The following is a 71,819-nucleotide window of genomic DNA, read 5'->3' on the forward strand; positions in this document are numbered from 1 at the left end:
TGGAGACAAACTCCACACAGAGGACAACCCAGGACGACCCCCAAGGTTGGACTACCCCGGGGCTTGAACAAAAGAAAAAAAAAACTTTTACGGCAGAGTATCATACCAGTTGTTGACAGTGTTCCTTTTGTCCAGCCGCCTTCTTCCCTTTCACTACCGACTCACTCCGAGACAGTTGGCCTTCTGTGAGAAAAGCTGGATCATGTGTGATTTGTCAATCAGAGAAGAGTACTAGTGACCATTTATAACTTCTAGTTAGAGCTGATACAAGTCATGCTGTCAAAGCTGTCAGCTGTAGTGACAGAAAAGTGTCACTAGGCTGCAGTTCCCCTCAGCTCTGCTCACTTTTTACTTTTCTTGAAGGCAGCTTTTTTGTTACTGCGTCACTCTCAGCCAAAACGAGCTGCTGTTTTCAAAAGAAGAGCAGTAAAAACCCGCTGCGGACCACCTGTCTGCTGATCACCAACCTGCAGCCAGTCAGCAGGCCAGACTGTTACTGTAGGCAGCCAGTCAGCAGGCCAGACTGTTACTGTAGGCAGCCAGTCAGCAGGCCAGACTGTTACTGTAGGCAGCCAGTCAGCAGGCCAGACTGTTACTGTAGGCAGCCAGTCAGCAGGCCAGACTGTTACTGTTATTGTAGGCGGCAGGCCAGGTATTAGTACTGTTACTGTAGGCGGCAGGCCAGGTATTAGTTCTGTTAATGTAGGCGGCAGGCCAGGTATTAGTTCTGTTACTGTCACTGTTAGTTACTGTAGGCAGCTGAAGACTGTTACTATTGGCAGCAGGCCAGTTATTAGTACTGTTACTGTAGGCAGCTGAAGAGTGTTACTGTTACTGTTGGCAGCAGGCCAGGTATTAGTACTGTTACTGTCACTGTAGGCAGCTGAAGACTGTTACTGTTGGCAGCAGGCCAGGTATTCGTACTGTTACTGTTACTGTAGGCAGCTGAAGACTGTTACTGTTACTGTTGGCAGCAGGCCAGGTATTAGTACTGTTACTGTAGGCGGCAGGCCAGGTATTAGTACCGTTACTGTCACTGTTAGTTACTGTAGGCAGCTGAAGACTGTTACTGTTACTGTTGGCAGCAGGCCAGGTATTTGTACTGTTACTGTTGGCAGCAGGCCAGGTATTAGTACTGTTACTGTAGGCAGCTGAAGACTGTTACTGTTGGCAGCAGGCCAGGTATTTGTACTGTTACTGTTGGCAGCAGGCCAGGTATTAGTACTGTTACTGTAGGCAGCTGAAGAGTGTTACTGTTGGCAGCAGGCCAGGTATTAGTACTGTTACTGTCACTGTAGGCAGCTGAAGACTGTTACTGTTGGCAGCAGGCCAGGTATTAGTACTGTTACTGTTGGCAGCAGGCCAGGTATTCGTACTGTCACTGTTGGCAGCAGGCCAGGTATTAGTACTGTTACTGTTGGCAGCAGGCCAGGTATTAGTACTGTCACTGTAGGCAGCTGAAGAGCAAAGCAGAGCTAAAACCAGAAAGCTGCTAAAAAGACTTGCTTGAAAATGAATGTTTCTGCTACACACTGTAAAAAGCAGTTTTAATGGATATTGTAATTTATGATTTTCAGCTCATCATATTGATTTATAACCAGTGTATTTTGTTATGCTTACACAACACACATGGTGCCAGAATATAAAGTCCGCTGTGATGGTGAAGAGTCTTGGCTGGTTTCAGTGACCTCATTAACATGACAGTCTGGTGTGTACTGTACATGTTTGATAAGCATCATGTAACGGCTCTCCTGACAGAATATGGCCGCCGCCGCTCAGCGAGCAGCCATTACATGGTTTTAACGCTGGCCTCCCACATGTAATCTAACACATGAGCATCTCCTTCCAATCTTCGTCGTCCTCCATATGAACAGCATTCGCCGGTACTCGGGCACGCTCACGTGACAGCTGTGATGGCTGTAGTAATGTAGGTCCTGTCTCCTCCTGGATGTGGAGATACACAACCGACACTAAACAAACCCACTTGTTCATGGCCCTCCGCTGTAGTGACCAAGAACCGCTCAATACCAGATGAGCTTCCCAGTGAAGACACTACGTCAGATTGCTAAAAGAGACAGACAGCTGGATAGATAATGGGTCCGCTTGCAAAAGGAAGTTGCGCTGAGGATTAATTCAGTGAAGTTTGTGCTGGTTAAAGCTGGGTATGATCGCCTGAGCAGTGTTAGTGATGCTGCAGGTCAGAGGCAGCAGACGGGTCACCAGGCAGACCGCAGTGCTGCTGTGTGATGCTCGTGGTGTGTCCTGCTCATCTGCCAAAGGACAAGATACAGGAAGGTCTTAATTTAAATATCCAAGCAGCGGGGGTGTCCGGGTAGCGTGGCGGTCTATTCCGTTGCCTACCAACACGGGGATCGCCAGTTCGAATCCCCGTGTTACCTCCGGCTTGGTCAGCCATCCCTACAGACAATTGGCCGTGTCTGCGGGTGGGAAGCTGGATGTGGGTATGTGTCCTGGTCGCTGCATTAGCGCCTCCTCTGGTCAGTCGGGGCACCTGTTCAGGGGGGAGGGGGAACTGGGGGGAATAGCCTGATCTTCCCACATGCTACGTCCTCCTGGTGAAACTTCTCACTATCAGGTGAAAAGAAGTGGCTGGTGACTCCACATGTATTGGAGGAGGCATGTGGTAGTCTGCAGCCCTCCCCGGATCAGCAGAGGGGTGGAGCAGAGACCAGGACAGCTCAGAAGAGTGGGGTAATTGGCCAAGAACAATTGGGAAGAAAAGGGGGGGGGTATAAAATATACATATCCAAGCAGCGTGGGTCAGAGAGCACTGAGTAAACCCAGCACCGGTCTGAGCTGCAGACCGGCAGACAGAGCCTTCATGTTGGAATAACTCCACTTCAATAAGCACAAGTTCTGCAGATACAAAAGTGGATTTTATTTGTCACCAGACTTGCCCAACATGTTTAGACCAAGACTAGTGGTGTACACACTCGTGAGTTACATCACAGAACATGTGCCACATTAAATGAGGGTGTGGTTTAGGTTTACAAGAGCCATCTCTGATGAGGGCGCACACTGCACCCATTACATTAACCACTGGCATGCATACTAATAAGGCCTCAAGGTACAGTTTGTTTTTATGAAAAATAATCTGTTTCAAATGGACACTAGAATACTTCCCTGGAAAGACTGATTGAAAAGAGATCCCTGCGCTGTCATTTCTTCCCATCAGACTTTCCTCTGGGATGTGTGTTTCTGACGTATAAGTAACTCATGTAGTACTTTGCCCTTTTCACGACGGCACTTATTCCTGCCTGACTTGCTTTTCCTCTCCGTCAGCACAGGAAGCAGAATGTGCTCACTGGACCGTGGGGACTGCAGCTACTCAGGGAGGCCACGGACCAGGATGTTTAATGATTAAAACAAGAGATGTGCATAGTTTTACGGTTCACATAAACCAAGGGGAAGAAGTGCCTCCTCCACATTTACTCAGTCAGCCTGCAGCTGGATTCTCCACGTCAGGCCGTTAGCACACCCTGCTAACAAACTATCAAATGCACAGCTCTCTAAAGCTCGCTCTTTTAACAGGGCATCCATGTGCCCTTCAGTTGCTCCTAACAATGGTATGTACATAGCACTGACCACATCCCCTCATCAGGAGACATCTGACTTTATTTCCCTTTATCACTATATACTGTGGGGAAGACATGGGCCACTGTCCCCCCGATTGTCCCATGTGGACACCAAGTTAGAATGTCTCCCTCTAGTCTGCGTCTCTGAGTAAGGCGAGGTAGATGTCGGACTGCAGAAACCTGGGGTAACAGTCAGTGTCTAGCAGGGAGTAGATGCGTTTCTGTGCGTGGGACAGGGAGGCGTGCGATGGCGCCTGCAGCAGCTGTACAGTCAGCTGTCTGGTCTTGCTGTCCAGGTTCACCTGGAGAACGGCAAAAACAAATGTCAGAAAGAACCGACGGTGTTTCCAAACTCGTTGACGAGGAAGACAACAAGGTGACGACGGGGAGAGTCAGGAGAACAGGCCTGTACCTCTCGTGGGGCACCTTGCTGGATGTAGGTAGTGCAGATGTCCTTGGCCCTCCTCTGCAGGCTGAAGTTGTTGGACGAGTGTCTGTACTGTTCACAGGCCAGATAGAACTGCAGGTTTTCCTCACTAAACTCAGAGCGCAGGAATGCTCCAAACACTGACACACCCACTGCCGACAGGACAGGACAGGGTGGGTGGGGGCAGAGTGGAAGGACAAGTGTGGTGTGAACAACCTAAAATGTACAAACGTCATGCTGCAGGGGTGGGGTGGGGGTGGGGGTGGGGGGGAGGGCACGCAGATGGAACATTCACATAACAATCCCACAAGTACAGTAAATACAGGCAAACACAGATAAGGAATGCGTTTCCATGTTTGTCGCATTTTCCTCCCAGCTGCTGCACAGCTACTTTCCTGCAGAAGAGCTGTGACACGACTAGATGTTCTGTCTCTGCTGGGAAAGTTGTGACAGGTCATTGTGCAAAACACGGCCGGGGGAGGAGGAAGTCCATGGCCGCTGACACGCTTAATGGTTACAGCAATATAGTTCACACAAGATGGCTGGCCTGGACAGAACTCGACATCAGCACCGCGCTGCAACGGGGCCCCGAGTTTCACTCTGCAGGCAAATACTGCAGCATGCATTGAAATATAATCTGAAGATCATACTTCAATGCATGCCATTTCTTAAATTGTTATGTTTTTGTGCTACAAAAATAACAAACATTTAGTCATTATAACATACAAAATAACAGGTAAAAGACCTGAAAATGACCTAAACCTCAGGTAGTTGATGGGGTTAGTTCATGAGGAACAGGACTGTGTTGAGAAGGCTCAGCCACGTTCATGCTCACTCATATTGCATCTGTACAGTTGGCTCACTCAAACTGGGCTCTGATCAGCATTTGCTTAGGGGGCTTATTTATTTATTAAGCAGCCTTTACTTTTGAAGTCATTCAAGAACTGTTTCGCTTGCCGAGCATCAGTCTATAGAAAACTCAGGAAATGGTTCAAATCTAAGCAATAAATAATCCATCACTTGATCTATAAGAATTACTGTAAAAATAACACTGAGAATTTCAAAAACAAAACAATCAAAAAGACTTTAAATATGGTCTGTGTGACATTCGAGGATTGCTTTGAAATGGTTTAGATTTGTAGTGTGTCACTAGGTGTCTCTGGAACAACAGGAAACTGGTATGAGGAAACAGCAGAGTGATTGATGAAACCTTCTGCAGAGATGTGCTGATTTCTGTATCACGTGACCCTTTTTCCACAGCAACTTCTGTGACCTCTCAGACATCTCAGTGCACCATCTGGTTTGAGAGGCTGCTAAACAGGAATAACTCTGCACCATCCTGTGTGATAGTGGTGATTCTTAACGGTCTTGATGTTTGCTATCTGTTCTATTCATAGGAGCAAGCAGGGGTCAGGGAAACCACTGGCCTTTGGGATTTATTGCACAGCACACAGAAACCAGCCATGCCTGCAGAAACAGCTTACAACACTGACATCACAACGTAAATGTGAGTTGAGATAAAGAGGAGAAAACGTCAGTGGGCGCTCACTTCGACTTGCCAGGAGGCTGTCCAGCGACTCGGCCCATTTCCCCAGCTCTTCCTTGCTGAACTTTCCCTTGCTGTGGCCCACCTGACTCCACTGGCGCATAAATAGTAGACGAGACCTCCTCTCTTTAGCACTGTGGAGACAGACACAATAGAGGCTTTACAGCATGTAGTTATAATCACATCTGGTGTCAAAAGGCAGAACAGCTCATCAGTCCTAGTTGGGCCAGTTTTTTCAAGTCTTTTGGAAACAACCATCAGGACAAGTTTAACTTCATAGGTAAAGACACGTCACTTAGCATCAGGATACGTGATAGAAAGCAAAGCTATAATCACCTGTCTTTTTGTTCAGTGTTGAAGAGATTTGAGTGTGAGGAATGTGGACTCTGAAAAGAACAAAAGGAACACTTCACCATCCCTTCCCCTCACTTCCACTCCCCCCCGAACAGCAGACACGAAAATTCCTCTAAGACGTAGGTATAGCATTTGTGCAGAAAAGTGGAAAAATGATAACAGAGGTGGGACCAGGTCGTTGTTCTCCAGGTCAGAAGTCAGTCTCAAGTCTTGGCACTCAAGTCTCAAGTCAAAGAAGCATGCCCCAAGTCATTATGCGCTTCTCATAAAGTTTAACGCAATTTAAAAAATTTTAGCAACAAAATGTGTGCAAATCATGCATGCTTTTTCACATTTCTGCTTGTTACAGATTGACTCGAAGTGGATCTGTAACAGTGGAAATGAAGAGTTCGTTGGCCGCATACTTTTTAAAAGCATTCTATCTTGGGCTTAGAGAAGGTACCAAGTCTTTCAAGTCAAAGGACTTAAGTCCAAGTGAAGACATGAGTCACAGGTGTACAAGTCAAAGTCGAGTTGCAAGTCTTTTTCAGTTTTTTCAGGTCAAGTCTGAAGTCTTCAAATTTGCGACGAGTCTGACTCGGGTCCAAGTCATGTGATTTGAGCCCACACCTCTGCATGATAACCAGTTTTCACCTGTCCAAACAGATTCTTCAGATGTAGCTTGGCTGATGAGAGCTTGGCTCTAGCATGGTGCCGGGAGTGGGATGTAAAGCAAAAAGGATTGGAGGAGGACGAGGGAGAAGGAGGAGGCTGGTCATATCCTCCCATGCTCTCGGTGCTGCCCTGAGCCGCCGGGACCAGCTGGCTGTCGCTGTAGGCCCTGTACCCTTCTCCGATCACCCTCACCTCGAGGCAGTGCTTCTCTGGCAGGTTCTCCACGCTGACGCTGTGCTCCTTGGTCAGCTCCCCCTTCTCGGCTTTACTCACTCCTGTTTCCAGGATGGCGGGCGGGAGGGTGGCAGGCCTCCCGTCCGGTCCGTTTCCATCCTGGTGAGGGGTGTACGTACCGCTCGCCCTCTGGTTTTCGTAGCCTGGCTCTTTCAATTCCACCCTCCTCCATGGGAGAAAGTCCAAGTCCAGGAGGGACCCCTCCGAGCTGAACCTACGCATGGTGCCTCTGCAAAGGGGCGTCGATAAGGGGCAGAAGAGAAGGGAGGTAGAAAGAAAGAAGGAAAAGAAATGGAGAGAAATGGAGAGACAGGATAACAGAGAGGATGAAAGTGAACCGCTTCAGGAAAAAAACTAGTGAAGAACAACCTGTGAGAAAGACAAAAGGGGGGGGTGGTTAAACTGGGGATATAGTGGACTGCTACACATTACTATGCGGGTCTTCTGACTGAACGACAGAACTTCCAAACCACAACCCAAACCTGTTGTCAGCAGCAGCAGCAGCAGCACCATGCTCACCTTACCCAGGTTCAAAGTCATGTCACAACACGTGTCGCTCCTGTTCTGAGCTGGCGCGTTTCAGCATTGCGCTTTAACCTTTCTGAAACGACTCTGTTCGCATTGCTGTCCGCTCCCGGGTGTACCCCCCCTCCCCCTCCTCCCCCCCGCATAACGACGGTTCGGAGAGAAAACAGGCTGCACTACAAACCACAAACGTGTCCGCATGACCAACTTGCGTGCCGAGCAGGAGTTTGTCTTTACCTCCGCGTCCTGCTGTCTCTCGGCGGTCCCGCTCCGTCGGTCTGCGGGTCGGAATAGCAGGTCCATGAACGTGAGGCGTGGGTTCGAGCACCGTCAGCCTCACGCGTGTGAAACAAGCTGCGCCGCTGCCGTCCTCTCTCGTCCTTCTCTAGGTTCTCCTCTAGGTTCTCCTGAGGGTTCTCCCCTAGGTTCTCCTGAGGGTTCTCCCCTAGGTTCTCCTGAGGGTTCTCCTCTAGGTTCTCCCCGAGTGAGTGTCCGGATGCGTGTGCGGGACAGCGAGTCGCGCTGATCCCCTGGCTGCATGCGGTGATACGTCAGAGTTCGAGTGTGAACGCTCGGGTAAAGCAGCCCGGCGTCATGCCTCTCACCACACCCACAACCCGGTCTGGACTTGCCCGTCACCGCAGACCGGAGCGGAGCGGAGCGCTCGCGCTCTGCAGACGGCCCGGCATGCTCGGCTGCTGTCCGGGGTCCGCGTGCGCGCCCTGGAAAACTGGCACAAGCCGCCTGACAGCTCGACTGGAACGTTCGCCGCGAAACGAAAAGCAAATGATGTAACTCGCTTTGTTTTACAGGTGTGAAGCGACTTTGTAAAGAATAGAATTTTAATAACCACGCGTCATTTATTACACAAAAGAACAACTAAAATCTTTTATTTAATAATAACAACAATAATCATGATAATAATAGTAAAAACCTATTGGCGTACTTCTAACTGCAAAACGTGTCTGCAACAAGAACTGCACGTGTGTTAAAAAAAGCTTTGTAATTTTTATTATAATTTTTATTATAATTATGATATTTTATAATTGTTGGAGGAGGGATATTTTTAAAAGGATAACACTCAAATCCTTTGGAAGATAAAACCCCAATATTTGAAAAAATGTATTGCCAGTAGTAAACCCTGAGAGCCAGAGTGGACGCAAGCAGCTTTAAAGAAGGTCAGAACCAGAACCAGAATCACAATACTTTACTGTGAAGGGGTGACTGACAACCATGGAGCGACGAAGTAGTTAAAGAAAAGCACGAGACTAAATCTGTTATGAGCCACTTGCATTTAAAGTACTGATACTACAGTGCTCTTGGACCACGTGTCGTTACCAGACCTTTGCGGTATAAGAACGGCTGGAAACGTGGTCACAGCTGATTTGTATTTAGGCGTGATTTTACAACGTGTGGTGAATGTATGTGTGTGTGTGTGTGTGTGTGTGTGTGTGTGGGGGGGGGGGGGGCTGAGAAAAAGCTCCAGCGTCTTCTTTGCAAAGACACCAGTCGTGCCGCATGGGAGGCCAGACGTCCCCAGAGAGTGAGGCAGGCAGACGAGTCAGGGAGCCTGCTGAGTGCTGCCTCGGACAGACGGGATGAAGCGCTTGGCCTCTTTGGCAGCGGTAGTTAACCGCGCTGCTGGGGGGGAGAAGCGCCGAGAGACCTGACGTCATTGCTGACGCAGTCACGAGGTCTCTGGGTGTTGGAGTTTGTGTAGAACAGGGGTCCCCAATTACTTTTCATAGCGGGCCACTTTTAGGGCCACTTTTAAAACCACGGGCCACTCAACCTCCAGCAGCATGTTGTTCGTTAGTTTGTTTTGGTGTCGACACGTTGCAGGTATTATAATTTAAACAGAGATTTTTCATCTATTTTTCGATATATTACTAGTCTTACTTTTACTAAGAAAAAAAAATTTTTGGTAGGGAAATAAAAAAAATAATCTTCCTAATGGCATTTCTCCAAAAATTCTCGCGGACCATAAATCAACCTGTCACGGGCCGGACGTGGCCCGCGGGCCGCCTATTGGGGACCCCTGGTGTAGAAGCTGCGCAGCGGCAGCGGCTGAGAGGCTTTCAGAAAGCTGGGAAATAAAACAAGTTATAGCAGAGGGGCAAATGGAGGGAGGGGGGTTATTATTTTATTTTGTCAGGGGAAATTTGAGTTTAAATCAATAGATGGCGTTTACGCAACATTTTGGATGTAACAAGAAGAGCCCTGGGCGCGCTCAGGCATCTCGGTAGACACCCTTGCGGGTGCGTCATTGGGGCCTGACAGTTGTGCGCTGTCGCGCGATTGCAGGGGGAACCTCCCCCCCCCCGCTCTGCCGCTAGCTAGCCGAGAGATGAGTTAAAACGTCACCGCAGCAGGCGAACCGAGAATAAAACAAGTAAATACAATGCATATTGTTTGGTAGCTATTTAGTTGAGAGCGTATAAATCACATGTGAGCTTGGCTCCCGTAGTGGGCCGAGACATCCCCGCAGAGCGACCGGTAATCTCGTTAACTGTTCGTTAGCCTCTTGAGACTCGGGATTAGCTAACGTCGCCTGGCTACCAAGCTAACAGCAACAACAGCTGGCCGCCGGAGGAAAGCTGCTCCCACCACCACACACCACCACCACACACCACCAGCAGCAGCAGCAGCAGCAGCAGCCAGGTACTGCCGGCCCCTACTACGAGCTCATGTCATGGTTACTGTAGCTGCTATAGGTTACTCGCTTGATTTAGTCGGAAAATGTCCCTCCTCACGCCAAACGCGTACAATATCATGACTGAATCGAAGATATGGATTTAGTGTTGATAACGTAAAGTTGCTGGGTGACCATCTGAACCATTATTTCACATATTATTGCAGAAACATGGCCGAGTCAGACGCCTTGATTGAGGTCACAGTCAAGACTCTTGACTCCCAAAGCAGGAGCTACAAAGTCCGAGGCATGGTAACGTTTATCTCACTTCAACAGATGTTCTTATGTTTCTTTTTGTGCAACTCGTTATTTTGGCAGAAGCTCCATCATGTGTACATTGACGTGTTCGTTTCCTTTCAGTTGACTGTGAAAGAGTTCAAGGAACACATAGCCGCGTCTGTGGAGATTCCTGTAGATAAACAAAGGCTGATCTACCAGGGCAGAGTTCTGCAAGATGACAGGACATTGACTGAGTACAGTGAGTGAAACCATTCCACAACACAGAGGCAGGAACCAACGCAGCACATGGTGTATAAAGTCACGCTGTATCATGTATATGCTAGAGCTGGGCAGTCAATATTGTGGTATGAGACTAGATATTACCTGGGGTTTTGGTTATTGTATATTGTGATATAACTTGCATGTTTTCATTCCCTGGTCTTAAGGCTGCATTACAGTAGAGCAATACATTTTTCTGAATTAATTTATTAGACATTAAACGTTTCATTTCACTCAGACTAGTTGAGTGAAATGAACAGTGAATGCCTCTCTACCTGCTTGGTCATCATTTCCACATTACCAATCATCATTTCTCAAAATGATCTTGTCTGTAAATATTTTATGAAAGCACCAACAGTCATGCCCCAATTGTCACATTATCAGTACTGAACCATGAAGTCAAACATATTGTAACATTTGATTTTGTCAACATCGCCCAGCCCCAGTATATGGTTTATAACATATTTTACAGGGTTCACAAATGATTGCTTACTGAATAGAGCAGCTGTCTATACAATAATTAGCCCCTTATCAGACTCATTCTGTCTTTCCTTATGTCATTCTTAATTTTTCCTTCAGATGTTGATGGAAAGGTGATCCACCTGGTTGAGCGAGCTCCTCCCCAGGCCACAATGTCTAATTCTGGGGTTGGAGGAGTCTCATCAGGGGGCACAGATGGGGGACCCAGTACCAACCAACCCTCCACCTCTTCCCAGGGAATCCCACATGACCGCAATGGCAATAGTTATGTGATGCTGGGGACCTTCAACCTCCCTGTCAACATAATGGATCCTCAGCAAATACAGGTGTCATAATTGCAAACACAAATTTGATGTGATCTATCTATCTAGTATCTTATCTATCTGTCTATTTGTCTGTCTGTCTGTCTGTCGAAAGCATAACTGAGATCAAGGGGCTGCGTATTCCTTCCGCAGCATGCTCAAATAAGAGTGGTTTTGAAGAACTCAAACTCTCCTTAACCTGCTCTCTTTTTTATGTTACTCTGGCTCTGCATATGTTCAGGGCAATTTTTTAATCATGTAAAATAAGAAATAAAATCTCCTCTTTCTGTGTTTTAAACATTTTGAAAATCGGTTTTGTCACTCAAACTTATTCCTCAAGATCAAGGACCAAAACTGCAGAAATTCATGCCCAAGAGGTACTTAATGTGTTTCTAGTGAGCAAGTGTTGCCTTTTCAAGAGAACTAATTGCATTGGTCTCTATTTTTTGCACAGATGTCAGTTCAGCAGATGATGGCTGGAGTTGGAGAAGCAGGGAGGAATACCAGGGTCAGCACCAGTGCTGGGGTAATTGCTCATTGCCCTATCATGGTTATTTCTTTTGTTGTCATTCTCATTCAGCCTGTAAACCTTATCATATTTTTTTTCTGTTTACAGACCAATGGCTCTGTGGATGTGCATATCAACATGGATCAGTCACTTCAGAGTGAGCCTCGGATGAGGTTGCAGTTGGCTGAAAACTTACTTAGAGATATGCAATCTTTAATTCATAGGCTTGAGGTACAATTACTGTGTTGTAATGTTAAGCTAACATTTTACTCGTGCAACAGTACTGAATATTTGTGTCTTACTGTCAATAGATTAATACTTATTGTGTTTTAGGGTCAGTCCAGTGACAGTGTCTCCCAACCGGAGCCCGAGGCATCTCTTCCCTTCTCCTCCTCCTCCTCCTCCTCTCTGTCATTTTTGTCCTCCACTACAGAAGCTATACCTTCACAGGCCATGGACACCACCCCTGTAGCCCCACTACCTCCTGCTTCCTCATCCTCTACTTCCTCCACCCAAACTGAGGGACCACCCCAATCTGGACACAAGTAAGGGACATTGTAGAACCTTTCCATTTGGTTTCTTTTTTACATTTGGCTACTTTGCTTAGACAGCCTGAAGTCAAGTTCATCTGTGTTTTAAGTTCAGTCACTTTTTCTTTGTCCTCAGTCACTCAAGTCCCACCGAGTTTGCGGATGTTCTCTCTGAGGTGAGAAGGGTGGAGGAGAGATTGCGTCCTTTCATTGAGAGAACCCATTCAATCCTTGGTGCAGCCACCTCAGCAGACTACAACAACAATGTAAGGATGTTTTCAGGTGGAACATGCAGTCACAGAAATTTGGGTGCCATGGTGCTCAGGTGCCTTTTGAAAATCCATAGTCTCTTTATTTATTAACAGACTCAGGAAAGGGAGGAGGACCAGCGCATTCTCAACCTGGTCGGAGAGGCTCTCCGTCTCCTCGGCAACACTTTAGTTTCTCTCGGTGATCTGCGTTGTAACTTAGCCACGACTCCTCCCCGCCATCTCTCTGTGGTTCGACCACTGGCCCACTACACGTCCCCTGTACTTATGCAGACAGGCCTGCCGCACATGCCCATCCCAGTAGGTTTATACCATGGATGTTTTTTATGGTAATCTAGGTGGGGGTTTTTTGTTTGTTTGTCTTTTTTATTTTGTTTTTGTTTTTTGAGTAATTCATTTTCTTAGAAGCAAATGTAATTTTTTCTCCAGATCAATATAGGAACCACAGTGACCATGACATCTAATGGTAGAGCTGTAGCTGAGGCTCAATTCCAGCCTTCTCAAACCACTGGCCAGTCAGATCAACAGGGCCATGGCCAAGTTCCAGCTCCTCAGCCAAATGGAATTATTCAACAGTCAGGGCAAGCGCAGGGAGGTCCCCGAGTGATCAGAATCACTCACCAAACCATGGAACCTGTTGTCATGATGCAAATGAATATCGATGGTGGGTAGGAGCAGTCCTTTTTCAGAATCAGTACTTCATGAGGCTGACATCAAATTTTTTTGTGGCATGTGAATGTAGGTTTCTGATTTGTTCTGTTGTTTTCTACAGGGGAGTCAGCCAGTGGTCCTCAGATCCAAGGTCAGCCAAATGCTGCAGGTCCTGGAGAGCCTGGTGAGTGCTGCTCTCATTACCTTCTACCTGTGAAGTCATATGACTGTTACCCTCAGGAGACTCTGGACAGTTGATTTTACCACCTTTCAGGTTTGACAGTTACACCTACCCCAGCTGTGAGTTTTGTATCAATCAAACTGTTTGTTTTAAGCAATCTCTTTGTAAGAGTACATTTCTTCTACACATAGGGACGACACCCATTCACATCCCAGGGCTTCCTCCTGAGTTCATGCAGGCCATCGTCCACCAGATCTCCAATCAGGCTGCTGCCATGGCTGCTGCAGCCTCAGCTGGCCAAGTAGGCCAGATGCCATCCAGCTTTGGCTCAACTCCCAATGCTGAAGGGACTGCTCCTGCTCAACCCCCTCAGCCTGCGCAGGCCAGGGTTGTCATTACCCGACCTTCTTTCTCCCCTCATATCCCCCAGCCTGTTGGAACCAGGGGAACCACCATAAATCTTGGAGTAGCTGCACCCCCTACCGTAGGGCAGCAAACAGGACAGGTAAGACAGAGAAAGAGGGGAGGAACTCTTAGCTGAATAATGCTGCTGTACATATAACATCATGCTGAGGGCATAGGTCTGCTAGTTTCCTTCTGACTCCTTTGTATCACTTCAACAGAGTGTACCACTGACCGCCCCCCCGCTCACCCAGGTCATCAGTGGTCTAGTTGGACAGCTCCTGATGCCAGGGCAGTCAGGTGAGTGCTGTTGTCCCTTTATAAATAAGTACAGAACACAGGGTCTTACTTGAGGTTATGTATTGTATTAGTCACACTGTATTCGTTTTGGGTGTACATACTAACAAACAGCTGACTGTCAGTTTTGCCCCATTTCCATAGGTGATTCAGTTTCTACACCCTCTCCAGCCAGCTCCCATCCCCCCTCGACCTCCTCTTCTTCTGATTCCTCTGGTTCCACTCTCCCTTCTCACACTTCATCAGCCAACACTTCTGGACAGACATCAACTCCAGTGGGACAGCCACCAGAGGGAGATCCAGAAGGAAATTTGGCCCAATTTCTTAGCTCTCTGTTGGGAGGAGGGGCTGGGCCAGGTGGTCTTGGGTCTGGATCAGCACCCGCTATCACTGTGACAGTACCTGGGGTGCCTGGCTTCTTTCAGGGCATATCAGACTTCATACAGGTTAGTGTTTCCATTTGTCACCATGCATAGAACATAGTGGAATGGAAACTGTGTTTTTAATTTTTGCAGCTAAACCATTGAATGCTTTATGGAGATGCATTTATCAGAATATGGACCCCAGGGTGAGGCTTTCAAATCAGATTTTGGCTGCTGAACACTCACATACATATTGAATTTGCTGTTACTTATTCATAAAATATGTCTGTGTATTTGCAATCTTGACCAGCAACCTTCACCAGCCCCTGGTACCCCAAGTCCCCCCCTTCAATCCCGCGGCCCTCCCCCTCCTCAGGCTCCCAGTGGTGGTGGAGACACCCTGAGCCCAGAGCTGTTCACAGGCATTGTCCAGGGAGTACTTTCCACCATGATTGGCTCTCTGGGCCCACAGCAGGGGCACAGTGAGAGCATTGCCCAGTTCATTCAGAGGCTTTCCCAGACTAACAACTTGTTTACTCCAGGCACCGGGGATGCCGTGGGTGAGTAAATCTGTGCATTGCAATTTTGAAGGGGACACGGTCTTTGATTACAGTCAAGTTACTTTAAGTTTCATTCCATAAAAAAACACTAATGCAAAGCAGTACTCTTTGTAGTGTATGCACAGTCATGTCTATTTGCTCCCCTGCCAGGGTTTTTTGGGGACCTGCTGTCCCTGGTGTGTCAGAGTATTTCCATGGTAGACATGGTGCTGCTGCTGCATGGGAATGCCCAGCCACTGAGCCGCATCCAACCCCAGCTCAATGACTTCTTTATGGAGCATTACCTCCAAGGTCGAGAGCCCACTGATGCAAATATTTCTGTAAGCCACTTTGTTACTTCTGCCACCTGCTGGTGTCTCGAGTGATCAAAATGATCTTGTTCTATTTCGTGTCGGTCATGATTAAGATTTTTTTTCTCTTTGCAGACAGCAGCAGAGGACCTCATCAATGGTTTAGAGGAGTACATAGCCGAGAGCTTTGTAAGAGATACCCCATTTATACACAAAGAGACTCACCTAGACCACCACAAACCTGCATGTGTACGGTGTTAGCATGTCATCTGGATGGAATTGTGTGTCTTCTTTGTAGGCCACCGTCACAGTTCGAGAAGGAGTGGACATCACTCAGACCAACATGTCCTTCCTCAGACAGCAGTTCACACGAATAGCAGCACACATCCTGCGTTGCAGTGGTAGGGAACTCGCTTCACCTCTGCCTGAATCGCTCAAGCAGGCTAAGTTCCTCTGTGTTACTCCAGAGTTACCGTGCTTTTGCAGCTACAGCCCTGAAACTCTCAAGTAGTCCATCCCCCAGTAAAACCACCTCCACTCCTGAATAGCTTGTGTGCTCTAGCCTTTGAATCTTCATGGCCTACCTCTCAGTCGTGGACTTATTTTTATTTCAGTGTGTCTTGTTTTTAGTTGATTATTTTTAGTTATTTTGCAGCTCTTTAGTCGGTGTTGTTAGATGTGCTTGATAAATGAATTATAGCATAAAACAATGAAATTATAATAAATAGAAAAACTGATGACTTTATTGAGGACTGTGTCTGACTGTAGATAACAAAATGTCTGTTCTTGCTATAGATCAGACATTTGGTCCCCGTCTTCTGTTGCTGTGCACCCGGGGCCTATTTGAGTGTCTTGCTCTCAACCTGTACTGCCTCGGTGGGGAGCAGAGAGCGCTGACTGCAGTCATCAACCACCGCATCGTGAGTACACATAATTCATAACCACAAAAGCTGTGCTTGACTCTTTGGACACAAGTCAAGCTTGATATTGATTTGGTGTTTGAGTTAGAGCATCACAGACAAGGAAGAAGTAATGTACTGTCATTTAGGTACAGTGAATTACAGAAATACTTAGAAGTCAGTAGCTTTTTTTATGTTACAGATTCTGCACTTCTGTCAGTTTGAATATTAGATACAAGAAGGTTAGGTATATATTACTTGTTTAATAATTTGAAAAAAAAGAACCCTCAAGTACAATCATTATAGGAACAGCATATAATGTAAAACACAATGTAAAACCATTTTGGCAAGGACTTAAGTTTACATAGATAGTAAGATTCAGTGGGAGAGGGGAGTTTTTGAAATGCCCATTTTTGATGGCATATAACACCATCTATAAGTGTGTTAACATGTGTTTATCCTAAAATACTGTTAAAACCTTAAAAGGGAGGGACCATATACCTAAAATTCCTCCTGATGTGATGTACACACCCTTAAATTGAAAGTGTACATCATTATCACACTGGAATAGCTAATAATAATAGTAATACAATAAAAAATTGGCTTCTATGCATTGCCTTTGTGCACTGCCTGTTGACACCTATGTCCTATCGGACACTTGTGTTGTCGCCTCCTGGCTAGATCCTGGCTTGTGTTGTCTTAAGTCTCAGATGCACGTCACCTTGTATAAAAGCGTCTGCTAAATGAAGTTGTAAATTGAATAACAGCATCCACAGGGACAAATGCCATGGAGTCAAAACATCACAAAATATGATTTTGTTAGAGTAATTTTGGAGGGGCGTCCGGGTAGCGTGGCGATCTATTCCGTTGCCTACCAACATGGGGGTCGCTGGTTCAAATCTCCATGTTACCGCCAGCTTGGTCAGCCGTCCCTACAGACACAATTGGCCCTGTCTGCAGGTGGGAAGCCGGATGTGGGTATGTGTCCTGGTCGCTGCACCAGCGCCTCTGGTTAGTCAGGGCACCTATTCGTGGGGGGGGGAGGCCTGGGGGGAATAGCGTGATCCTCCCATGCACTACGTCCCCCTGGTGAAACTCCTCACTGTCAGGTGAAAAGAAGCGGCTGGCGACTCCACTTGTATCAGAGGAGACGTGGCAGTCTGCAGTGGGGGTCGACCGGTATGGGATTTTTCAGGGCCGATACCGATCTCAATTATCGGTAGGTTATGGCGGCCGATTACCGATATTTGGGGCTGATATTCAGTTGCAGTAGATGTAAAAAAAAATTGTGCCAAAATTTACAGCAACACAAACCCCAACACAAGGCTGCCTTTAAATGAACACGTTTGATTGAATTTTGTGTAAAACAGAAAATATTTGAAAAAATAAAGTGCATGATGTTCAAGACACTAGATAACAGTCTGAGTGGAATTCTTTTTTAATTAAAAATAAATAACTTCCTTAATTAAAAATAAATAACTTCATGAAAATGGAATGAATTAGACTGCATGGACAGCAGGAAGTAAACTTTGATCAAACTGAATAATTATAATGTTAAAATAACTCCACATAAAGTGGTTAAAGTGCTCCCAGCAGGCTTTGACTGAACTGAATGGAAAAATGTACATTAGTGTCATCATGTTCCCTTCTCTTATCTTTAAAGGGATAGTTCGGGTTTTTTGAAGTGGGGTTGCATGAGGTACTTATAGCTAGTCAGTGTAGTACCTGCAGTAGATGGGAGTCTGTTGTATGAGGTACTTATAGCTAGTCAGTGTAGTACCTGCAGTAGATGGGAGTCTGTTGTATGAGGTAATTATAGCTAGTCAGTGTAGTACCTGCAGTAGGTGGGAATCCGTTGCATGAGGTACATATCAGTAGTCAGTGTATTACCTGCAATAGATGGAGTCTGTTGTATGAGGTACTTATCAGTAGTCAGTGTATTACCTGCAGTAGATTGGAGTCTGTTGCATGAGGTACTTATCACTAGTCAGTGTATTACCTGCAGTAGATGGAGTCTGTTGCATGAGGTACTTATCACTAGTCAGTGTATTACCTGCAGTAGATGGAGTCTGTTGCATGAGGTAGTTATCAGTAGTCAGTGTATTACCTGCAGTAGATGGAGTCTGTTGCATGAGGTAGTTATCAGTAGTCAGTGTATTACCTGCAGTAGATGGAGTCTGTTGCATGAGGTACTTATCACTAGTCAGTGTATTACCTGCAGTAGATGGAGTCTGTTGCATGAGGTAGTTATCAGTAGTCAGTGTAATACCTGCAGTAGATGGAGTCTGTTGCATGAGGTACTTATCACTAGTCAGTGTATTACCTGCAGTAGATGGAGTCTGTTGCATGAGGTAGTTATCAGTAGTCAGTGTATTACCTGCAGTAGATGGAGTCTGTTGCATGAGGTACTTATCACTAGTCAGTGTATTACCTGCAGTAGATGGAGTCTGTTGCATGAGGTAGTTATCAGTAGTCAGTGTAGTACCTGCAGTAGATTGGCGTCTGTGCGCTCCCAGTTAGGAGATTCAGCAGGGTTGGCCTTCGCTCTCTCCCTTTATGAAATTCTGTGACAGTTTTTAAAAGCAACTGTCAATCATATATTTTGAAGGAATGATGTTGCCAATGCTGAGAAGGTTTAAAACACTTTTGCAAAATTTAGAAATACCTTGAAAAAATGGTCAGGTGAGTTGCAGCTACATAAAGGTTGTAGCTTCATTTTCATTTTGAAGTTTATTTTCATAACCTTGCTCCTGTGTAGCAAAATGTGATTGCTGCATTTATTGGAGTGTCTAATAGAGTTTACTCCTGATAATGCCGTAGTTACTATGCTTTTGAACACAGACCCTGACCATTCTGGCTTGCTGTTTTTCTACAAGTTTCCCCTTTCTCCTCTTTTCACATCTCTCCTCTTCATGTGATTGTTTCCAAACCTTTTTTTTTTTTCTGTATGTAAGGAAATAATAAACGTTTTCAATATGGGATTTTCTGTATGTAATAATAAACATTTTCAATATGGGATTTTCTGTATGTAATAATAAACATTTTCAATATGTGATTTTAAAAAAATATATCGGTTTGGCCGATAAAAATATGCCGATAACGATAATATGAAAAAATTACAACTATCTAAGCCAATAATCAGCCAGACCGATAATCGGTCAACCCCTAGTCTGCATCGCTCCCAGGATCAGCAGAGGGGGTGGAGCAGCGACCAGGATGACTCGGAAGAGTGGGGTGATTAGCCAAGTACAGTTGGGGAGAAAAGGGGGGAATCCAAAAAAAAGAGAAAAATAATAATTTGGAGCTCTTTGTATGTTCCTGTGTTGCATGTTGTGTGAGAGCTTCCTGTGTCTCTTCAGAGGAGGATGTCCGCTGAAGTCAACCCCAGCCTGGTCAACTGGCTGACCAGCATGATGTCCATGAGACTCCATGTCATCTTGGACCACAACCCTGTGACTGAGGACCACATTCAGCACTACGTCATTCATACACAGGTGATGAGCTGGAGTGGGAAACAAGGTGTCTGTGAGCACAGTGTTGGTTTTGAGAGAGGTGTTCATTCATACACAGGTGATGAGCTGGAGTGGGAAACAAGGTGTCTGTGAGCACAGTGTTGGTTTTGAGAGAGGTGTTCATTCATACACAGGTGATGTGCTGGAGTGGGAAACAAGGTGTCTGTGAGCACAGTGTTGGTTTTGAGAGAGGTGTTCATTCATACACAGGTGATGTGCTGGAGTGAGAGACATGGTGTCTGTGAGCACAGTGTTGGTTTTGAGAGAGGTGTTCATTCATACACAGGTGATGAGCTGGAGTGGGAAACATGGTGTCTGTGAGCACAGTGTTGGTTGTGACAGGGGTGTTCATTCATACACAGGTGATGTGCTGGAGTGAGAGACATGGTGTCTGTGAGCACAGTGTTGGTTTTGAGAGAGGTGTTCATTCATACACAGGTGATGTGCTGGAGTGAGAGACATGGTGTCTGTGAGCACAGTGTTGGTTTTGAGAGAGGTGTTCATTCATACACAGGTGATGTGCTGGAGTGAGAGACATGGTGTCTGTGAGCACAGTGTTGGTTGTGACAGGGGTGTTCATTCATACACAGGTGATGTGCTGGAGTGAGAGACATGGTGTCTGTGAGCACAGTGTTGGTTTTGAGAGAGGTGTTCATTCATACACAGGTGATGTGCTGGAGTGAGAGACATGGTGTCTGTGAGCACAGTGTTGGTTTTGAGAGAGGTGTTCATTCATACACAGGTGATGTGCTGGAGTGAGAGACATGGTGTCTGTGAGCACAGTGTTGGTTGTGACAGGGGTGTTCATTCATACACAGGTGATGTGCTGGAGTGAGAGACATGGTGTCTGTGAGCACAGTGTCAGTTGTGACAGGGGTGTTCGTTTAAGTGATGTGTTGAAACGTTGAGATGAGATGGTAAATCAACTACATGTCACAAAGAAAACTATGTGTTGCATAATGTGCTTTCATCCAGCAGGGGATGGTACTTAGCCGTTAAGAAAAGTGTTATGGGGCGTCTGGGTAGTGTAGCGGTCTATTCCGTTGCCTACCAACACGGGGATCGCCAGTTCGAATCACCGTGTTGCCTGCAGCTTGATCGGGCGTCCCTACAGACACCCATTATTTCTGTATTATTTCTTACTGTATTTCAGCTAAAGGTATGTTTTTTTTAATTCAATTTTAAATTTGTTTTGATGTGCTGCCCCAGACAGGGGCAGGAGAGGGGCTCAGCCACAGGCTGAGTCAGAATGTAGATATAAGTTGTCTTGATGCCTGCTCAGTAATCCAGCTGAGGAAACCACAGGAAGGTGAATCAGTTCTGCAGGTGTCCCCACCCTTATAAACAATACAGTGGCTGCAGGTGTCCCCACCCTTATAAACAATACAGTGGCTGCAGGTGTCCCCACCCTTATAAACAATACAGTGGCTGCAGGTGTCCCCACCCTTATAAACAATACAGTGGCTGCAGGTGTCCCCACCCTTATAAACAATACAGTGGCTGCAGGTGTCCCCACCCTTATAAACAATACAGTGGCTGCAGGTGTCCCCACCCTTATAAACAATACAGTGGCTGCAGGTGTCCCCACCCTTATAAACAATACAGTGACTGCAGGTGTCCCCACCCTTATAAACAATACAGTGGCTGCAGGTGTCCCCACCCTTATAAACAATACAGTGACTGCAGGTGTCCCCACCCTTATAAACAATACAGTGGCTGCAGGTGTCCCCACCCTTATAAACAATACAGTGACTGCAGGTGTCCCCACCCTTATAAACAATACAGTGACTGCAGGTGTCCCCACCCTTATAAACAATACAGTGGCTGCAGGTGTCCCCACCCTTATAAACAATACAGTGGCTGCAGGTGTCCCACCCTTATAAACAATACAGTGACTGCAGGTGTCCCCACCCTTATAAACAATACAGTGGCTGCAGGTACCCCCACCCTTACAAACAATACAATGACTGCAGGTGTCCGCACCCTTATAAACAATACAGTGACTGCAGGTGTCCCCACCCTTATAAACAATACAGTGGCTGCAGGTGTCCCCACCCTTATAAACAATACAGTGACTGCAGGTGTCCCCACCCTTGTAAACAATACAGTGACTGCAGGTGTCCCCACCCTTATAAACAATACAGTGGCTGCAGGTGTCCCACCCTTATAAACAATACAGTGACTGCAGGTGTCCCCACCCTTATAAACAATACAGTGACTGCAGGTGTCCCCACCCTTATAAACAATACAGTGGCTGCAGGTGTCCCCACCCTTATAAACAATACAGTGGCTGCAGGTACCCCCACCCTTACAAACAATACAATGACTGCAGGTGTCCCCACCCTTATAAACAATACAGTGACTGCAGGTGTCCCCACCCTTATAAACAATACAGTGACTGCAGGTGTCCCCACCCTTATAAACAATACAGTGATTGCAGGTGTCCCCACCCTTATAAACAATACAGTGGCTGCAGGTACCCCCACCCTTACAAACAATACAATGACTGCAGGTGTCCCCACCCTTATAAACAATACAGTGACTGCAGGTGTCCCCACCCTTATAAACAATACAGTGACTGCAGGTGTCCCCACCCTTATAAACAATACAGTGATTGCAGGTGTCCCCACCCTTATAAACAATACAGTGACTGCAGGTGTCCCCACCCTTATAAACAATACAGTGACTGCAGGTGTCCCCACCCTTATAAACAATACAGTGATTGCAGGTGTCCCCACCCTTATAAACAATACAGTGACTGCAGGTGTCCCCACCCTTATAAACAATACAGTGATTGCAGATGTCCCCACCCTCATAAACAATACAGTGGCATAACGACCCAAACCAACGACCAGTTTCATAGCCAGATTGCTGTGACCATTAACTAGAGTTTCATGGCCATTAGTTCAGATATGTGGAAGACACCTGGGTTAAAATTAAATCTAAGGGGTGCCCGGGTGGCATGGCAGTCTATTCCGTTGTCTACCAACACAGGGATCGCCGGTTCGAATCTCCATGTTACCTCCGGCTCGGTTGGGTTTCTCTACAGACACAATTGGCCGTGTCTGCGGGCGAGAAGCCAGATGTGGGTAGTATGTGTCCTGGTCGCTGCACTAGCGCCTCCTCTGGTCGGTCGGGGTGCCTTTTTGGGGGGGAGGGGGAACTGTGGGGAATCGCATGATTCTCCCCCTGGTGAAACTCCTCACTGTCAGGTGAAAAGAAGCAGCTGGCAACTCCACATGTATCGGAGGAGGCATGTGGTAGTCTGCAGCCCTTCCCAGATCAGCAGAGGGGGCGGAGCAGAGACCGGGACAGCTCGGAAAAGTTGGGTAGTTGGCCAAAGTACAATTGGGGAGAAAAATGGGGGGGGGGGGAATTAAATCTCAGGACATCCCACATTTCACTGACCATATTAACTCTGTGGACACCACATCAAGTTCACCAGGAGGATGTGAAACATGACAGGGTAGTCTTCTTACACTGTGAAATAACAGTTGGTGATGGGGGACATTTGATTGTTGATGTTTACCGTAAACACATAGTGTTCAGTACTTAAGGTTTGCCTCTCATCATCCACTGGAGCACAAACTAGGAGTCATCAGGGCACTGGCCCACCGAGCTGACAACGTCCCCCCCAACACAGCGGCCAGGGAAGGGGAGAAGTCCCACATTAAACAGGCCCTGGTTAAGTGTGGTTATCCTAACTGGGCGTTTGTCAAAGCCAGAAAAATGCCCAAATATGGACAGCATGGTGGCCCAGTGGTTAGCACTGTTACCTCACAGCAAGAACGTCCTGGATTCGAACCCCAGGTCATCACAGGTCTTTTTTTTTGTGTGTGGAGTTTGCATGTTCTCCCCGTGTCTGTGTGGGTTTCCTCCAGATGCTCTGGTTTCCCCCCACCATCAAAAAGACATGCATGTTAGGGTTAATATTCCTGCCTGTGTCCCTGAGCAAGCCAGTGGAAAGAAGAACTGGAGTTGGTCCCCGGGCGCTGCAGCTGCCCACTGCTTGTATACAATAGGATGGTTACATGCAGGAGACACATTCATTGTAAGAATACAATGACAAAATAAATTGGCTTTCTTTCAAACAGTGCACCAGCCAATCGAAGAGAGGAGAAGGACAACAGCTGTCTAAGCATAAACCGGTGGTGCCTCCGTATGTGGCAGGAGTGTCGGAACAGTCGAGACCCGTACTTTCCAAACACCGCATCTCGGTTGCTTTCATATCCCCAAAACACGCTGCACCAGAAGTTGGTCCACCCAAAGGATCGGGTCCCCCGGCACAAACAAAACAATATAGTGTAGCTGCTAAGTGCTGGGAGGATTGCCGTGACTTGTACATTGGGGAAACTAAACAGACAATGGCCAAGAGGATGACACAACACAGGAGAGCTAACACGTCAGACCAGGACCCCACAGTCTACACCAGTGGTTCTCAACCTTTTTGGGGTCCTGGACCCCCTGCGTATTTTTGATCTACCCTGAGGACCCCTCCACCTGATCTTGGGGGAGGGGGTTGCATGGTGATAGAAAGAGTAGAAACTGCATTTTAAATTGCATTATAGCATTTATTCACTCTTTGGGGCAAAAATAAGAGCTTTCAGTTGTAACTTAGATATAGTTAACAAAACAGAATTTTTATGCAGTAACTTTCAGATATATGTAACAAAACAGAATATGTATTCAGAAACTTTCAGATATATGTAACAAAACAGAATATGTATTCAGTAACTTTCAGATATATGTAACAAAACAGAATATGTATTCAGTAACTTTCAGATATATGTAACAAAACAGAATATGTATTCAGTAACTTTCAGATATATGTAACAACAGAATTTTTATGCAGTAACTTTTAACAGTGCAAACGGGAGCGAGATCTCTTATTAAAATACAATAAATTACACTTGTGAAACAGATGTAATTAGAGAAAAAAGTCCTGTTACCCTTTATAGTTTAGGTAGATAAAGGTCTCAGTCACATTTGAGTAAAATAATCCTATTTCTATAAATGTCATAGGATCTTTTTTTTAAAGATATTTTATTTTCACGGACCCCTTGCAATTACACCACGGACCACTAGGGGTCCGCGGACCCCCGGTTGAGAAACACTGGTCTACACCATCTACACAGTCTACACCATCTGCAGGCCAGTGGCCACTCTTTCAAGGATGAGGATGTGCACATTGATAGGGAGGAACACTGGTTTTAACAGGGAGTAAAAGAGGCCATCTATGTCAAGAGGGAACGACCATCCCTGACCTGGGGGGGTGGGGCTAAGAGTACATCTGTCACCATCTTACAATGCTGTGATTGTAACTATTCCCCAATCCTCTGTCCTAGTTAATGGTCACGCCCATATTTGCATATGAGACTGGTCGTTGTTTTGGGTCGTTATACCACTGTATTGTTTATAAGGGTGGGGACACCTGCCGACTGAAGAGGTGGGGTCCGCGGTGGTGTAGCGGTCTAAGCATCGGCTTTGTGTCGATGCAGTTGCCCACTGGGGACCGGGGTTCGCGCCCCGGTCTCATCAGATCCGACTATGGCCGGACTCGATGAAGCAGCAATAATTGGCAGCGCTGTCTTCGGGAGGGGGGCGGAGTCGGCTTGTGTTCGTCACATGAATGCGTCTCTGTGTGTGGGGGGGGGGAAAGCAGTGGTTCGGCCTGGATTCACCTTGTTACGGAAGTGGCGAGGCGTCTCCTTCGAGACTGCCTGGTCGGAGAGATGCAGTTGGCGAATGCATACAGTACGAGGGTGGGTGTTTGAACTAGAAGAGAGCGATTGGCCACTAAATTGGGAGAAAAAGGGAAAAATCAGAAATAAATAATAATAAAAAAAGAAACTGAAGAGATCACTTAGGGCCCTGACACACCAGGCCGTCGGTGAGCATCTGTGACCCTAGTTTTTGTGGTGTTTCCTGCACCATCAGCGCTAGTCGGACCCCTGTCGGCAGCTTTATGGATGATTCAGCATGTTGAATGGGCGGAGCCTGTCGGTGAGAGAGATCCCTCTGATTGGCTGTTCAGCTTAGCGAATCAGTGCAGAACGCACATGCTATTTTGCCTTCGTCTGTAGTATTTGCGGTGTGTTCAAGTGATATTTTTTGGCCCAGATGGCAGGCGACGTGAGGCGACCCAACAGTCAGGCTTTGCTGCTAGTCGGTTTGGTGTGTCTGGGTCCTTAGATGGAAATGTTTCTGTCTCAGAAGATGTGTCCAGATGAACTGGTGCACCTTTCTGTGGTTGATGTACATTTGGTCCCTTCTCCATATCTTCAAGTAGGGACTAAACCCTACCCCATTTTAGTGAGTTTGCTGAAGTCTACAGGTTAAAACTGTAGAGGTTAAAAACACGGCAGGTTGGTATGGAGATTGTGGTGTTAGTACAGCTGCAGCTAGTAACATTCATAATGGACTTGTTGGTTTAGGTGTACCAGCACACCTACCACCACTGACAGAGACAGCACAAACAGTTTTCAGTAGTCAGTGCTGATTCTTTGTTTCAGTAATTTGTGCTGATTTTAGTTACTTTTTAAAAAGAAGCTTCTGGACTTCTAGAAGCTTAACCTGTTGATTAACCCCCCTCACAGATGGATGACACCTTGTCCCCTGCCCCGGCCACCACGGCAGAGGAGGCCATGGCTTCATCAGGGGACAGCTGTGAGGTTGGAGCGTTGCTTGGGGAGACTGCCCCCTCCCGCATAGTGTCATCAGGAGAGACGCTAGGCCCCCTCATACAACAGGGAAGGGAGGAGTCAGCAGCAGAGGTGGAGCCTTGGGCAGCCGACGTGCCGCTGGTAAAGACTCTAGTGGATGATGTTCGTCTGCAACATGTGCACCCCGCAGCATGTGTTTGAAGTTATTAGGGGTGTGACGATTCACAAATTCCAACTAATCACAGAAACATTGATGCAGGCTTTTGTGTGTTGGTAAAGTCTGACCTGAAATGTGTATCTATTATTATATCAGTTTTTATTGCCGTAATGATTGCAGTACTTTTTTTTACCAGCAACAGATAAGATTCCAGATCAGATGTTGACTCTCTTCTCTGCTTCTGCCAGTACTGCATCGAGTCGCAGTATTCCTATCAGGATTTATTGTTGCAACAGTCTGCAAATATAGCAGTAGTAGAATTGAAATTGAAATGTTTGGGTGTCCGGTCTATTCCGTTGCCTACCAACACGGGATCGTCAGTTTGAATCCCCGTGTTACCTCCAGCTTGGTCGGGCATCCCTACAGACACAATTGGCCGTGTCTGCGGGTGAGAAGCCGGATGTAGGTGTGTGTCCTGGTCGCTGCACTAGCGCCTCCTCTGGTCGGTCAGGGCACCTGTTCAGGGGGGAGGGGGATCTGGGGGGAATAGGGTGATCTTCCCACATGCTACGTCTCCCTGGTGAAACTCCTCACTGTCAGGTGAAAAGAAGCAGCTGGTGACTCCCCATGTATCGGAGGAGACGTGGTAGTCTGCAGCCCTCCCCGGAATAGCAGACGGGGTGGAACAGCGACCGGGACGGCTCGGAAGAGTGGGGTAATTGGCTGGATGCAACTGGGGAGAAAAGGGGGGGGGGGCAAAAAAATGAAATAAAATGGAAACGTTTGTGCTGTTCCAACACACTGTAGTGAACTGCATCATATCACACAGCATCTGTGAGTGTGCAGAACGCTTCACTGAATCACAGCCATGAATCTGCTGCTTAACAAGTGTGTAAGATGCACCAGCTCATTGGTCGCTGTTAAGATATGAATTAGAGTGGTGTCGCAGGGTGAGCTACACACCCCTCCACATTATACAGTGGTTGCAGTTAGTAGTCAGGATTTGTTGTGTGATTATTGTGTGGCAGGAGTGGGTGCCCATCATCAGGCATGACCTGCTGTCCCAGAGGAAGATAAAAGCCCAGCCACCTCTGTCTGACGCCTACCTCCATGGCATGCCTGCTAAGAGGAGGAAGGTAAGCTTTCCATCTTGTAACATTAAATACACAGAATAATAACTAAACACACAGAATAATAACTAAACACAGAATAATAACTAAACACACACAATAATAACTAAATACACAGAATAATAACTACACAGAATAATAACTAAACACAGAATAATATCTAAACACACAATAATAAATAAATACACACAGTAATAACTAAATGCACACAATAATAACCAAACACACAATAATAACTAAATACACAGAATAATAACTAAACACACACAATAATAACTAAACACACACAATATGAATAAATACACCGAATAATAACTACACAGAAAAATAACTACTAAACATACAGAATAATAACTAAATACGCAGAATAATAACTAAACACACACAATAATAACTAAACACACACAATAATAACTAAATACACAATAGTAACTAAACACACACAATAATAACTAAACACAGAATAATAACTTAACACATAATAATAACTAAATACACAGAATAATAACTAAACACACAGAATAATAACTAAATACACAGAATAATAGCTAAACACACGGAATAATAAGTAAACACACAGAATAATAAGTAAATACACAGAATAATGACTAAATACACAGAATAATAACTAAACACAGAATAATAACTAAACACAGAATAAGGAGTCGATACACAGAATAATAAATACACAGAATAATGACTAAATACACAGAATAATAACTAAACACAGAATAATAACTAAACACAGAATAAGGAGTAAATACACAGAATAATAACTAAATACACAGAATAATAACTAAATACGCAGAATAATAACTAAACACACACAATAATAACTAAATACACAATAATAACTACACACAGAATAATAACTAAACACAGAATAATAACTTAACACACAGAATAATAACTAAACACAGAATAATAGCTAAACACACAGAATAATAACTAAACACAGAATAATAACCAAATACACAGTATAATAACTAAACACAGAATAATAACTAAACACACAGAATAATAACTAAAGACACAGAATAATAACTAAAGACACAGAATAATAACTAAACACAAGAGAATAATAACTAAATACACGGAATAATAACTAAACACAGAATAATAACTAATTACACAGAATAATAACTAAATACACAGAATAATAACTTAACACACAGAATAATAACTAAACACACAGAATAATAACTAAATACACAGAATAATAACTAAACACAGAATAATACCTAAATACACAGAATAATAACTAAACACAGAATAATACCTAAACACAGAATAATAAGTAAACACAGAATAATAACTAAATACACAGAATAATAACTAAACACAGAATAATAACCAAACACACAGAATAATAACTAAACACAGAATGATAACTAAATAGTAATAATAATAACTAGTTCAAAGAAAAGGAGTGCACAACTTGAAATGAAGACATTAGATGAGAAAATTAAAATAATTGAAACGGATATCTACCATAACAGACATATCTCTACAGATAAACATACACAATTACTCCTACTTAGATCTCAGTATAATGAATTATCAGCTCATAAAGCAGCTAACGATTTCCTGAGACTCAAACAGTCCTACTATGACCAGGGGGAAAAGCTCGGAAAACTCCTAGCATGGTGCATTAAACAACAACAAACAGAAAGGTCTATTAACTGTACAGAAGCTCCAAATGGTGGAACTATAGTAGACCCTGCAGAGATTAATGAAGCCTTCAGAGTCTTCTATGGGAAATTGTATAGCTCTGAGTGCTCTTCTAGCCTGGACATGCAGACAGAATTCTTAAACAACCTTAAAATACCCAGAATTTCTGAAGAGGAAAGTAAAATATTAGACAGAAGTATAACAAAATTTGAAATTGCAGAAGTGATTGGCTGTATGCAGGCTGGAAAAACAGCGGGTCCAGATGGCATCCCCATAGATATTTATGAAAAATTTCAATCCAAATTACTTTCACCCCTTTTGGAGATGTTTCAGGAGTCCTTTGAGGATGGTCTTCTCCCCACATCCATGCGGGGTGCCCTAATCACACTACTTCCAAAGCCAGGAAACCAAATACAAAATGTGAAAATATGCATCCAATTAGCCTTTTAAATTCAGATACAAAAATACTCTGTAAAGTTCTTGCAAGAAGATTGGAGGGCTTGCTTCCTCAGGTGGTGGGGCAAGACCAAAACGGATTTATCCAAGGTAGACAGGGCTTTCAAAATGTCAGACGAGTGCTCAATATTTTACACAGCCAGAGAGAGGTGATAGACACTGCCTTAGTCTCACTTGATGCCGAGAAGGCCTTTGACCGTGTTGAATGGCCTTATTTGTTCGAGGTGCTTTCCCGCTGTGGCTTTGGAGATACATTTTGTAAATGGGTTAGATTGCTCTGTACTGGGCTTACAGCGGAAGTCCTGACTAATAGTATGATTTCAAAACCTTTTAACATCTCTAGAAATTGCCTGCAAGGGAGTCCTTTATCACCATTGGTTTTTATCCTTGCAATAGAGCCATTTGCTGTAGCGGTGAGGATGCACAGTGACATTTATGGAATTCGAGAAGGTCATTTAGAACATAAAATAGCGTTCTTTGCCAATGATGGAATTTTGCTCCTAAAAAATCTACAAAGCTCTGTCCCCGCACTCCTAGGTCTTATTGAAACATTTGAAAAAATATCTGGATATAAAGTTAATCATTCAAAATCATGTATAATGCTACTTAATGAAACAGAGAGGAAAAATAGCCATGTTTATGCTTCTACTTTCAATTCAACAGATAATTTCACATATTTGGGAATAAAAATTGTCCCTGAGGTGAATAAGATTGCTCAGATAAATTATGACCCAATTCTGGAAGCTAGTATCTCATCAATAGAACGTTGGACATCTTTACCTATTTCAATGATTGGCAGGATGAATATTCTAAAAATGAACATACTCCATAAATTTCTTTATTTGTTCCAGAACATCCCCCTGCCCCCTCCCTCATCTTTGTTTACTAGAATCAATAAATTTTTTACCAACTTTATTTGGCAAAATAAGCGTCCCAGATTAAGCCTACCTTTACTGTATCTACCATATGACCGAGGAGGCCTTAAATGCCCAAACATCCAGCGGTATTACTGGGCAGCTCAATCGCAGTCCATTATGTTTTATTTTTCACCCGGAACCCTTCCTGCTTGGTTGGATTTGGAATCCTCATCTGTTACACCAAGATTACCATTGCACTTATATTTGTATTCAGCAGATCGTAAATACCTGAGGGAAAATACAGAGAACCCTGTTATATTGAATATGATTGATGTTTGGTTTGACACTTGTAAATATTTGAATATAAACTCTTCCTGGTCACGCCGCTTCAGTCCTATTTTGGGTAATGCCAATTTTAAACCAGGGATAAATGATACAGGATTTCCTATGTGGGCTGAAAAAGGGTTAAGGAAAGTGCAAGACATGTACAGTGAAAAGGAAGTATTTATGTCATTTGCAGAAATATTAACCAAATATCACATTCCAAAGAATCATTTTTTCAAATATCTTCAACTTAGGAGCTTTATATCCTCATCTCAAAACCATTCATTAGATAAACCTGGCATTTCTACATTAGAGGTAGCAGTCAGAAGACATTGTTATGATAAAGGTTTAATTTCAACTCTATATGACTTGTTTGTGTCCGGATCTGATGATTCATCTGAATCAAAACTGAGATTATGGGAGGAAGATCTAGGGGAGGAAATATCTTTAGAAGACTGGAGTGAGGTATGTAAGGAGGCACAGAGGCAGACAATCATTAGCAGCTTGAAACTCATACAGTATAAATGGCTGATGTGGACATACACACAACTCTGGTTAAAATACATAAGTTTAATGATAACATCCCTGATACTGGTATCAAGTGTAAGGAGACAAGAGGAGTACTATATCATTGTATATGGGAATGTGTGAAAGTGAAAACCTTTTGGCAAGATGTTGTTAATATGATTTATCAAATTTTATTAAAGAAATCACCATTGGATCCCAAGCTTTTTATTCTTGGTATATATCCTACCAACCCACATTTACAACGCAGAGGGTTCAGCTTCATAGACGTGTGTACTACAAGCTAAATGTATAATTACTCTTAATTGGAAAAATGTTGATGGACCAAGAATTGGAATGTGGATCAAAGAAATGGCGTCAAACATGTCAATGGAAAAGATAAGATAACTAAACACAGAATAATAACTAAACACACAGAATAATAACTAAATACACAGAATAATAACTAAACACACAGAATAATAACTAAACACACAGAATAATAACTAAATACACAGAATATTAACTAAACACACAGAATAATAACTAAATACACAGAATAATAACTAAACACACAGAATAATAACTAAATACACAGAATAATAACTAAATACACAGAATAATAACTAAACACACAGAATAATAACTAAATAAACACTAATAACTAAACACACACAGAATAATAACTAAATACACAGAATAATAACTAAACTACTACTTTCAGCTGCTCCCGTTAGGGGGCGCCACAGCAGATCATCCGTTTCCATTTCTTCCTGTCTTCTGCATCTTCCTCTGTCACACCAGCCACCTGCATGTCCTCCCTCACCACATCCATAAACCTCCTCTTTGGCCTTCCTCTTCTCCTCTTCCTTGGCAGCTCCATATTCAGCATCCTTCTCCCAATATACCCAGCATCTCTCCTCTACACATGTCCAAACCATCTCAATCTTGTCTCTCTTTCCTTGTCTCCAAACCGGCCAACCTGAGCTGTCCCTCTAATATACTCGTTCCTAATCCTGTCCTTCTTCATCACTCCCAATGAAAATCTTATCTTCACCTCTGCCACCTCCAGCTCCACCTCCTGTCTTTTCATCAGTGCCACTGTCTCCAAACCATATAACATAGCTGGTCTCACTACCATCTTGTAAACCTTCCCTTTAACTCTTGCTGGTACCCTTCTGTCACAAATCACTCCTGACACTCTTCTCCACCCACTCCACCCTGCCTGCACTCTCTTCTTCACCTCTCATCTGCACTCCCTGTTACTTTGGACAGTTGACCCCAAGTATTTAAGCTCATATGCCTTCGTCACCTCTACTTGCATCCTGACCATTCCACTGTCCTCCCTCTCATTCATGCATAGGTATTCCGTCTTGCTCCTACTGACTTCCATTCCTCTTCTCTCCAGTACTTACCTCCACCTCTCCAGGCTCTCCTCCACCTGCACCCTACTCTCGCTACAGATCACAATGTCATCCGCAAACATCATCGTCCACGGAGACTCCTGCCTGATCTTGTCCGTCAACCTGTCCATCACCATTGCAAACAAGAAAGGGCTCAGAGCCGATTCTTTGATGTAATCCCACCTGCACCTTGAACCCATCTGTCATTCCAACCACACCTCACCACTGTCACACTTCCCTCATACATATCCTGCACCACTCCTACATACTTCTCTGCAACTCCAGACTTCCTCATACAATACCACACCTCCTCTCTCGGCACCCTGTCATATGCTTTCTCTAAATCCACAAAGACACAATGTACCTCCTCCTGGCCTTCTCTATACTTCTCCATCAACATTCTCAAAGCAAACACCACATCTGTGGTGCTCTTTCGTGGCATGAAACCATACTGCTGCTGCTGATCATCACCTCTCTTAACCTAGCTTCTATTACTCTTTCCCAAATCTTCATGCTGTGGCTCATCAACTTTATACCTCTGTAGTTGCTGCAGTTCTGCACATCACCCTTGTTCTTGAAAATCGGTACCAGTATGCTTCTTCTCCACTCCTCAGGCATCCTCTCACTTTCCAGGATTGTGTTAAACAATCTAGTTAAAAACCCCACTGCCATCTCTCCTAAACACCTCCATGCTTTTACAGGTATGTCATCAGGACCAACTGTGTTTCCACTCTTCATCCTCATCATTACTTCCCTCACTTCCTCCTTGCTAATCCACCACACTTCCTGATTCACTATCCCCCACATCATCCAACCTTCTCTCTCTCTCATTTTCTTTATTTATCAGCTCCTCAAAGTACTCATTCCACCTTCTCAACACACTCTCCTCACTTGTCAGCACATTTCCATCTCTATCCTTGATCACCCTAACTTGCTGCACATCCTTCCCAGCTCGGTCCCTCTGTCTAGCCAATCAGTACAAGTCCTTTTCTCCTTCCTTAGTGTCTAATCTGTCATACAACTCACCATACGCCTTTTCTTTTGCCTTTGCCACCTCTCTTTTTGCTTTACGCTGCATCTCCTTGTACTCCTGTCTACTTTCTTCATCTCTCTGACTATCCCACTTCCTCTTTGCCAACCTCTTCCTCTGTATAATTTGCTGTACTTCCTCACTCCACCACCAAGTCTCCTTGTCTTCCTTCCTCTGTCCTGATGACACACCAAGTACCTTCCTAGCTGTCTCCCTCACTATTTCTGCACTACCACCCAGTGCCTGTCTTAACTCCTCCCTGAACTCCAAATGATGGTCTTCTGTCTTCAACTTCCACCATTTGATCCTTGGCTCTGCCTTCACTCTCTTCCTCTTCCTGGTCTCCAAAGTCATCCTACAGACCACCATCCGATGCTGCCTAGCTACGTTCTCCCCTGTCACCACCTTGCAGTCTCCAATCCCTTTCAGATCGCACCTTCTACATAAGATATAGTCCACCTGTGTGCACTTTCCTCCACTCTTGTACGTCCCCCTGTGTTCCTCCCTCTTCTTGAAATATGTATTCACCACAGCCATTTCCATCCTTTTCACAAAATCCACCACCATCTGTCCTTCCACATTCCTCCCCTTGACACCATACCTCCTCATCACCTCTGTTCCCTTCACCAACGTGTCCATTGAAGTCCGCTCCATCACCACTCTGTCCTCCTTGGGTACCCTCTCCACCACGTCATCCAACTCACTCCAGAGTTCTTTTTTCTCTTCCATCTCAGACCCAATTTGTGGGGCATATACGCTGATAACATTCAGCAATACACCTTTGATTTCCAGCTTCATACTCATCACTCTGTCTGACACTCCATACCTCCAGCACACTCTTGCCATACTCTTCCTTCAGAATTACCCCTACCCCATTTCTCCTCCCATTTGCACCATGGTGGAAGAGTTTGAACCCACCTGCGATACTCCTGGCCTTACTCCCCTTCCACCTGGTCTCTTGCACACACAGTATGCCTACCTTTCTTCTCTCCATCATGTCAGCCAGCTCTCTCCCTTTACCAGTCATAGTGCCAACATTCAAAGTTCTGACTCTCACCTCCACATGCCTACCCTTCCTCCTGCCTCTGGACGTGCCTTCCCCCTCTCCTTCACCCAACAGTAGCATAGTGTCCACCAGCACCCTGCTGGTTAAAAGTACCGGTGGCGGTTGTTGGTAATCCGGGCCTCGACCGAACCGGTATCTTATTTATGATCCGCATATTTGATTTGGCAAAGGTTTTACGCCGGATGCCCTTCCTGACGCAACCCTCCCCATTTGTCCAGGCTTGGGACCGGCACTAAGGATGCACTGGCTTGTGCATCCTCAGTGGCTGGGTTATGTATACACATATATACATACACACATACATATATCTCTCATCTGTGATTTATGTGATTTATGATGTTTGTTTTTCTTTCCCTTTTGTATGTGTTTAAGTGGGGGAGTGCTGCTGGCGTCGTGTGTGGCTGCCGCTTCTCCCTCTCGTAGCCCCCCTTCCCATCCAACCCTGTATGTCTGTGTTATGTTTATCTGTCGTCTTGTTTCACCCTGTTTATTGTAAAGCCACTTTGAGTATTAGAAAAGCGCTATATAAGATTGATTTATTATTATTATTATTATTATATGTGTGTGTGTATGTGTGTGTGTGTATATTTATATATATGTGTGTGTGTATGTATGTATGTATATGATATATGTATATATTCCATGATTAGACTGTCCAGTGTGAAGGGCCCCACATGTCGCTTTCCGACGCAGTGAGCCGAGCAGCTCGCAATGCAGGTGTCAGACCTGTCACGGCTCCAAATACCCTGCAGGGGGAGCTAGAGATGCCAGAGTTGCAGGAGGCGTACACAGAACAGGTAATGCATCACCGTATCAGTCTCCATTTTAATGAATAGGCGTCAAACATGAAGATGCAACAGTAGAGCCTTTCAGCTAGGTCCAACTGTATGTTTTCTAAGTGCTCTGGGTGTGTAGAAAAACACTATACATGTAATGATTATTATTATTATGATTATTATGGTTATTATTATGATTATCATGGTTGTTATTATTATTATTATGTTATTGTTATTATTGTTATTGTTGTTATGATTATTATTATTATTCTCTCTGCCTTAGGTGAAGAGGGATATAAAAGAGAGGGTGAGAGTCGACCCTGACTATAACTCGGAACGCTTTCCCAACACAAACCGAGCTTTCTCCATGGAGGACTCGTCATGAGCTGCCAGTCATCAGTCACGGCCTGAAGCACTCTCGTCCAATCATGTCGCTCCACACACATCCCATCTGGGTCGTCTGCAGTCCTTCAACAAACACACGATGGAAATGATGAGTCAAAGCTACACTATGCAAGTTTGGCACCGTGGCAGTGCTTGTTGGCTGCGAGTGGTACTTTCAGTATATACTGTATGGCAAGGCTGCAGTACGATACAGTAACGCAGGTCTGATGCTGAAACATCTATTTTTTTGTCTACTGCCATGTGTTAACCTGTTCAACACATTAGCGCTTGTCCTTCCTCGTGTGCGAGAGCCCTCTGTGTTTGTTACTGATAATGTGGCGAGACCAGACATATACAAGGAATGTGAGAGGGAGGCCTGCTCATCCCAGACCACTTCAGGTCAGCAGGGAAACTACTCAGTGTGTTGACTCGCCACTGGGTGCATCTGTTCTGTACACACTCAAGAACACTTCATTTACAAATTTGCATAGTGTAGCTTTAAATATGCGTTTATCATCCAGTCTTCATATCCAGTTCACTCTGTGCACAGCTGTAGTCCACGGACTTCCTGTTTCTACTGCCGCGCTCACACCAGTTTCCTGGTTGTTGGTGCATGCTATTGACAACGGCATATTTTTCACGATGCCCGCAGATTTACCATGGATAAATGTCAACCACATGCACACAACTGTCGACACACTTTCACCTGCACCTACCAGCAAATGGGTGAGACATTTCGATTTGAACATTCTGTCCGTCCATCGATCCGTCCGTGGACGCAACTTGATTTGTACAACTTGAAACGTTTCACCCCTTTGCTGGGAGGTGCAGGTGCAAGTTTGTTGTTGACATTTATCCGTGGTAGATCTCGCGGGCGGAGGGAGAGCCTCTGCTCCATGCCAGTTCTTCTGCTTTAGTTGGGTGAAAAGGCCATGTGGCAGCACGGTCGCCCAGTGGTTAGCGCGGTCGCCTCACAGCAAGAAGGTCCTGGTTCGAGCCCCGGGGTAGTCCAACCTTGGGGGTCGTCCTGGGTCATGCTCTGTGTGGAGTTTGCATGTTCTCCCGTGTCTGTGTGGGTTTCCTCCTGGTGCTCCAGTTTCCTCCCACAGTCCAAAGACATGTAGTTCAGGTGACTCACCAGTACTAAATTGTCCTTAGGTGTGTGTGTGTGTGTGTGTGTGTGTGTGATGGCTTGGCGGTCTATCCAGGGTGTCTCCCCGCCTGCCGCCCAATGACTGCTGGGATAGGCTCCAGCGACCCTGAGAGCAGGATAAGTGGTTTGGATGATGGATGGATGGATGGATGGATGGACATCTTGCAGGCATCGTGAAAAATATGCCATTGTCAGTAGCACGCGCCAACAAACAGGAAACTGGTATGAGCGCTGCAGTAGAAACCGGAAGTCGGTGGACTACAGTTGTACACAGTGGATTTAGAATCCAAACTCAGAAAGGCAGCAGTGCTCTGAAGTTAAGAACAGCATGAGGAAATGATCGAGTTCTGTAAGCAACACAACATCCTGTCCTTAGACCCTCACATCAGATGAGCAACAACTCCCTAAAAAAAACAAATAAACCCCTTTAACAGGGAGGAAAAACTAGGAGGAAAGCTCAGGAAGAGCAACAGAGGCAAATCTCTCCCAAGACGCATAACGTGACGTGATGTTGTGTTCACACAATTTACACAATACAACACTGAAAGAGGATAACACAATTATAATGGACTTATAAAACATATGAAGGATATGATGAGGAGGATGCCAAGTACCAGAACCACCGGAACAGCTCAGGACCCGAGCCACGTCACCACCATCACCATGTAGACAACAACAACAACAACAAAAACGGTTGTCCGGGTAGCGTGGCGGTCTATTCTGTTGCCTACCAACATGGAGATCGCCAGTTCGAATTCCCCTGTTACCTCCGGCTTGGTCGGGCGTCCCAACAAACACAATTGGCCGTGTCTGCGGGTGGGAAGCCGGATGTGGGTATGTGTCCTGGTCGCTGCACTAGCGCCTCCTCTGTTCGGTCGGGGTGCCTGTTCGAGGGGGAGGGGGAACTGGGGGGAATAGCATGATCCTCCCATGCGCTACGTCCCCCTGGTGAAACTCCTCACTGTCAGGTGAAAAGAAGCAGCTGGTGACTCCACATGTATGGGAGGAGATATGTGGTAGTCTGCAGCCCTCCCCGGATCAGCAGAGGGGGTGGAGCAGCAACCGGGACGGCTCGGAAGAGTGGGGTAATTGGACGAGTACAACTGGGGAGAAAGGGGGGGGGGGACAGGAGTCACATTTGTGAGAGAATGATATAACAAGGATAACAGAGTTATATTATTTTATATTAATTTATGTTAGTTTATATTAATTTATATTACTTTATATTACCTCATATTAGTTTATCTTAATTTATATTAATTTGTTAGTTTATATTAATTTATATCGTTTATATTGATTTATATTCATTTATATTAATTATATTACTTTATATTAGTTTATATTAATTTGTTAGTTTATATTAATGTATATTAGTTTTTATTAGTTTATATTAATTTGTTAGTTTATATTAGTTATATTAACTTATGTTAGTTTATATTATTTTTTTTAGTTTATATTAATTTATGTTTACATTAGTTTATATTTATTTATATTATTTTATATTATTTTATGTTAGTTTATATTTTATATTAGTTTATGTTGGTTTATATTAGTGTATATTAACTTATGTTAGTCTATATTAATTTATGTTAGTTTACATTAGTTTATATTAATTTGTTAGTTTATTTTAATTCATATTAGGTTATATCGGTTTACATTAGTTTATTTTAATTTTTGTTAGTTTATATTAGTTTTTATTAGTTTATTTTAATTTATATGGGTTTATAACTACAGGGTTTCTGGTTCTGATTCTAAAAGGGAAATGAGATGATGGAGTGATACACGCATATTTAAAGCAGTGTTTTTCTACAAAGAGGATGAGCTGTCACCAGACGGGGGCGCTGCGGAGCATCCTGGCTGTACCTGCACTGTCATGTTAAGACTAACTGTTGTATATTAGTAGAGCTAAACTGTGATTAGCACAAACTGTACATTGAAATAGTGGTGTAATTTTTTTTTTAGTATCATTCAAGCAACTTGTGTTGCTTGCCACGTTGTTGGGGTTGTATTTATTTTAAGGTGTTTAACCTTACAAGTCATCATGAAGTACAGGTCATATGTGTTACAAGTCATCATGAAGTACAGGTCATATGTATTACAAGTCATCATGAAGTACAGGTCATATGTGTTACAAGTCATGAAGTACAGGTCATATCCAAAGGAGTTGAATCAAGTGCAACTGGACTTGGTATTTATCCGTGAAGACGTTTCGCCTCTCATCCAAGAGGCTTCCTCAGTTCGTGCCTTTCTGACTAGACCAAGCTAGTCTGACTGGCTGGTGATGAGACTCAGAATGTATGCTCTTTGGAGTCGTTGTCAGAGCTATAGATGTCCATGGCTCTTTGTGTACCGATGTTTACCAACGCCCGTCGTTATCTGAGCTATTGGTATGCGTGGCTCTCCTGGGCTCCGATGTCCAGCTGCGCCCGTCGCCATCGGGGCTGTTGATTTGCATTTGTTTAGCAGCCACGGTGGTTGGGGGTGTTACTTTCGACTTCATTGTTCAGTGGTCATGAGAGTGGTTGGAGCCGTTAGTGAGCGACTGTTGTTCTTGGAGGCTAGGCTTCTTGAGTCTCCTGGGTAGAGATGAAAGGACGGCATTGTAAGTGGGAGATAGGTGGTGTCGCAGACCTCCTCCTCTGTTGAGGGATGGTTTTTCCAGTTTCGCATAGATGGCTTCCTTCACCCCTCTTTCAAACCATCTATCTTCTCTGTCCAAAATGTGTACGTTGCTGTCCTGGAAGGAGTGTGTCTTCTCCTTTAGGTGTAGATAAACTGCTGAGTCTTGTCCTGAGGAGTTTGGCCTTCTGTGTTGGGCCATCCGTTTGTGTAGTGGTTGTTTGGTTTCTCCTATGTATAGGTCAGTGCAATCCTCATTGCATTGTACAGCATACACCAGATTGCTTTTCCGGGTGTGTGTTACACGGTCTTTGGGATGAACCAGTCTTTGTCGGAGTGTGTTGCTGGGTTTGAAATATGAGTTTCTCCTGAGTTTCTCGGAGACCCCAGAAACATACGGGATGACTGTGCTATTCCTTCTGTTCCTTTTCTCCTCATAGCTCACCTGGTTGGTCTTTTTGGAACGTGTTGCAGTTTTCACAAAGGTCCAACTGGGGTAGCCGCAGGTTTTTAAAGCTCCCCTCAGGTGTTTGTGTTCTTCTCGTTGGGCCTGAGTGCTGCTGGGCACATTGTCAGCTCTGTGTTGCGATAGCTCTGACGACGACTCCTAGAGGATAAATATCTGAGTCTCATCAGCAGCCAGTCAGACTAGCTTGGTCTAGTCAGAAAGGCACGAACTGAGGAAGCCTCTTGGATGAGAGGCGAAACGTCTTCACGGATATATACCAAGTCCAGTTGCACTTGATTCAACTCCTTTGGATAACCATGACCTGGATGAATGAGAACATTCACAGACATACAGGTCATATGTATTACAAGTCATCATGAAGTACAGGTCATACGTGTTACATGGTCCATGTTGGTAGTCCCGTGTCAACTGTCATTGAGATTGTGTGCACCAGTTTAACCATAAAGTCAGATCCAGTACAGTAATTTATCAGAACTATTACCATAATAGAATCCAGTGTAATGTAGTTTTGTCAGAAAAAGAGCAGAAGTAATTTCTAGACTTTGTAAAAGAGGTGAAGGCTCGATGCTTGTCAACATTTCCCTGAAATAAAACTACTTAACAATCAAATTGTAATATTTGCAAAACGTGTCTTTCAACCTTTGTTTTCAGTTAAACACGTTGTTGAAGTGATAAAAAACTGTTGCTATGGGTGTCCGGGCGGCGTGGCGGTCTATTCCGTTGCCTACCAACACGTGGATCGCCGGTTCGAATCCCCGTGTTACCTCCGGCTTGGTCGGGCGTCCCTACAGACACAATTGGCCGTGTCTGCGGGTGGGAAGCCGTATATGGGTATGTGTCCTGGTCGCTGCACTAGCGCCTCCTCTGGTCGGTCGGGCGCTTGTTCAGAGAGGAGGGGGAATTGGGGGGGGGGATAGCTACGTTCCCCTGGTGAAACTCCTCACGGTCAGGTGAAAAGAAGCGGCTGGTGACTCCACATGTATCGGAGGAGGCATGCGGTAGTCTGCAGCCCTCCCAGCTAGCAACATTGCTATGGCCCGGACCCGTCCCACATCGACACTTTCATCCGGCCCACATACGTGTGGAATGATGGCACGTGGGTGGTCCAAATGGCCATAGAGCCACCAGCAATTGCACCGCGTAGCTGCGAGGATATTTCAGGGATTTGGAGGAAGAGAGTTGAACACAAAGTGTCCCCTTATGCGGACGATCTTTTGGTTTTCATATCAAGCCCGGACCCCTGCCTACCCCACATGCTGTCATTACCCACTCATAGGCGGTTCTCAGGATACAAACTAAATTTACACAAAAGTGAACTTTTTCCCGTGAATGGGGAGGCACCTACATCAGAGTATACCAACCTCCCTTACGTGATTTTGGAAAATCAGTTTACTTACCTTGGTATTACAGTCACAAGAAAACACAAGTGTCCTTTTCTAAAGAAAATGTCCTTACCCTGTTACAACAGGTGAAACTGTACCTAACGCAGTGGTCACCCCTATCTACATCCCTGGTGGTGGGCCCAATTAACGCAATCAAAATGAATAGCCTCTGCTATGTATTGGCCATCTAGGTTTGTCCCTTCTGAGATACCGTCACGCTTCCCTTGTGTACCTCGTGTCCGAGCGGTTGAAAAACAGAGTGGCGACCCTTCCATTGACCCTTTGCACGTGACGTCACGTCCCACTCGCGGGAAATATGAACGCCATGACGGACGGCAGAAGATCAATCGATTTCGCCTCCTCGAACAGAGCTTTTCCTGGTTTCAAGGGAGGCTGTCCCCACTGTCGTGGCCCATCAGTGCAGCTTCTGTCTTCCAGGGGTTTCACGGCGGAGTCTAGGGCATACAGCAGAGCCGTGATTTGGGAGCAGACCTCTCCAAGGCCTGCTTTACATGTGCAGTGGCCGCACACAACGGTTCCATCCTTCTTCACAGACACCCATGGTTTCAGCTGGGTCGCAGACAGAGCCTGACTATGATGGACCTGAAATTACAGATAGTGCAGGCGGGTCATTCCATGGAAAGTGTTAAGATTGGACTTTGGAAGTTTGAGGTTTTTGATCATAACCAAATATATATATATATATATATATATATATATATATATATATATATATATATATATATACCATATTTTAACCAAAAATTATGCATTTTTAATTTAATTAACACATTTCATATGAAGAGGGAAGTATTTTTGCTCATAAGAACAATAAAAGTCTGAGATTTATTTGATATGTTTTAAGTGTTACCTTAAATGAATGTGAGAAATGGTCAGAGTGGACATGAGAAAATGATTGTAATTTAACAAAAACAGCTAAAAATATACAAATTGTATATTTATTATTTAATTGTATTTTGCTTCATGCTAACCAGTACACTTGAATCAGTGGCTTCAGACACTGAAAACATTACTGACAGTTTTATTATGCCTCCTTGTCCCCTTTGAATGCTGTGGACTCGAACTTAACACTTTCTATGGAATGAGCCAAATGCTGCTAGATGGCAAGACTGTGTAACCTACTATGAAATGGCGAGGAAAGTATGAGCTGCTTTTGGTTACAGTCGATTTGAGTTTTGATGGCATCCTTGGGGAAACAGATTAAAAACGTACACAGCTGGCTAGCTAGCTATGTCTTACCTTTGCCATTATGAGGTACATCCCCCCTACTGTGAGCATAGCACCGCGATTCTGTAACCCAACCAGCTACAAAGAACTGGTCAGCATCCAGACTTTTGTGTGCTTTTAGGTCAGCGCCTGTGTGTGGGGACACTCCGATGGTAACATAGTGGTACAGATCGTGTGGATTGAACTCGGGCAGACTGGACGGTTTTGCTAGATCCGTGAACACATCGGTAGGAAGAAGGTACGGTATTGTATGTAGAAATCACGTCAGGACACAGCGCTGTCGCTTGACACAACCTCTACGTTGCATTCTTTATTTAGACTGACACAGCATCACAGGCAGACCCAATCAAACAACCCAGAGCCTGCAGGCATTACCAATCGATCCCAGCACAATAAAACAGCACCAAATCAAATGCAGCACTGTCGATGTGTGCAGACATAAAATCCCCCCCCCCCGGCAGGATTTCAAACATGAAAGGTTGACACAAAGTCCTCTAGGTGGCCAGGGTGTAAACGTGTGCGAACAGGTCGCGAGGCGGCCTGAGGCTGGGCAGGCTGAGGTGGGGAGGGAGAAGGCAGGGGAAGCTGAGGCCCAGAAATGTCTGGGGCCCGTGTAGGAGCTGCATGAAGCCCCGGGGCGTCTCGCCATGCTGAGGGAATGGCTATGGTTGTGTCACCAGCTGTGTGTGGCGGAGCTGACACCTTCCGTAGACGACTGGAGTGCCACCGAGTGCCATCGCTGAGGAGGTAAGTGGCTGGGCCCAGCTGACGGGTGACTTGGAGAGGAGAGGACCAGTATGAAGCCATTTTATTGTCCCTGTGGGGCCTGCGGACCCTGACCCAGTCTGACACATTGATGTCTGGCACCCTGGTTCGTTTTGACTGCTCAAACCGTTGCTTCATCCGCGTCTGCTGACGAGTGACTGAGGCTCTGACCCCAGAGGGAGGTGCCTGAGGTGTGGAGGGGCGGAGCCTGTCAAGGGGCATGCACAGTTCCCGGCCTAGCATGAGAGAGGCTGGGGAGACGCCTGTGGTCGAGTGCTGTGTGGCCCGATAGTGCAGCAGAGTGTGACGGATGGCCTGCGTGAAAGAGCACCCTTGGGCCATGTGTGCTCTGAGGCCATTCTTCAGTGACTGGTGAAAACGTTCAACGCCGCCATTGGCCTGGGGGTGGTAGTACGCAGTGCGTATATGACGGATGCCCTTGCTTTCGAGATAAGGAGTGAACTCAGCAGAGACCAGCTGAGGGCCGTTGTCAGTGGTGATGGCCTTTGGGAGGCCCCAGCGAGAGAAAAGAGAGTCCAGGAAGTCGATGATGATCTGTGAGGTCACAGTGCCGGAAGTGGTGAGTTCAGGCCATTTTGAGTGTAGATCGTAGGCGACCACCATGAAGCGTTGGTGGTGGGGAACTCCATGGATCTCACCACAAATGTCCAACTGCAGGTGTTCCCAGGGCTGAGAGGGCCAGGCGAGAGGTTGCAGGGGTGGGGGAGCCTGGTGGCCAGTCTTGCCACTCACAAGGCAGGCAGAACAGTCCTTCACCAGAGCCTCAATATCTCTGTCTATCCCCGGCCACCACACCAGGTCTCGGCAGCGCTGTTTCAGTTTCACAATGCCCAGGTGGCCTTCATGCGCCATATTCAAAACACGTGCACGGAGAGCAGCTGGGACCACTGTGCAAAACCCACGTGCCACGCAGGTGTCGTTCCAGCAGGAGAGCTCCTGTCTGACTCGGGCGAACGCAGCCAGCTCCTCTGGGACCTTGTGAGGCCAGCCGTTCTGGATGTAGGTGTGGAGCTGGGAGAGGACAGGGTCCTGTTCGGAGGCTGCCCTCAGCTCCTGCAGAGAGACAGTGGCCTGGAGGGGTGTGTGTAGCATTTGGACAATGTCCTTTTCCACACAGTCAGTGTCCGTCTGTGGAGCTGGGGTGGAGACAGAGCGAGAGAGCAGGTCGGCCACAACATTGTCTCTGCCTGGGGTGAACTGCAGGCTGAAGTTGTACTGGCGGAGGCGGTCAGACCAGCGGTGCAGCCTCAGGGGTTTATGGCCTGTCCCAGATGTGGACAGCAGCGCTGTCAGGGCCTGGTGATCTGTCCTGAGGGTGAAGGAGCGGCCATAGAGGTAGAGGTGCCACCTTTCACAAGCCCAGATACAGGCTAACGCCTCACGCTCACCCACGGAGTACCGCTGCTCGGTCAGGTTGAGGGCACGGGAGGCGAAGGCAATGGGCTTCTCCACACCGTTCTGGGTTTGAGACAGCACAGCCCCTATCGCTGTGGCTGATGCGTCACAGGTCACAAAGGTGGAGCTGGAGATGTCGAAGTGAGCCAACACTGGTGGTGAAGTCAGTTGAGTCTTGAGATCACGCACAGCGTCACTGCATGCCTTTGACCACACCCATGGCTCGTCCTTACGCAGCAGCTGGCGCAGGGGGGCTGTGGTCGCAGAGTACTGGGGAAGAAACCTCAGGTAGTAACTTGTCATACCCAGGAAGGAGGCGACCTGGGCGGCCGAGCTGGGCTCAGGGATGGCCTGAATGGCGTCCACGTTGGATTGTAGTGGAGTTACACCACTCGCTGACAGAATATAAATCGCCGAAGGAGGGCACTCTGTGGAGCAGCGAAATGGGTGCTCATAAGTCCCACAGCTTCGTCAAAGCTTGTGACGTTCCCCAGAGACCCGAGCACACGATGACCCTCTGCTCCCCAGCAGTGTAGCAACAGAGCCGTCTTCCTAGCCTGGCTCACGTCGTCGAGCCCTGAGGCGATGATGTAATTTTCAAAACTATGTAGCCAGCGAGTCCATGGTACCGGAAGCTCGCCAGGTAATGCCAGGAAGGGGGCAGGTGGTGGGAGAGAGATATCAGCCATCCTCGTCGCCAATATTGTATTTAGAAATCACGTCAGGACACAGCGCTGTCGCTCGACACAACCTCTCCGTGGCATTCTTTATTTAGACTGACACAGCATCAAAGGCAGACCCGATCAAACAACCCAGAGCCCGCAGGCATCACCAATCGATCCCAGCACAATAGAACAGCACCAAATCAAATGCAGCACTGTCGATGTGTGCATACATAACAAAACCGTTGCTTCATCCGCGTCTGCTGACGAGTGACTGAGGCTCTGACCCCAGAGGGAGGTGCCTGGGGTGTGGAGGGGTGGAGCCTGTCAAGGGGCATGCACAGTTCCCGGCCTAGCATGAGAGAGGCTGGGGAGACGCCTGTGGTCGAGTGCTGTGTGGCCCAATAGTGCAGCAGAGTGTGACGGATGGCCTGCGTGAAAGAGCACCCTTGGGCCATGTGTGCTCTGAGGCCGTTCTTCAGTGACTGGTGAAAACGTTCAACGCCGCCATTGGCCTGGGGGTGGTAGTACGCAGTGCGTATATGACGGACGCCCTTGCTTTCGAGATAAGCAGTGAACTCAGCAGAGACCAGCTGAGGGCCGTTGTCAGTGGTGATGGTCTTTGGGAGGCCCCAGCGAGAGAAAAGAGAGTCCAAGAAGTCGATGATGATCTGTGAGGTCACAGTGCCGGAAGTGGTGAGTTCAGGCCATTTTGAGTGTAGATCGTAGGCGACCACCATGAAGCGTTGGTGGTGGGGAACTCCATGGATCTCACCACAAATGTCCAACTGCAGGTGTTCCCAGGGCTGAGAGGGCCAGGCGAGAGGTTGCAGGGGTGGGGGAGCCTGGTGGCCAGTCTTGCCACTCACAAGGCAGGCAGAACAGTCCTTCACCAGAGCCTCAATATCTCTGTCTATCCCCGGCCACCACACCAGGTCTCGGCAGCGCTGTTTCAGTTTCACAATGCCCAGGTGGCCTTCATGCGCCATATTCAAAACACGTGCACGGAGAGCAGCTGGGACCACTGTGCAAAACCCACGTGCCACGCAGGTGTCGTTCCAGCAGGAGAGCTCCTGTCTGACTCGGGCGAACGCAGCCAGCTCCTCTGGGACCTTGTGAGGCCAGCCGTTCTGGATGTAGGTGCGGAGCTGGGAGAGGACAGGGTCCTGTTCGGAGGCTGCCCTCAGCTCCTGCAGAGAGACAGTGGCCTGGAGGGGTGTGTGTAGCATTTGGACAATGTCCTTTTCCACACAGTCAGTGTCCGTCTGTGGAGCTGGGGTGGAGACAGAGCGAGAGAGCAGGTCGGCGACAACATTGTCTCTGCCTGGGGTGAACTGCAGGCTGAAGTTGTACTGGCGGAGGCGGTCAGACCAGCGGTGCAGCCTCAGGGGTTTATGGCCTGTCCCAGATGTGGACAGCAGCGCTGTAAGGGCCTGGTGATCTGTCCTGAGGGTGAAGGAGCGGCCATAGAGGTAGAGGTGCCACCTTTCACAAGCCCAGATACAGGCTAACGCCTCACGCTCACCCACGGAGTACCGCTGCTCGGTCAGGTTGAGGGCACGGGAGGCGAAGGCAATGGGCTTCTCCACACCGTTCTGGATTTGAGACAGCACAGCCCCTATCGCTGTGGCTGATGCGTCACAGGTCACAAAGGTGGAGCTGGAGATGTCGAAGTGAGCCAACACTGGTGGTGAAGTCAGTTGAGTCTTGAGATCACGCACAGCGTCACTGCATGCCTTTGACCACACCCATGGCTCGTCCTTACGCAGCAGCTGGCGCAGGGGGGCTGTGGTCGCAGAGTACTGGGGAAGAAACCTCAGGTAGTAACTTGTCATACCCAGGAAGGAGGCGACCTGGGCGGCCGAGCTGGGCTCAGGGATGGCCTGAATGGCGTCCACGTTGGATTGTAGTGGAGTTACACCGCTCGCTGACAGCCAGAACCCCACGAAGTCGATGGCTGGTTTCGGCTGCTGAGGGGCACCTGTAAGTACCCCTGTCTGAGGTCGAGCTTGGAGAACACCTCAGAGCCATAGAACTGAGCAGTGAGTTCTTCTGAGGTGGGCAGTGGATACTTATCAGGGACCACTGCCTTATTTACTGCACGTAGATCGACGCAGACACGCAGGCCCCCTGACTTCTTCTTAGCCACTCGGAGGTTTGAGACCCAGGGTGACGCATCCACCGGTTCAATGATGCCAGCTTCCAGCAGTTGTTGCAGCTTGTTGGAGACCCCATCACGGAGAGCCAACGGGATGCGGCGCAGTGGTTGGATGACAGATTTCACAGCAGGGTTGAGGAGAGGTTGATGGGCGAAGGCGGAGAGGCAGCCCAGCCCCATAAACAGCGATGGCCACTTCTGCTGCCAAGGTGTGGCAACAGTCAGGATTGCTGCCCCCCTTGTGTCTAAGAGGGAGAACCCCAGAGCGGAGAACAGGTCCAGGCCCATCAGGTTGGCCCCATGGCGTGCCACATGAAAAACTGCATTGGGCACCAGCTTGGTTCCATAGCGGACAGTCACTTGGAGAGAGCCAACCAGATCGATTTTGGAGTCACCATACCCACAGAGGACAGCTGAGGGTGCGGACAGTGGCAGTGAACCGAAAAATTGACTGTAGGTATCAACATTCAGGAGAGACACACTTGCACCGGTGTCCAACAGCAGGGGGATGCACACATCATTAATGTTGACTGTGCATGATTTGAATGACACTGGCCCAGAGCTCACCTTGTGAATGACGGCGGTTGAAGACTGGGGGGTGTGGCCCTCTGACCCAGCCGGGGAAGATCGACAGACGTTGGCAAAGTGATTTTGCTTACCGCAGCTACGGCATGTCTGGCCACGGGCAGGGCAGTTCTGAGCCCTTGAAACATGAGACCGAGATCCACAGTTACCACAGGACTGTTGAGGGCGGGGCCGAGAACGCCGTCGTTGCAGTTGCAAGACGTCCCCAGTGGAGTCGGCGCCCGCCTCGCTCTGGCTGGGTTGCGTCCCGAGGGGCAGCCGTGAGTAGAGGGAGGAGTCGTTGGCAGCTTGACTGGAGGTGGCCACTTGCTGTGTATTTAGCATAGCAGCACACTCAGCTGCTCCCTCAACCTGTAGTGCGATGGTAATTGCTCTGGACAGCAGCAGATCGTCTTTTTCCAGCAGGAGAGTCTCACGCCCCTTTGCGTTGTTGGTGTGTTCGATTAGCTGGTCGCGAACTATCTCGTCCTGAAGCGCGCCAAACTTGCATGAGCTAGCTAGCCCTCGCAAATTAGCTACATACTGTAATATTGGCTTGTAATATTTGAGTTGCTAATGTCCCTTACGGCTTTCCGTAGCGCCACAACAAAGTCACGTGATGTACGTAACATTTTCAGTCGGAATCCGGTCGGTGAATAAACACCCAGCACGAGAGAAGTCGTCCTTGCTTTATTAATGTTATAAGTTAACATAGCCAGAGGGCACAGATCATTACATGGTGTCAGAGTAGCGGAGTTTAAATACCCAATATGGATTCGTACGGCGTTCCAGCTCCACGGATGGACTGGGAATCGGCGAACTTACCTGAAGCATGGAGACGATTTCGACAAACAACGGAGCTAATGTTCAAGGGCCCCCTGCGCGGGAAGAACGAAGAGGAGAAATGCAGCTACCTCCTGCTCTGGATAGGGGAAAAAGGGCGCGATGTGCACAACACTTGGACACTCAGCGGAGAACAGGCCAAGAAGCTAGAAACGTACTACGATAAGTACACTGAGTACATCACCCCCAAAGCAAACCCGATTTATGCCAGATATAAATTTCATGAAAAGATGCAGGGAGAGAGTGAATCCTTCGAACGATTTTTACTGAGCTAAAGCTCCTAGTCAAAGACTGTGGCTACCCAAATGCCGACGAGATGGTCAGGGACCGCATCGTGTTTGCCACCAACTCACCCAGAGTGAGAGAAAAGCTACTTAGCCAGGGAGCTGAGCTAACGCTAGAAAAAGCCATAGTTGTAGCCCGCTCACACGAGCTAGCAAAGCAACAGCTAAAGTTTATGGGCCAGGGCAGCACACGTGAAACGGTGTACGCAATAGGCAGAAAGACTTACAAACCGAACGCACTCAAAGCAGCTAACGCTAACTTCAGACAAAGGGAGGGTAACGTTAGCACCGCCGCCAGGGGGTGTAGCTATTGTGGAGGGCTACACGGCGCTAAAGCCACTTGCCCAGCTAAGGGTAAACAATGCATTAAATGCAAGAAGCTCAATCATTTTGCTAAAGTATGCAAGTCTAGCTCCCAGGGACAGACAAAGTACTACCGCGGCACAGTACATGCCGTCGGAGAGAACCCAGAAGAGTACACCACTGACAGAGAGCAGGAAGAACTGTACTTCGACAACATTACAGTGGAGAGCACCGCTGTGGGAGAACAGACAGAGCTGTACATAGACTGCATCTCAATAGAGAACAACGGAAAAAGCAACGAGCAGGCTTACGTAGAGGTTGGAATTGGCACACCTCCACAGAAGGTAAAGTTTAAACTAGACACTGGGGCACAGGCCAATACTATTCCCACCAACCTGTTCCAGGCGCTGTTCAAAAATGTGACACTGAAACCAGCAATACACAGACTCACTGAATATGGAGGAGGCGCGCTGAGCGTGAAAGGCACATGCAAACTCAAATGTAAGTACAGAGACAATGCAATGATGCTGGACTTTTACGTCATTGACACAAACGCCCCACCAGTCATGGCAATGAAAACATGCCGTGACCTAAACTTGGTAAAAATAGGGATGGCTGTGAGCGAGGAAAACAATGTCACATCACAGAGCATAATGGATGAGTATGCAGATGTTTTCCAGGGAATAGGAGAGTTCCCAGGCGAGTGCACCTTCCGCGTCACACCAGATGCAACGCCGGTCGTCTGCCCGCCACGCAGAATCCCCATCGCCCTACGCAGCAACCTGAGGGACGAGCTTGACAGCATGGAGAAAGGCGGCATAATCTGTAAGGTAACAGAACCCACAGAATGGGTGAACGCACTCGTCATTGTTGAGAAGCCAAAGACAGGCAAACTTAGAGTGTGTTTAGACCCCAGAGCTCTTAACAAAGTGATACAACGACCTCACTACCCCCTCCCCACGCTGGAGGACGCCACCACAAAGCTCGCTGGAGCTGAGTACTTTAGCGTGTTAGACGCGCGGTCAGGCTATTGGGCCATCAAACTGAGCACTGAATCCTCAATGTTGACGACATTTAACACAGTGTTTGGCAGGTATCGTTTCCTCAGACTGCCATTCGGAATCGTGTCCGCTCAAGACGAGTTCCAGAGACGCATGGATGAAACATATGAAGGATTGGACGGTGTGACGGCCATAGTGGACGACATACTAGTGTTCGGCAAGACTAAAGAGGAACATGACCAGCGTCTCAGAGCGATGCTGAAGCGCACAAGGGAGCGAGGGGTGAGGCTCAACCCCGACAAGTGTCACATATGCGTGTCCGAGGTAAGCTACTTCGGCCACACGCTCTCACACGAAGGCATCAAACCAGACCCACACAAGGTGAAGGCGGTCAAGGACATGCAACCCCCACAGAACAAAGCAGAGCTGGAGACAGTCCTCGGCATGATCAACTACCTCGCCAGATTCGCTCCACACCTCTCACAGATAAACTCACCCCTCAGACAGCTTCTGAAACAGGACAGTGAGTTTGTGTGAGATGCAGTCCACGACAAGGCATTCCAAGAGATGAAGAATCTCATTACACAGCACCCAGGTCCAGTATTCTCATATTTCGACCCGCAGAAAGAGCTGCGACTCCAAGTGGATGCATCCAAAAGTGGCCTTGGGGCTGTCATGCTCCAAGATGGCAAACCAATTGCCTATGCGTCCAAGTCACTCAACAGCACTGAAGAAAACTACGCACAGATAGAGAAGGAGCTCTACGCTGTGGTCTTCGGCTGCAAGAGGTTCCACGAGTACATGTACGGACGAAAAGTGATTGTGGAGTCAGACCACAAGCCTCTGGAGGCAATACTAAAAAAGCCACTGGCAGCAGCACCACCCCGGCTGCAACGGATGATCCTGGCGCTCCAAAAATACGACATCCAAATCATCCACCGCCCCGGTAAGGACATACCAGTGGCCGACACACTGTCACGCAAGTCAATAGAACACCACGACAGTGACCTACAGGAAGGGATGGAGGCCCAAGTGCACACAGTCCTCAGCAACATCCCTGTGAGCGACACAAGACTCACAGAAATCAAGCAGGAAACAGCGCAAGATCCACAGCTCACCGCACTCAGACGAGCCACACTCACTGGCTGGCCAGACACAAAGAAAAAGTGCCCGCCCAGCATCCAGGAATACTGGAACCACAGAGCAGAAATCTCAGAAATGGACGGTATCCTGTTCAAAGGTGAGAGAATCATTGTCCCCCAAAAGCTTCGCAAGGACATGATACAGCGCATCCATGCCAGCCACCTTGGCGTGGAAAAAAGCAAAGGCCGAGCAAGAGACTTACTGTTCTGGCCTGGCATGGGGAAACAGATCGAGGATGCTGTAGCAGACTGCAGCATATGCCAAGAACGGCGCAGCACAAATGCAAAGGAACCAATGAGGTCACACGCCATACCCGAGCGGCCGTGGCAAGTGATAGGCACAGACCTATTCACATGGAACTCACAGGACTTCATAGTCACTGTGGACTACTACTCCAGATTCTTTGAGCTAGAGAGACTTTACAGCTGCACCTCATCTGCCGTCATCATGAAGCTGAAAGCAGCAATGGCTCGACACGGAATCCCCGAGACTATCATCAGCGACAACGGTCCGTGCTACAGCTCTGGTAAGTTCCGCAACTTCTCACAGACATGGGGTTTCTGAAACACCACCACAAGCCCCCACTACCCACAGAGCAACGGCCTCTCCGAGAAGACTGTCCAGACGGCCAAACGCATCCTGGACAAAGCCAAAGCTGAGAACAAAGACCCCTACATGAGCTTACTGGAGTATCGCAACACACCGGTGGACAACCTGAAATCACCGGCACAGCTACTGATGAGTCGGAGGCTGCGGTCCATTCTCCCATCAACAGCAAAACACCTGCAGCCACAGATCGCCAGTCAGGAGGATGTTCACAAAAGGAGAGAGGTATGTCAACAGCGCCAGCAGGCATACTACAACCGAACAGCCAAACCTCTGCCCCACCTGCCCGCAGGCACACCAATCCGCTTCCGGCAGGAGGATGGATCCTGGAGACCTGCAACTGTGGAAAGACCAGCGAACACAGACAGGAGCTACCACATCCAAACCAAAGGTCAGATCTACCAACGCAACCGTCAACACCTGCGACAAAGCAGAGTGAACACTCACACTACACACACACACACTTCACAGCAGACTGTTACCAGCGCTAACAACAACACACAAGCCCATCAGCAAGAGCATGCTGAACCTTCAGACACAAACAATCAGCGACAACCAGACACACAGCCTGGTTACACCACGAGGTCAGGTCGCACGATCAAACCAAGACAAATCCTTGACTTATGAATGTTAAAAAAAAGAGAGAACTTTACACCAACCTGTACTATACCTGCTATGTTTTGAAAAGAAATATTTACAGCGTTCACTTACCTTGTGTAGCTACCTGCTGTTTGCAGTTACCAGTAATGAAATGAAAAAAAAAGATTAAATGTTATTACGGCGTCACATTTAGACAGTGAAGGAAATGTTTTACACTACTTTGTTGCAGTCCAGTTATATAAGAGTTCCACTTTCATATTCTTTCTTATTAAATTGTATTCACTTATAAACGTGCTCAACGTGGTCTGTATCTCTGCAGAGAAAGCAGCACTTTTCAGAAAAAGGGAGATGTAATATTTGCTAGTAACATTTGATTTGCTAATGTCCCTTACGGCTTTCCGTAGCGCCACAACAAAGTCACGTGATGTACGTAACACCGTCAGTCGGAATCCGGTCGGTGAATAAACACCCAGCACGAGAGAAGTCGTCCTTGCTTTATTAATGTTATAAGTTAACATAGCCAGAGGGCACAGATCATTACACATACTGCTGCACAGACTCACCAGGCAGTTGGTGTCGCTGACGGAATATAAACCGCCGAAGGAGGGCACTCTGTGGAGCAGCGAAATGGGTGCTCATAAGTCCCACAGCTTCGTCAAAGCTTGTAACGTTCCCCAGAGTCCCGAGCACACGATGACCCTCTGCTCCCCAGCAGTGTAGCAACAGAGCCGTCTTCCTAGCCTGGCTCACGTCGTCGAGCCCTGAGGCGATGATGTAATTTTCAAAACTATGTAGCCAGCGAGTCCATGGTGTTATGTCTGCACACATCGACAGTGCTGCATTTGATTTGGTGCTGTTCTATTGTGCTGGGATCGATTGGTGATGCCTGCGGGCTCTGGGTTGTTTGATCGGGTCTGCCTTTGATGCTGTGTCAGTCTAAATAAAGAATGCCACGGAGAGGTTGTGTCGAGCGACAGCGCTGTGTCCTGACGTGATTTAAAAATACAATACATGGTACCGGAGGCTCGCCAGGTAATGCCAGGAAGGGGTCAGGTGGTGGGAGAGAGATATCAGCCATCCTCGTCGCCAATATTGTGTTTAGAAATCACGTCAGGACACAGCGCTGTCGCTCGACACAACCGCTACGTTGCATTCTTTATTTAGACTGACACAGCATCACAGGCAGACCCGATCAAACAACCCAGAGCCCGCAGGCATCACCAATCGATCCCAGCACAATAGAACAGCACCAAATCAAATGCAGCACTGTCGATGTGTGCAGACATAACATACGGATCGGTAGCTAACCCTGCTATCGCTAGCTTCTCCACATATCGCTCTTTGTGCCATCCTACAAGGTGACTCACTTCACAGGACAACTCCACAACATTACTCTGACTATTGGTAGCCATCACTTACATTTAAACTATAATATCTACTCATCCGTTGCAACATTTTGTTTGTTTTTGTTGTTGTTTGTTTGAATTTCCCGGTCTATCACTTACTGCCGTCCGTCATGGCGCAGTCTCCCTCGTCACGTGATAACTGTGACGCGTCTGCCAAGGGTGAATAGGCTCCCATCGTAAAAAATGGCGGCCACTTTTCCAGCCAGCTTCCGGGTGATGGGGACCATGAATAGTTCCAAACGTTGCTATTCGCAGCGTTGCTTTCCATTGCGTGTGAAGCCATTTCAGCGGTAAACTGATAAGTTAGGAGGGAAGATTTTTGATAATTCACTCCGTTTACTGCATTATCTTTATAGTAAGTACTGTTATTTGTATATGTGCTCAACATTAGCTGTTCAATATTGTAACTTCATTATTGTTAACGTAATGACCGAACTAGGTCAGCTACCGGCCTAGCATGTTTGACGGATTTCTGTCGGATCAGTTTTTAATACATTAAGGAATGAAGGTTAATGTTAAGTAGGAATGTAGCTTTATGATTGTAGTGAGCAGGTTTTGATATGTAATGAGCGCGCATGCGCGAGTGTGGAGTCTTGAGGATATGCCTAGTAAAAGGTCAACGTTGTGCCTTGGTCTCCGGTCCATTCATTACGAATATAAGTACTATAAAGTACAAGACATGGTATCAGAAGTCGTCGTCCTCGCCTCTGAGATAAATACCATCACCCGACACAAGTGAGCGGAATGATCCGTGCAGTTTGACTACGTGAGAAAAGAGCTTCTGAAGTGTCCGAGTGAGCTAGCAGAGCTAGCAGAGCTAACGGGGAGCTGCGTTGATACGACGTTGGAGAGGAGCATCGGGAAGGTAAAACAGAATGGATTCTCTATTTTCAGTAAGTCCGCCTGAAGCATTTGACTTCGGAGACTTTGGTAGTTGGCCTAATTGGATGCGAGGTTTAGAAAGATTCCGCATAGCGGCAGTAGGACTAAATGCAGAGTCAAGAGTATCAAGCTAACTCGCTAGTTTACACTATGGGAGACATGGCGGAGGACGTTCTGAACACGTCAGCACTGACGGAGGAGGACAAGACAAAGTAGGACCAAGTAAAGCAAGCGTTCATAAACATCTCACATGCAAGCATAATGTGGTCTAGGAAAGAGCTAAATTCAGCAAACGTAGCCAGGAGCCTGGTGAGACGGCTGAAGCGTTATTACTGCTGTGCATAAACTGGCTGAGCATTGTCAGTATGTCAGTATTCTCCAAGACGAGATGATCAGAGACCGCCTTGTGGTAGGTACCAGAGACCATGGACTTGCAGAGAAGTTGCAGCTAGATTCTGAGTTGACTCTCGTGAAAGCTGTCACACAAATCCGCCAGAGTGAGGACATTAAAAAGCAACAGCCTGCATTGAGACAGAGTAGCACAGATGGCACAGAGGCAAACATGGACGCAGTTAGATTCAAGTTCAAACAGAAATACTCTCCACACGGAAAAGTGGTTTTAAACCAAAGGAAAGAGGGCAAAATAATGCAAATACTAAATGTGGCAGATGTGGGAAGACACATGAAAATTCACTCAATGCATGTCCCACGCGCACTGCTGAGTGCAGGAAATGTAAGAAAGGGGGGCATTTTGCCCCTGTTTGTAAAACGAAAATGAGAGTGGAGGAAATGAAGGAAAATGACTTGGATGAAAGCGTAGAGACACTGTTCCTGTTTTAACCTGGTTACACTGGGCACAGTGAATTGTACAAAATCCAACACATTCTGGCAGAAATCGGTTACAGTGAATGGTCAGCAGATGACGTTCAAGTTGGACACGGTGCTGCAGTGACAGCTATCCCGGCACATTTGTATTCACAAAAGCCACATGGAAAGCTGCTACTGACAACCAAAAGACTGTGTGGACCAAGTAACTCTCCCATAGAGGTGAAGGGACATTTTACTGCGGATATTAGTCACAATGGAATTGTAGTGAAGCAGCAGGTGTATGTTGTGCCAGGGTTAGTGACTCCTTTGCATGGCTTACCAGCGATACAAGACCTCTGCCTGCTCTGCCCTCTGCAAGCTATCACAGCAGCTGAGGTAAGCTACAAAGAACAATATCCCAGAGTTTTCACAGGCTTAGGTAAGCTAGAGGGAGAATACAAAATTAAATTAAAAGAAATAACACATGTTAATTTGTTAAAAGTAATTATAAAGAGAAGAATACCAAACAATATAGACTGTGACATAGTAATAGAGTTTATTTGAAACCAAGACTTTCAAGAAAGTATATATAGAGTGGAATGTTTTACTTTTGTTAAGGGAACATCAAAAGTAAAGGGGGGGGTATGTTATGTATTGGCCATCTAGGTTTGTCCCTTCTGAGATACCGTCACGCGTCCCTTGTGTACCTTGTGTGTTATGGTTATGCGGATTCCGGGGTTCCGACAAGACTACATCTGACCACATAAAATACTCCTCCGTCTCCTGCCTCTTTATTTGAAGTTATACTCAAGTAGAAATAGGAGTATACAACAATATCTTTTTCAGTCTACGCCAGTATTGGTTGTGGTTGCTATAGTTACCAAGCCTCCCTTCCGGTCTGCCTGCGTTGCAGTCTGGGTTGTTCTTCCTGTTTTAACTAAATGGCTGCTGCCGCACGTTTCCATCTGCGTTGTGTGATTCATTGATGTCGTCTCTCATTACTGGCGTGGTGGCAGCGCTTACCAGACTTACGTCCCGAGGACTGATATTTACCGAATTAATCGCGGTAGCCCTTCCAGGGGAATCACAGGGTAGTTACATCTACCATCAGACGCAGCTGGGCTAGCTAGCTCAGACACAGTTGTGCTAGCTAAGTGGGCAGCATGGTGACACACAGAGCACCGACGCAGTGGTGTTTAACAAAGACCGAGACGGTGAACTCTTTTGAGAACTGGCGTCAGAACCTGCTTTATATGCTGTCGCTCGACGCCGGGTTTGCCCCCTTCCTGCACGATGGCGTGGAGTGGGAGAAGAAGTCTAATACGTCCCCTGTCCGGGATTCACAGATGACGGTGAAGATATTCTCGCGCCCCGACGTCGCAATAAAGAACAGAAGGTAGCCATGTTAGAGCTAATGTTGGGACAGATAGCCAATTGTTGTCCTGTAATCTCTCGTCACGGCATAGTCAGGAACTCCACATCTATTGACAGCATATGGCAAGCTATTCGTCTACATTACGGCTTTCAGTGCACCGGGGCTATGTCTGAACTCCCCAAGTCAAAGCAATCCATCCCTGTCCGGACACGGAGGTCATGTCCCCTTTGTAAATGTGCCGGCAGGCCTGAAAATAATTTCCTCAGCAAATGTTCCTTTCTGCCCCCCCAAGATAAAATGTACATGGCAAAGTCGCGCCAGGTTTTGGGAGGGCAGGTCGAGACTGATGATGAGGTAGAGGAGTGCGTTAGTGGGGAGCCAGCGCCGTCTAGTGGTGTGAAACGTGTACTTGTCAAACAGTCCCCTTACCTCGATGCCTTCCATGGACACTGCCCTGTGCGTCTCACCGTTGATAGTGGGGCAACAGGCAACATGAGGAGGGCCTCATGCGTGACCAGGCTGGGAGTCACCGTCACAGGAAGTACGCAGTCCGCATTCCAAGCAGATGGCTCGTCCCTTGTGAAAGTATTGGGAGAGACACGGACACACTTCCAGAGAGATGGCCATGACCTCTATTTTGAGGGCCTCGTCGTTGAGAATCTCGAATCTGACATCCTGGCTGGAATTCCCTTTATGGAAAAGAACGACGTCTCCATCAGACCAGCCAAACACCAAATCTGCTTGTGCGAGGATATATATCGCTACGGCACCCTCCAAACACCAATGGACAGGCATGCCGTACGGCACACGCATGTGCTCCGTGCTCCGGGTAAATCTACTGTGTGGCCAGCGGAGTACATCGCGCTCGAGCTGCCTCCTGAGCTGTGCAATGTGGACAGTGAGCTGGCTGTTGAACCACACGTCGATGTCTCATGTGACCAGTCTGACACACAGCAGTGGCCTGCCCCAACTTTGCTACGGGGTGTGTCTGGGAAGATCCATGTCCCAAATCTCACTGGCGAGCTGCGGCTGGTCCAGAAAAGCCACCGCCTATGCCGTGTCCGCGCTACATATGTCCCGTCACTCAGTGACGCCGCCATGCCAGCTGATCCCCCCAAACCGGCCCCGATGACCATTGTCAGCCTTGTTCTCTGACCTTGTCGCTCTGGATCCAGATAACATCATGCCTGCTGACATCAGAGATAAGTTACGCGCCCTGCATAGAGAGTTTGATGTAGTGTTTGATCCCCACTTTGAAGGATATAACGATGCTGTGGGTCCGTTCCAGGCCAGGGTGAACATGGGACCTGTCCTACCTCTGCCCTTCACCAACAGGTTGACCTGGCTCGCCATACAGGCAGGGTGCTCTGACCTCAGACGGACCCGTGCTCACCTCCGTCAGGATACATGTCCATCCAAGAAGCTGACTAACATTCGTGATGTGAAACGTTACCTGAACGTCACAGCAGTGGCTAAGGACGGCCTCTTAGTTGTTGTGCCTCGGTCTGTCCTCGATGGCCTACTGACCTCTCTCCATATCAAGCTCGATCACCCCACTGGCACCCAGTTGAAGACAGGTGTGCAACGCTACTTCTACGCGTTGGGTATGGACTCTGCTGTGCAACGTGTCTCCAGCGGCTGCCACCAGTGTGCAGCTCTGAAGAAAGCCCCTGCGTTCATACCTGACCAGTCTACAAGTGACCCTCCGGAAGTCATCGGGTCTTCTTTCGCGGCTGATGTGTTCAGGCGGGACCGCCAGTTCATTCTGATTGTCCGGGAGTGTGTCACGTCTTTCACGCTGTCTTGTCTCATCGACGACAAGCGCAGAGACACTCTCAGGGACGCTTTAACCCGCTTATGTATGGGTCTGTGCCCTCTCGACGGCCCCTTTGCTGTGATCAGGACTGACCCTGCCCCTGGTTTTGCTGCATTGGCAGGGGATGGGGCCCTCTCTATGCACAGACTAGTTGTTGAGGTGGGCAACGCCAAGAATGTCAATAAGAACCCAGTGGCAGAGAAGGCTGTTCAAGAGATTCAGGGGGAGATTCTTCGTCTCGAGCCTAAATGTGGGGCTGTTACTCCCCTGTTACTCTCTGTCGCTATGGCCAACCTGAACAGTCGTGTTAGGTCGCGTGGATTGCCTGCCGGTGGAACGCTGCTTCAGCGTGACCAGTTCTCCCATAGGCAGTTGCCTGTAGTCGACCAGGACCTCATCTTGAAACAGCACTCGGAGCATGTCACCAACCATCCATACAGCATGAAGTCAAGGTGCCCTCTGGTCGTGTGGCCGTGCCTCCCGCCATTCGACCTGGTGAACTGGTGTACCGGTATGGTGACCAGAATAAGTCAAAGGCCCGTGACAGGTACCTCGTCACGAGCATGGATGGTTCATGGTGCAATATCCAGAAGTTGACGGGGTCTCAACTCCGTCGCACCTCCTACAGGGTCAGGCTGGGTGACTGCTACAACGTGGAAGGTCCCTCTACAGCCTCTGAACCCCTCGCGGACGATTTCGCGTCTGATGAGCACTTGGACAACCCTGCCCCGCACTGCCCTGACATACCGTCAGCCATTGCCGAGCCCCCACCTGCACCTTGCCTGCCTTGTGATAACGATATGAGGCTGTAGGATGAGACTGTTCCTCCCGTCGAGGTCGAGCCTGGGGGGGGGGGGGAGCTCCCCTGGCGAGTGTGTGCCTGCTCTTGCACCTGATGCTGCACCTCGACGCTCGGAGCGTCTCCGGCGCTTGCCGCGGCATTTAGAGGACTTTGTACTTTAGGCCAGTTGTTTGTGTATACTGGTGATAATGTTTTGTCTTACCTTACAGGTCTAGTTATATGGCCTGAGCTGTGATGTTTCCTGGTGTTCTGTGGTGTTATTGTTGTACTGTGTGAAGGGGGGGGGGTCTTTCTTTTGGAAAAAAGGGGTGACGCAAGTATTGGTTGTGGTTGCTATAGTTACCAAGCCTCCCTTCCGATCTGCCTGCGTTGCAGTCTGGGTTGTTCTTCCTGTTTTAACTAAATGGCTGCTGCCGCACGTTTCCATCTGTGTTGTGTGATTCATTGATATCGTCTCTCATTACTGGCGCTATACCAACATTCATCCCGAAATCCTTTTTTGACTCATTCGATTCAGTTATATCATCCTATGTATGGAAGGGTAAGCACCCTCGGCTAAACAAAGTCCATCTTCAGAAGAGATGGAGGCAATGCCCAATTTCTGCTTCTATTACTGGGTGGCTAGTACACACTGTCGTGTGTTTGGTCGCACTTTCATAACCGAACTGACTGTCATCACGGGTGGCAATGGAGCTGAACTTTGGCAAAAACCTTTCCATCCCGGCGCTGCTCGGGTCCTCGTGCCCTCTTCCACACCGTGAGAGCATGGGCTCTATTCGGAAAACATTTTGGTTTCCATGTTTTTCATCTCTCGTCCTATTTCATCCAACCACCTCTTTCAACCCTCCTTACTTGATTCTGCATTTCAGGACTGGCACAGAAGGGGTCTTGAGAGCTTCAAAGTTCTTTTTATAGACAATATCTTTGTGTCACCTGAACAGCTCTCTGGAAAGTTCAATTTACCAAGTAAGAATTTTTTTCAGATAGCTGCAAATTAGACACTTTGTCCGCTCTCAGATACCAAATTTCCTTGAGGCAACTGACACGACCACCGCTGACGCATTCCTTAGTTTACACCTGTCACATAGAGGTTTAATATCCACAATATATGAGAAGTTCACAGGTATAAGACATGCCCCTCTTGACAAGATTCAAACTGCCTGGGAGCAGGACTTAAGCCTTTCACTGTCAGACAATATATGGAATTCGATCTTCAGGCTGATTATTCAACATCCCTCTGTGGCCGTCATTGTCTGTTACAATTTAAGGTGGTGCACAGAGCCAACATGTCCAAAGTCAAACTATCCCATAGGTACCCGGATGTGAGTCCCATCTGTGACAAATGTAGGGGGGTGGGTGAGGCATCCCTTACCCACATGTTCTGGGTGTGTCCTAGACTTGAAAAATACCTTATCCCTAACACTCAGTTTCAAACTAGAAGCTAACCCTCTAGTCACGCTGTTTGGCACCACTGGCAAGGATGACGCCCACCTGACCACATCCCAACGCCGCATATTGTCCTCTGCTTCTCTGTTGGCCAGGCGTGCACTATTGCTGAGATGAAGGATGCTTCCCCGCCCGCCCACGCTCAGTGGCTGAACGGTATTATGTCCTGTTTAAACCTGGAGAAGAGCCGCTCCTCAGTCTGTAGCTCCAAGGACAAGTTCCAAAAGGTGTGGGGACATTTCCTGGAATACTTTTAAGAGTCTCCAGCCAAACTAAAGAATTATTGCCCGATTCTCTTCTGCTTTTTGTTTTTGTTGATTTGTGTCAGTAATATAACCTGTGAAGAAGGTCTACCAGTTTCTAAACCCCCCGTCTTCTATTTACTGACTTACCTATTTTTCTTTCTTTTCTAAATCCTAAACCCAACTTCCAGCCCTTTCCTGTTTCACTCCAGGGACGAGATATACCCTCTTACATAGCGCATCCCGGCTTGTTGATGGAGCTAGTGGGGTGGGGGTGGGGGGTGATTGGGGATAAGCTTGTCATGTTCCTATATCATTTTTATATCATGTAAATCTGACATATATCATGCACTTGTTTTGAAATCTTTGTAAGTATTGCTTGTTTAAAAAAAACAAACAAACAAACAAACAACAAAAAAAAGGCACTTGGGCGGTCCACTCCTGTATACCAGATCTGGGCCAGAACCAAGCCATAGCAATACCGCATGTGCCACATATTTGCCAAAGGTGGCCCATATTTGTTCTGTGGTATTTGGGCCATATGCACCATTTACCACACGGGCCACTTCAGGGTCACATCCAGACCACATGTTGCCCACAGCACCGCATCTTTGCCACAAAGGTCCACATGTGATTTGCATATTTGGGCCATATTTGCTATTATACATGTGGGCCACTTCAGGCTCACGTCCATTTTGTCAGGGCCAGAAGAAGGCCATCAGTGCCGCATCATTGCCTGAAGTGGCCCACATCTGGATGCTGTCTGGGCTCCCCGGATCGGCAGAGGAGGTGGAGCAGAGACCAGGATGGGAGAAAAAGGGGGGGGTCCAAAAAACAAAACTGGTGCCATTCATACTGTCACAACACAGAATACACACGACCACGTGTTGAAACAAGGACAACGATCACAGTACATTTGATCAAGTTTATTCACACAGGACTGTTGTGATTAAATGCGAGACTGCCGGACCAGGACTGAGTCGTATTTGTATACAGATGTGACTGATGAATACGGACTGTACAATATCGGCTAGTGTGTTTCAGCATCTACCGTAGCATGCTGTACTGCATGCTGGACTGCATGCTCTACTGCCAGCTGGAAAGCACAAGCGAGCTACCGACAGAAAGCTCAGCGGTTACAGTCAATGTTAAAAGCTTCCTGCAGCCCACTAGTTCAGACTCACAGGTTCTGACTAGTTCAGACTCACAGGTTCTGGTTCATGGAGGAGTTCAAACCAACACAGTTGGTCCAACACAAGTTATTCCTATCTGACGAGTAATTCTACTGTACAGCATCAAATGACACGCGTCATCCCACACACACACACACACACACACACACACACACACGCTCTCTCTTACTGGCTGATTCTTACTGGCTGCTCATCCAGCTGCTTTCTGAGGCGAGATGCTTCAAGTTTACCAGAGGTCAAAGCATTTCCTGCCTGACAGAAAACATGGCGTCCAGAGACTCGGGCATACAAGCATGCGACAAGTGTGCGTTTATCAGAACAGATTGAAATGAACAACTTCACAGGCGTGCAGCAAAGATCCACAGCGCCTTCCAGTGGCCTTTATCTTTTAAGTCACCCTGATCCCGACCTAACTGAAATGTAGGGTCTCTACATCTCAGTTAGGTCGGGATCGGGGCCCATTACCATTACTGCAAAGCCGCCCCGAGGGGTGTTAAATCACGCCGTCCTACATCCAGAGCCGCAGCGCTACTCAACGCACACTCACTAACTGAACGCCACATGGGTTTGCGGATTTTAACAAGTGCCTTATGGGTTATTCTCATGTCACGTCACATGTGACGTGACGGCAGCACGCCCGCCATGTTGGAGGACAACGGCTGCAGTCCACAGGACACCGCGCTGGCGTCACTGCCACGCTGCACGTGTTGTAAACAGTCCGAGTGACACAACGTGTTTCCAGGTGTGCGCCATTACACAACAGCCCTCGTGGTTCACATCTTACTGTGGTTAGTTCCTGCGCTGTTTCCCTGCTTCCAATCTGATCCTTTGTGCCGTTAGGCCAGAACTTTGTAGAATGTATGTTGCAAACTGTTTTTCCAAGAGTGGATCACACCTGCGACGTTTCATTTCCGTACGTTTGTCCGATTGTCGCTTAAAGTGTGGTTCTTGTGAACACAGCCCGACATGAGAACTGCAGGGTGGACAGTGGTTGCTGAGGTCTCGCTGGCCTCCAACATGGCGGAGCTGGTCGTTGTCAAGGAAAAGGTCACCTGACTGAGAATAACACATGATCAGCACAGTGTCCTGTCATGGTAGGGCTCCTCCCCTTCCTGTACATCGTCGACACAACACGGAAAACCAGAGGTGACTTTGTGATGATGGGCTGTACAACTGAAGCTGACATTTCTTCTCTTAAGTGGGCCTGACGCCAGCCGAGCTGGACTGTCTCAGATTCTGCAGTGACACAACCTTCAGGATTTGAACGTGTGCTGCGAGCGCAGGCCCACATCACTTGCGGAGTCACACCAGCTGTACACTTGTGCGTTGTTTTACAGCGAACAGGCATTGTGTCGTTTCCGGCTGTCAGAAGATGCATTATGAAGTATTGCTGCAGTTCATTCTTTTGTGGTGACGAGAGAAGGTATCTGAAGTTTAAAGGATACGAGAGTTGTGTGTACGTCTACATATTGTGTAGCAAAGACTAACACCAACCTTGGTGTTTTACGTCATCTTCCTTTTAGAGAAAGTGAACTCTGGTACTGAGAGTGTGTCATGATAGTGTGTCATGTGTTTTGGGCCCCTGCAAAACAGAAGTCCCAGCAAATTCACCAGAATAAAAGTTTGTCAGTGAGAAATGTTTCCTTATGTCCAAACATTACTTTTATTTTGACTCAAGACATGTGTCTGCCTGACAGCTGATTTTATCTTTATCATTTTCAAAGCTGCTATACTGGGGGGGGGGGTGTCTAGGAGGATGACCCAACTAACTGACAAGTTGTGAGGAGAATTCTCTGTCAAGCTTCCATGGCAACGGTATGTTGAGAGATGAGCAACATGGGGCTCATCCCTCCATCACCACCACCGCCACGCATCCGCCCGCAGTGCTCAGCTTCTGCCTTGTCGGAGAGCAGATAGGAAGAGAGGCAGCAGGTTGAGGGCAGGTCGGTGTTCCTGCACCCCCAGGGCAACCAGAGCCCCAGTGAGTAGTGAGGTTACCCTGGGCAGGATGGGAGGCTGAGCCTGCATCACCTACAACACGGTAAAAAACAATCATGAGAATGAACAGGAAGGCCGGTGTGACACATCGGCCCACATCCAACACGATGACGATGTGACAGCAGCACGCAGCGGCCGGCGTACCTTCTCAACCCGGTGGCAGTGGATGAGTCCGTCATGGCCGATGTAGAAGGTAGAGAATGCGTCATATGACCTGAGACAAGGTTTTTATAATTAATAACTCCTCTCAGCAACAGCCAAGTACTGCACCTGCTTTAAAACCTTACACTACGACATTATACTACAACATTATACTGCATTTAAAGCATTATACCACAACATGATACCGTTTTAAAACATTATACTGCATTTAAAACATTATACTGCATTTAAAACATTATACTACAACATTATACTGCATTTAAAACATTATACTACAACATTATACTGCATTTAAAACATTATACTACAACATTATACTGCATTTAAAACATTATACTACAACATTATACTGCATTTAAAACATACTACAACATTATACTGCTTTAAAACATATTACAACATTATAATGCATTTAAAACACTACATTTAAAACAGTATACTACATTTAAAACATTTAAAGCATTATACTACATTTAAAACCTTATTTTTAAAACATTATACTACATTTAAAGCATTATACTACATTTAAAACATTATATTTCAAACATTATACTACATTTAAAGCATTATACTACATTTAAAACATTATATTTCAAACATTATACTACATTTAAAGCATTATACTACATTTAAAACCTTATGTTTAAAACATTATACTACATTTAAAGCATTATACTACATTTAAAGCATTATACTACATTTAAAACATTATACTAAATTTGCAGTGTGCATGACTGCTACCTGTAAAGGTGAGACTTGTCCTTCCTATAGAAGCGCAGCAGCAGGGTGTGGAAGGGCAGGCCCCTGATCCTCCAGCGGGCCCTGACGGTCCGGTCCTCGGTGTGCTTGGTCAGCTTCAGGATCTCCAGCCGGGCTTCTGCGTAGTAGCAGAGACACAGCAGTCGCCACATGGACAGGGTCAGCTGGTACACCAGACGGCCTCTGGTGGAAAGCGAGGGGAAGGGGGGCAACAGTGTGAAACAGACAGTTCTGAACAGTGGGGGGGGGGGGGGGGGGAGAGCACACAGCAGGTGGCGACACAAGTGATCTGACAGTAGGCGGATTCACCTGGTTTTAGTACTGAGGAGTCCATTGATGAATTCCACATCGTTTGAGTACATGGTGTAGTCATGGCTCTTCATGAAGAAACTTGGAAGCTGCAACACAAATGGTCCACATCTTACAATGAGGGACGGCTGGACTGTACACTTACTTACTGAGTCCTGCTGTAAATAATACTCTCATACCTCAGCATTGACAGGAAAGAATATTTCTGGCAATAGCCAATGAGTACTTTTATGGTTTCCTTAGGAATGTTCAAAAATTATCACTTTAAGTAGGGTAAATATGAATAAACGATACAAGACCATCCAGTCTGACTAGTATTACCTGGGTCCAAAGAAGACTGAGCCAGTTCATCAGGACACAACGTTTACTGACAGACACCTTTCATCATTCATCTAACTGACCTCTTCAGTCTACACTGACGGCAGTTCATCTGGACATGTTTACTGACAGACACCTTTCATCACTCATCTAACTGACCTCTTCAGTCTACACTGACTGCAGGCATCCCCACCCTTATCAGGAACACTTTATTTGGGGGAAACGATATTTCATTTCATGTGTACTTCTGTACATGAAATGAAACAAAACATCATTTCACCCAGCCCACAGCAGTGCAACACAAAAACAAAAACATCCAAAAACTACAAAAACTTCAAGAACACACACATATCCAAACTAAACAAGAAGTCCCTGTCCAAAGGAACGGACGCCAGCCAGGATGACTGTCAGAACTGCCGGTCTGCATGGGATAGCAGTTAGCTTAGCCTTCCGTGTCCTGTCAGACCACCCTCGGTGTTTCCTCTTCAGGCGCAGCTCCAGGCAGGGCCGTGGTCACTGGGCCCACAGGACACTGCAGACCAAGCTCTCCCTGCCGATCCAGCGCCAGTTCTCCCAGCCATCAAACGAAGACAAAACTTAAATGCAGATGTGAACAAAGACACTACATGGACGGTACTGGGTGAGGCCGCCGTAAACGTGAATTTGCGCCGCCATCTTCCCACACCGGAACAGGTGATTATATTGTATAAACAATACAGTGGCATAACAACTGAAAACACCGACCAGTTTCATATGCAAATATGGTGTGACCATTAACTAGAGTTACCATGGTCATGTGTACTATTCCCAGAGGGTCTGGGAATAGTTGCAGTCACAAGATTGTAAGGTGGTGTGAATCCTCTGTGAATAGTACACATTGCCGACTTAATGGTCATGGCAGTTTGCATATAGAAACTGATTGTTGGTTTGGGTCGTTATGCCACTGTATTGTTTATAAGGGTGGGGGTACCTGCAGTCACTGTATTGTTTATAAGGGTGGGGGTACCTGCAGCCACTGTATTGTTTATAAGGGTGGGGATACCTGCAGTCACTGTATTGTTTATAAGGGTGGGGGTACCTGCAGTCACTGTATTGTTTATAAGGGTGGGGATACCTGCAGTCACTGTAATGTTTATAAGGGTGGGGGTACCTGCAGTCACTGTATTGTTTATAAGGGTGGGGATACCTGCAGTCACTGTATTGTTTATAAGGTTGGGGGTACCTGCAGTCACTGTATTGTTTATAAGGGTGGGGACACCTGCAGTCACTGTATTGTTTATAAGGGTGGGGTACCTGCAGTCAGGTGAGACTGAAGAGGTCACTTATGCCGCTTTTCCACTGCATGGTACCGGCTCGACTCAACTCAACTCAACTCAACTCTACTCACTCCTTTTGGTTTTCCATTGGGCAAAAATTAGGGATAGCAGCTGGTACCAGGTACTTTTTTTGGTACTACGTCCGTCGAGGTTCCAAGTGAGCTGAGCCGATACTAAAAGGTGACATGAAAATACCACTATAAATACATAAATAAAATATAAATAAATAAATATACACTACCGTTCAAAAGTTTGGGATCACCCAAACAATTTCGTGTTTTCCATGAAAAGTCACACTTATTCACCACCATATGTTGTGAAATGAATAGAAAATAGAGTCAAGACATTGACAAGGTTAGAAATAATGATTTGTATTTGAAATAAGATTTTTTTTACATCAAACTTTGCTTTCGTCAAAGAATCCTCCATTTGCAGCAATTACAGCATTGCAGACCTTTGGCATTCTAGCTGTTAATTTGTTGAGGTAATCTGGAGAAATTGCACCCCACGCTTCCAGAAGCAGCTCCCACAAGTTGGATTGGTTGGATGGGCACTTCTTTGAGCAGATTGAGTTTCTGGAGCATCACATTTGTGGGGTCAATTAAACGCTCAAAATGGCCAGAAAAAGAGAACTTTCATCTGAAACTCGACAGTCTATTCTTGTTCTTAGAAATGAAGGCTATTCCATGCGAGAAATTGCTAAGAAATTGAAGATTTCCTACACCGGTGTGTACTACTCCCTTCAGAGGACAGCACAAACAGGCTCTAACAGGTACTATTTAATGAAGATGCCAGTTGGGGACCTGTGAGGCGTCTGTTTCTCAAACTAGAGACTCTAATGTACTTATCTTCTTGCTCAGTTGTGCAACGCGGCCTCCCACTTCTTTTTCTACTCTGGTTAGAGCCTGTTTGTGCTGTCCTCTGAAGGGAGTAGTACACACCGGTGTAGGAAATCTTCAATTTCTTAGCAATTTCTCGCATGGAATAGCCTTCATTTCTAAGAACAAGAATAGACTGTCGAGTTTCAGATGAAAGTTCTCTTTTTCTGGCCATTTTGAGCGTTTAATTGACCCCACAAATGTGATGCTCCAGAAACTCAATCTGCTCAAAGAAGTGCCCATCCAACCAATCCAACTTGTGGGAGCTGCTTCTGGAAGCGTGGGGTGCAATTTCTCCAGATTACCTCAACAAATTAACAGCTAGAATGCCAAAGGTCTGCAATGCTGTAATTGCTGCAAATGGAGGATTCTTTGACGAAAGCAAAGTTTGATGTAAAAAAAATCTTATTTCAAATACAAATCATTATTTCTAACCTTGTCAATGTCTTGACTCTATTTTCTATTCATTTCACAACATATGGTGGTGAATAAGTGTGACTTTTCATGGAAAACACAAAATTGTTTGGGTGATCCCAAACTTTTGAACGGTAGTGTATGTATATTTATTTAAACATAACTACTACTACCACTACTTTTGGCTGCTTCCATTAGGGGTCGCCACAGCGGCTCATCCATTTCCATTTCTTCCTGTCTATTTAAATACAAATAAAATCTTATAAAATCAATAAATAAAATACTTAAATGTAAAATAAGATATAAATAAAAATAAATAAATAAAATATTTAAAATAAGCTATAAATAAAAATAAATAAAAAAAATATAAACTATCAATAAAATGTATTTATATTTATTTAAATATAAATAAAATCTGACCACTGATTGGTCAGAGAGAAATTGAACAGCTCTGTTTAGCTCTGAAATGCCAAAGTGAGTCTTATGAAACTTGTATTATAGTTGATAATCTGTCCATGTAAAAACTTATGTGTTGTCGGTGAATCTCTTAGTTACAGTAATATTGTTCATGTGACGCACACATTTAGAGTTGGTCTTGTTGGTTTGTTTAAAATAAAACATTGGTGTGGGGAGCTGGTAGACAAGGCAGGAAAAACTAGTCAACACGCTGACAAATGACCAGCAGGGCTTCGCCGTGAGGGGAGACCGTCTGCGGTGGAAAACCAAATCTCACAAAGTAAAGCCAGTAGAGTCGAACAGAGCAGAGTGGCGTTGAGCCGGTACCATGCAGTGGAAAAGGGGCATTAGATGATGATGAAACGTTTCTGTCAGTAAAGGTTGTGTCCAGATGAACTGATTCACCGTCCGTGGTTTCTTACCTGGACTACTGAGCATCGAGACATTAACTGGGTTAAAGATGTCGAAAACCAGTGTGAGTCAAAACTGACTGATGCAGCAGGTTAAAATTCTAACAAGTTTGTAATGAAAATATTTCATATTTTCATATATAATTTTAAAATATGCTAATATGAAAAGTAAATAAACATTTACATTTTGAACAGTTGTGAATAAACTTGTGAATGATTCACCAAAAACCTTAGGCAGGTTGAATATGACAGTTTAAAATGATTAATATTGATAACACCATAGTACTGTTGTTGATAGTGACTCCAGGTATTGCCTTGCTCTGTGCTTCAGATCACACAGTCCTGATTACACAGAACATGAATCTCATCACTACACATAAGCCTCTGTTCCACGGCAGGACCAAACGATTCTGAGCTCGGAGAGGAACGGTTTCAATGGCATTTCCACCTGGACACGGTTTGGCATGGAACACTTATAGTGTGTGCACAGCACACATGTGTTGGCATGGTTAGATATAAACCGTGCCCGACACACGTGTGTTTGCATGGTTAGATATAAACCGTGCCCGACACACGTGTGTTTGCATGGTTAGATATAAACCGTGCCCGACACACGTGTGTTTGCATGGTTAGATATAAACCGTGCCCGACACACGTGTGTTGGCATGGTCAGATAGTCGTGCTCAGGGCAGCAGAACTGTTTGGGTGGGATGGTTTAGTGACGTAGGTATTCACTGACTGGTTTCACATTTACGTCAGTTTTTTGACTGCCAATCCGGTCTCTTCACGTGCTCTTCTAGGTCAGCTAAGTCAGTAGACAAAGGAATGAAAATGCCTGAGATGGCGTCATGGTCAGTGGAGGACATACATGCACTAACTGACATCTGGTCCAACAAAAACATCCATTCAGTTGAGAGGAGCAAAGAGAAATGAGAACATGATCCAACTGACAGCAGAGTCGCTGACCCACTGCGTCACCTGCTGTCATCACTGTAGTTTTTCATAGGTACTTTATAGCCCTGGATTTAGCAGCCAACAAATGGAGAAATAAATGGTTACCGTTCCCACAAGTCCAGAGCAGTGCAGAACAGTACCGGCCCTGTTAACCGTTTGGACCTACCGTGGAAAAGAGGCTATACTCGGTTCTTACCTCCATCCTTAGCCTTTCATAAATCAAGGCAAGTTCCTCCTCGTCTTCGGTCTCCCTTACACTATGATCACCATCTGCGCTCTTTGCATGGCTACACAGAGAATTAGGCAGCAAGAGAGACGGGTCCAAAGGCTCATCCCCAAGTCCAACTCCATGTTTAGCTTTGATCCCGTAGCACCTGGGCAAAGGCTCTGTGCCCAGGGAGTGAAAACAATAAAACACAGAACCGTGCATAAATGGTGCTGGACACACTTCGGTTTCAAAAAGGCTTCTAA

General features: G+C 46.5%; 3 protein-coding genes across 4 annotated transcripts in view; 1 reads left to right on the plus strand and 2 right to left on the minus strand.

Annotated features, from left to right (window-relative positions):
* Positions 1-2,881: 2,881 nt before the first annotated feature.
* Positions 2,882-7,878, minus strand: si:ch211-152p11.4 (regulator of G-protein signaling 1). Its single transcript, XM_056298692.1, has 6 exons — positions 7,574-7,878; positions 6,557-7,040; positions 5,906-5,955; positions 5,573-5,703; positions 4,009-4,175; positions 2,882-3,898 (listed from the first exon to the last, which is right to left on the minus strand). The coding sequence occupies exons 2-6, from the start codon at positions 7,031-7,033 to the stop codon at positions 3,728-3,730; spliced, it is 996 nt and encodes a 331-aa protein (XP_056154667.1). The 5' UTR covers positions 7,034-7,040; positions 7,574-7,878; the 3' UTR covers positions 2,882-3,727.
* Positions 7,879-10,199: 2,321 nt separating this feature from the next.
* On the plus strand, positions 10,200-36,742 carry bag6l (BCL2 associated athanogene 6, like). Its single transcript, XM_056298185.1, has 23 exons — positions 10,200-10,280; positions 10,389-10,506; positions 11,106-11,332; positions 11,763-11,834; positions 11,925-12,047; positions 12,150-12,361; positions 12,483-12,612; positions 12,712-12,915; positions 13,045-13,279; positions 13,388-13,450; positions 13,639-13,952; positions 14,071-14,149; positions 14,291-14,592; positions 14,819-15,068; positions 15,219-15,388; positions 15,494-15,547; positions 15,657-15,759; positions 16,154-16,278; positions 19,617-19,751; positions 26,366-26,572; positions 27,617-27,724; positions 35,680-35,826; positions 36,089-36,742. The coding sequence occupies exons 1-23, from the start codon at positions 10,200-10,202 to the stop codon at positions 36,188-36,190; spliced, it is 3,561 nt and encodes a 1,186-aa protein (XP_056154160.1). The 3' UTR covers positions 36,191-36,742.
* A 26,359-nt stretch (positions 36,743-63,101) lies between these two features.
* Positions 63,102-71,819, minus strand: part of c18h6orf136 (chromosome 18 C6orf136 homolog) — an 11,230-nt gene continuing 2,512 nt past the window's right edge. For both annotated transcript variants that reach the window (XM_056298252.1, XM_056298253.1), the window contains 5 exons: positions 71,545-71,819; positions 66,603-66,691; positions 66,276-66,476; positions 65,517-65,586; positions 63,102-65,405 (listed from right to left, as the gene is read on the minus strand). The exon at positions 71,545-71,819 is cut by the window's right edge and continues 418 nt beyond it. In XM_056298252.1, coding sequence (XP_056154227.1) covers positions 65,262-65,405; positions 65,517-65,586; positions 66,276-66,476; positions 66,603-66,691; positions 71,545-71,819 — 779 coding nt within the window. In that variant the 3' untranslated portion in view covers positions 63,102-65,261. The remainder of the gene's footprint in view (positions 65,406-65,516; positions 65,587-66,275; positions 66,477-66,602; positions 66,692-71,544) is intronic.

The sequence above is a fragment of the Lampris incognitus genome, chromosome 18 (genome assembly GCF_029633865.1).
Source record: "Lampris incognitus isolate fLamInc1 chromosome 18, fLamInc1.hap2, whole genome shotgun sequence".
NCBI lineage: Eukaryota > Metazoa > Chordata > Actinopteri > Lampriformes > Lampridae > Lampris > Lampris incognitus.

What these genes read in the sequence shown, in the direction of transcription:
- si:ch211-152p11.4 (XM_056298692.1), bottom strand. Translation starts at nt 7,033, where the DNA reads ATGCGTAGGTTCAGCTCGGAGGGGTCCCTCCTGGACTTGGACTTTCTC. An exon ending in AACACTGAACAAAAAGACAG is followed by an intron (nt 5,704 to 5,905) that starts GTGATTATAGCT and finishes CTGTCTCCACAG; the next exon opens with TGCTAAAGAGAGGAGGTCTC. An exon ending in CAGCCTCCTGGCAAGTCGAA is followed by an intron (nt 4,176 to 5,572) that starts GTGAGCGCCCAC and finishes TCCTGTCGGCAG; the next exon opens with TGGGTGTGTCAGTGTTTGGA.
- bag6l (XM_056298185.1), top strand. Translation starts at nt 10,200, where the DNA reads ATGGCCGAGTCAGACGCCTTGATTGAGGTCACAGTCAAGACTCTTGAC. An exon ending in GCTACAAAGTCCGAGGCATG is followed by an intron (nt 10,281 to 10,388) that starts GTAACGTTTATC and finishes GTTTCCTTTCAG; the next exon opens with TTGACTGTGAAAGAGTTCAA. An exon ending in GCATATCAGACTTCATACAG is followed by an intron (nt 14,593 to 14,818) that starts GTTAGTGTTTCC and finishes AATCTTGACCAG; the next exon opens with CAACCTTCACCAGCCCCTGG.